Below are 62073 nucleotides of genomic sequence, written 5' to 3' on the forward strand. Positions count from 1 at the left end.
TTGCGAGGAACTGAGCCTAAAAAACGTCGTATCAACGGAGCCTGGACTTCCTGTAGCACATGGAACACTGATGACGGTACAATGCGAAACAGGCTTCATCAACAAAAGAGGCAAAGCGAGGTGTATGGATGGAGAGATAGTTGGCCTTGTCTATGATGCACCACTTTGTGATATCATAAGTAAGTTAACACCTTAAAAACCACTTAATAAGATTATTATTTAAACTCTTAAATTAATATTATAATAATATGTCATGCACGAGGAAGAGGTACTGCGAATTTCTCGAATATGTTAGCGCGAGTTACTTTGGTAACTAAACCGCAAAGCAAAATAAAAATTTCGAGATTGCGATGAGGCGCTGCAAACATTCCACACTATAAGTATAATTCTGTCTGGTCAACAAAACTTTATTAACATAATTTTACCAAAACCCATAATCATGGGTAGAGTGGACCGCTGCCAGTGTCTCTCTTTCCCAAACAAAAGGAAATGATATTAATTTGATTGACCGTTCTCAAATGCAAAATGATACCGAGAATGAAATCGGTCGCTCGCTTTTCCCATTCATTCACGGCTTACAATCAATCACATGTTGTAAAAATTCCTTTGGGTTGCGTTCGGGTCGATATACCTAGTATTTCGGGATAAGGGTGGTACTGGTAGTTAGTGAATTAGCTGAAGTTTATTGATTCTTTATTGCTGAGTACAGCTGCCTTCGGGTAGTTCTTCTTAATCTATTACAATTGTAAATTAATGGGAAAAGCGAGCGACCGATTTCATTCTCGGTATCATTTTGCATTTGAGAACGGTCAATCAAATTAATATCATTTCCTTTTGTTTGGGAAAGAGAGACACTGGCAGCGGTCCACTCTACCCATGATTATGGGTTTTGGTAAAATATCATCTCTTTTTGATTATAATGTCAGGGTATTTAATAAAGTCGAAATATAAACTGATATTTTCATTAATAAGGAGGAAGTTTCAACGATTTCGAAATTTTTCCTTTAAAAACATTTCCTTGTGTTTAGGGAAGCATATCGGTCGATCACTGACTGAATATGCCACTTAATACTCATTCAAGTTGGCATTAAATTCATATATAATGACATTAAACTGTCGTGGCAAAGCAGAGTTTGTTGGAAATCACGAATGAGCAAAATTCTCACCTTTCGCACGTGCAAACTTTGAGCGGACGTTGCGTGCGCATCCAATACTGAATCGCCGTAAATTTTTGCATAGCGGTATTTTATATATAGTTTGATAAGAGTGCAAAGTTTCAAAAGATTTCAAATAGAACTTGGATCACAGCGGGACTCCAAAGTTGATAAAAATCGTGAAAACACCAATTTTCAGTGATTTTAGCAATTTTTAATCAATTTGGGCGTGTCCCCACGTGTGCAACTTTTCGATTTTCAACTTTAAAACTAGCCTAATGCACAATTTATACCTAACCCAAGGGATAGCCCAACACCAGAGAATACTAAATCGCAAAATTGACGTTTTTATAAAATAATTTTTCAAAAAAGCACTTACTTCAAAGGCAAATATCTTTATGAAGGAGTAAGATAAGAAAACTTTCCGGTAGATTTTCAGAATGCTTGAACAATTATCTAAGGTGATAAAAAAAATACTTTTAAATGGTGTAAAATCAATTTTAAAAGTTATTACTTTGTCAAAAATCAAGTTTTAAAAACGGTTAACTTGATGACGTCATCAAGGGGTGTTTATGACGTCAAATAATTTTTTTATACAATATAAACTAAAGTGTAAACAATTATTTTCAAGATCTGTGGTCGGAAATGGCTGTATCTTTTATACTTTTGAATCTATGGACACTTAAATTTAGGATACAATTGACTACAATTACATTTGACTGTCAAAGCGTCTATCCCTGAATGGTGGTAGTTACTACTGCTGAAGTTTATTGAATCTTTATTGCCGAGTACAGCTGCCTTTGGGTAGTTTTTCTTAGTCTATTACAATTGTAAATGAATGGGAAAAGCGAGTGACCGATTTCATTCTCGGTATCATTTTGCATTTGAGAACGGTCAATCAAATTAATATCATTTCCTTTTGTTTGGGAAAGAGAGACACTGGCAGCGGTCCACTCTACCCATGATTATGGGTTTTGGTCAAATATCATCTATTTTTGATTATAATGTCAGGGTAGGTACTTTATAAAGTCGAAATATAAACTGATATCTTCATTAATAAGGAGGAAGTTTCAACGATTTCGAAATTTTTCCTTTAATAACATTTCCTTGTGTTTAGGTAAGCATATCGGTCGATCACTGACTGAATATGCCACTTAATACTCATTCAAGTTGGCATTAAATTCATATATAATGACATTAAACTGTCGTGGCAAAGCAGAATTTGTTGGAAATCACGAATGAGCAAAATTCTCACCTTTCGCGCGTGCAAACTTTGAGCGGACGTTGCGTGCGCATCCAATATTGAATCGCCGTAAATTTTTGCATGTAATTGTTTTATATATAGTTTGATAAGCATGCAAAGTTTCAAAGTATTTCAAGAAAAATTGTAATCACAACGGCACTCTAAAGTTGACAGAAAATGACGAAAACAGCAATTTTCAGTGATTTTAGCGATTTTCTATCAATTTGGGCGTGTCCCCACGTGTGCAACTTTTCGATTTTCAACTTTAAAACTAGCCTAATGCACAATTTATACCTATAGGAAGCAGAACTGAGCTCCACAACTCAAGGCATGGCCCAACACCAGAGAATACTAAATCGCAAAATTGACGTTTTTATAAAATAATTCTTCAAAAAAGCACAAACTTCAATGACGAATATTTTTATGAAGGAGCAAGCTAGAAAAACTTTCCGGTAGATTTTCAGAATGCTTGAACAATTATCTAAGGTGAAAATTTCCTCAGATTTTGAATACAATTACTTTTTAATGGTGTAAAGTCATTTTTAAAAGTTATTACTTTGTCAAAAATCAAGTTTTAAAAACGGTTAACTTGATGACGTCATCAAAGGGTGTTCATGACGTCAAATAATTTGTTTATACAATGTAAACTAAAGTGTAAACAATTATTTTCAAGATCTGTGGTCGGAAATGGCTGTATCTTTTATACTTTTGAATCTATGGACAATTAAATACAGGCTACAATTGACTGGCAAAGCGTCTATCCTTGAATATATGTATATGTATATGTATGTATAGGTAGTGCGCCATCGACAGTGAGCCGCGCGTGCCGACTGTAGGATGGTTTTTTAGCGCTAAATTCGGCCAGCACAATTTTCTTCAAACAAATAGATATTAAGTATCCTTCCCGACCTCCGATTGCAACAAAAATTGGTAAGCTAACTCATAGACTTACAAGGAAAGTGTCCGAAAAGTTTATAGCATATCCAACCATCAGACATTATGTTACAGCTAAAAGCAGCGTATTTTGCCCCATTTTGATCACTATATCAACTCCGATATCCACCAAATTTTTCGGACAGTTGTGAAAGCCCTATTGGAAGGTCGTCGCCAATTTTCAGAATGATCTCATTCAAGGAACTGAAGATATATCTAAATAATACGACAAAAATCAACGAATTTGGTCAAATTTGGTCAAATTACGCGACTTTTACAGCTAATTTTGCTCCAAAAGCCGCGCACCATCAAATATGGCACCTAGGCGAAACTCACTGATCTTTCCAAAAAGGTATGACAAATTTGGTATTGTGAAAATTCTCACAGTCTCTAGAAAACAATGGTACAAAAATTTTAAAAATCCGAGCAAGTTTATTTTTATGGTGCACCACCTAGTATGTATGTATGTATCACGACAATCTGTCGTAAAACAGGGGTTCTAGAAAACCCACTTCCCGATGTTCCTGAAACCTGAAACTTTTTTTGCAGTCGGTTTGGTCAACGTCTAGACGCCCTGAAAAATTTCAGATCTCTAACTCAATTTTAACATGGTTTTTAAAGCACCTGAATATGGCGATTTTGGGTTTTTTACCGAATTTCGTATAACAGTGCTGGCGAGTATTTTATGCAAATTTCTTAAAAATCTCAACATAACTATTTTTTATTCCTGTCATCTTTGACATCAAATTAGAATGTTTTGAACTAAAATAAATCTGCTGAACGACTTCCGATGAGTCTTAATGTCTGAAAAACTCCTGCCGGAGGCGGCGGCCTTCGGCCGCCGCTTCCGGCCGGAGTGCACGCTTCGCGTGCACGAAAGAGGCTTGTAACGTGTACCAAAGAGGGTATAATAGTAAAGGGGGTATAATAGTAAAGGGGGTATAATAGTAAATGGGGTACATAGTATACCCACAATAAATGCAACGGTCGTGCTTGCCAGCACTGTGATAATGGCGCGAAATCTGGCAACAACTCAATAATTTTGGAATCGGTTTAGGTTAATACTTTAGCTATTTTCCTTACCATAGATATCATACGAACCTACAAATAAAAGTTTGATTATTTAGCAGAGTATGGCGGTGATCAGTGAGTACAATGTTCAATAAATGTTGTGTTATTTAAATACAAAAATCTCGACAAGTAAAATATTGATTCAGGAATCATGTTTCTAGATAAATAAACAAATTCGTTGTGAAAATGTACATTGTGCTTAAGCATAAAAAGATAAAAGGGTTGGTACGGCAGTTATTAAGCTATCTAAAATTTTAGAAAAACAGAAGAGAGAAGAAACTTGAAGGAATCATGACCACGGAAAGAAAAATGTCAAGACGGTAAGCATTAATTGGTTATTCTCAGTATCGATAGGGTTACTTTCATTCAATTACGTGGGCATTAGAAAGTCTCAATAGGTAAACTCTCAATAATGATAAATATTTAATACATGTCTCATGAGGTATTATTCTATTTGAGCGATTGTGTGAAACTCAGCTTAATTGAATAACACATTACTTTAATTTTAATTTCGAATAACACATTACTCTCTGCAGGGACAGTTGGTAAACTGCAAACAAGAATGAACGAAAGTGACACGGAGCAAACCACATACTTTGAACTTGAACAGGTACCACTTCAGGAACTAAACAATCGATTGTATTTGTGTTTGCATTTGAGACCAGTTCCCATTCTCAAATATGAATTTGATAGAACTCAGTTTTCAGTATAACTACGGTCATTTTCTCAAAGATTATTCATCATAATTATTTCTAGTTCTCTAAAAGTCTAGTCAGAGTTACACTTATTTGGATCGTTATTGTAATAGTAGTACTTCGTGATATCGATCCAAATTAATTCTAATCAGTTAGATCTTAGCTAAATAGTGCGGACTCAAGTAGGAAGCTTTCAGCTCAAACAAATACCACGGTACGTGCCTAAATAACAAAAACTATACAGCACCGTTAATAAAGAATAAAGGGGCCGTATCAAAAGTTAATTTTTAATATTTAGTCATAACTTTCTTAAGATCTTGAAATTAAATAGCGGTTGTGAAACGTCGCTCTTCTTAAAGGAGTTTTGAAGTAGACTTGTGAAATAAGAATTTCAAATGTAATTGTTTGATTCTATTGATATTTGATTGACTATTAAATTGGTAGGTTATAAACCTACAAACTTATTATTGTAGTAGCTTTTTGTAGATATGCTTTATGAGAGACTGAAGGTGTTGTCAATAAAATTATTTGTATAATGATAATAATATATTCCCTGATCGTTTCACAAAATAACAATGACTGAAACGTACATATTATCATGAATCTTTATACAGAACCTGCGGCAACTTGTACGAACACCGATGGGACAGTAAGACAACATTAAGACACATTAAGACAACAATAAGACAACATTAAGACACCAATAAGACACATTAACACAAAAATAAGACAACATTAAGACACCAATAAGACAACATTAAGACAACATTAACGCAACAAACACCAATAAGACAACAAACGATAAGACAACATTAAGACAACATTAAGACACCAATAAGACAACATTAAGACAACATTAACGCAACAAACACCAATAAGACAACAAACGATAAGACAACATTAAGACAACATTAAGGCATCATTAAGGCAACATTAAGACAACATTAAAGCAACAAATTCGTTTAAGACAACAAATTATGTATAACAGTATAACACTATTTCTTCGAATATATTTTACTTTGTCAAATTATATTTTACTTCATCAACTGAGTTAGAGTAATACGAAATTGTGACTTAAACTCTGAAAATGAAATAATTAGGTCTCATTATTTATCAGGTAATACAAATCTACAGAGCAATAAATTAATCAAAAATTCTTCTGAATAGGGCTGGGATATCTTGGTTGAAGGCTTTCCTCACGGAGGCGTTGTCTCTTGTCAGTCCGTATCGCTTACACCACATAAATTCTGACAAGGCTACAGTCATGGCTGCTGAATCCGTTCGGGTACGACCGGTTCCTCTTCGCATGTGGTTCTTAGCGTGGAACCACATCCCTTCGCAGCTGTTGGTGTGAACACCAGTGACCGGGTCCACAAATCCTCGACTATGGTTGACAACTTGATGAGGAAATCCGTGGTGTTGCAGGGCGTTATAACCTTTCCACTTGTCGGTGAGAATAGTTGTACCCGGTAGAACGTGCTCCTTGATGAGTGTGATTAGGGTGTTGTGATCGCGTCGATTGCCGGTACACTCCACTAAGAAGCATTCGCCAGTAGTCCTACAGAACCCACCCAGCACCCATTTTCCGACTACACGTCGACCTCTGTTATATTTTCGTTTACCGAATTTGGATTCGTCAATCTCCACTATACAGCCGACCCCACCAATCTTTCTACGTGCACCGTTGTCGAACAGGTCTTCAAGCATGCAATTTCGGATCGAGGAGAAGATGGACCGTACACAGCCGGTGCTGATGGTTATGATCCGTGCTACGTCGCAGACACTCAGTCGGTTGCAGAACAGCCAGATGATGTGGAGGAATACGGAGAAGGGTAGCTTGCGTTTGTGGAGGATACTCCCGGTTCTCACTGAGCAGAAGTGGTCGATGTCTGAAGAAGTGTCTGAACACTGCCAGCAGTAGCCGTCTGTGTACTTGCTCGTTGGGCATTTCTTCAAGGTCATAAAGTTGTTGCACTCTTCACAAGTTTGGAAAGGTCGCAGCATTCCGATATCCAAGCAGTACTGTAGACATTCCGTTTCCGATGATAGTGATCCGCGTCTTAGCTCTTCGTAGGAGGGAAGGGAGTTCATGTTGTATCGTTAGATAAAGTGTTGGTTTGATGGCCTCTATTAATACTATTTGTCACGTGAGCAGAACACGAACATCGGCCTCATTAATACCAAACGATCTAATCATGACGTGAACTGTTCGATTAATACCACATTCCATAAGAACACGAACAACGGCCCTCATTAATACCACACGATCTGGTCATGACGTGAACTGTTCGATTAATACCACATTCCATAAGAACACGAACAACGGCCCTCATTAATACCACACGATCTGGTCATGACGTGAACTGTTCGATTAATACCACATTCCATAAGAACACGAACAACGGCCCTCATTAATACCACACGATCTGGTCATGACGTGAACTGTTCGATTAATACCACATTCCATAAGAACACGAACAACGGCCCTCATTAATACCACACGATCTGGTCATGACGTGAACTGTACAATTACAAGCTGCGATCTGAGAATCGCTAACAAGATGTTACATTATTATCTGAGGTGATTTGACATGTGATGCATCGTAAAAAGTTGAGTGAGCCAGATGTCATTTAAAGTCACGTGAGCCATGGTGATGACGCGATCCAGGAGAAGTGATCTCGCTAACAAGATGTGACATAACAGTAGTTATATAGTATATAAACGAATGGAACTCACAGTCGATATCAGTTATCTGAATCGTTTACTAATCACATCCATCTGACTTTTGTACAACTGCTATGGTTACTAGACGAGGAACCCGTTACAGCCGACCTACTCCTGCACCGAAGTGTGCCCATTGTGCTTCTACTGGACACGTCGCGACCTCCTGTCCTAGGACAAGTTACATCGCTCCTTCTCTTCCTTCACTCAAATGCTCCAGTTGCGTCCTTGTTGCCAGAAGTGGCTACTCTGATGAACCTCTTACCCATCAGATTATCCTTACTATCGACCCTTGCCTTGCTCATGCATCCTCAACATCTCGCCCTTCTAGACCTACTACCTCTCTTTCACGTCGACCTCGACTCAACCTCCCTGGCATTCCTCCCCCAGCTCCTAGACTGTCTTCTGCTCCATCCACTTCCTCAACTGCATCCAATCCTGCTTCCCCGCCACCTCCTGCAGCTCCAGCAGCTCCAGCAACCCCTCCTCCAGCAGCTCCAGCAGCCCCTCCTCCAGCAGCTCCAGCAACCCCTCCTCCAGCAGCTCCAGCAACCCCTCCTCCAGCAGCTCCAGCAGCTCCGGCGACCCCTCCTCCCGCAGCTCCGGCGACCCCTCCTCCCGCAGCTCCGGCGACCCCTCCAGCAGCTCCAGCGACCCCTCCTCCCGCAGCTCCGGCGACCCCTCCTCCCGCAGCTCCGGCGACCCCTCCAGCAGCTCCAGTGACCCCTCCTCCCGCAGCTCCGGCGACCCCTCCTCCCGCAGCTCCGGCGACCCCTCCAGCAGCTCCAGCGACCCCTCCTCCCGCAGCTCCGGCGACCCCTCCTCCCGCAGCTCCGGCGACCCCTCCTCCCGCAGCTCCGGCGACCCCTCCAGCAGCTCCAGCGACCCCTCCTCCCGCAGCTCCGGCGACCCCTCCTCCCGCAGCTCCGGCGACCCCTCCAGCAGCTCCAGTGACCCCTCCTCCTGCAGCTCCGGCGACCCCTCCTCCCGCAGCCCCAAATACACCACCTCCTCCAGCAGCTCGTCGGACACGAGTGAGGAACATCAGCATTGACGGAGCTTTGGTTGAATACAGGACAATACTCAACTTGACCATCAACGGGAAATCTCTTTCAACAGTCCTAGAAGAAAGAGGCATTTGTCGATCGCACTTCTACAGAAAAAGGTGCATTGCAGAAGCAGCACTCGTGGACAGACAATCCCTTGAGAGCTCGTTCCTGCAGCTACGTAAAGTAACGCTCCAAACCGTATACCCAGCGGCAAAAGATATCTGCAACAGAAAACATAGAGACCTAACACGCCTTTATGCTCAAGGAAACGCCCTAAAGCCTAAAACTCGTTATTAAGATATTTGTTTTATTCTATATTGTAAACCAGTTATTTCAGTATCAATTTATCATCATTATATTGTAAACCAGTTATTTCATTTAAATCAATTAAGCATCAATTTAAATTTCCGACTTTTAACTAGCAGTCCAAAGTATCTTAACAGATAATTTCAAAAATCTGTGTACTGCGGCAATGAAATCACGGCCGTATATTACATATTCTAAACATTTTGTTGCATTAATGTAGTCTTAAACGAGTTTGTTGTCTTAATGTTGTCTTAAATGAGTTTGTTGTTTTAATGTTGTCTTAATGTTGTCTTAATTGAGTTTGTTGTCTTAATGTTGTCTTAATGTTGTCTTAATGTTGTCTTAATATTTTATCCTATTTTGTTGTCTTATCGGTGTTTGTTGTCTTAATCTTGTCTTATTGTTGTCTTATTGTTGTCTTATTGTTGCCTTAATGTTGTCTTAATGTTGCCTTAATGTTGTCTTAATGTTTGCTTTAATGTTGCCTTAATGTTGCCTTAATGTTGTCTTAATGTTGTCTTATCGTTTGTTGTCTTATTGGTGTTTGTTGCGTTAACGTTGTCTTATTGTTGTCTTAATGTTGTCTTAATGTTGTCTTATTGTTGTCTTAATGTTGTCTTAATGTTGTCTTACTGTCCCATCGGTGTTCGTACAAGTTGCCACTGTATGTTAACATGGTAGGGGTTTGACTGTTTACATTGATTCTTAGTGAGGGTGTGTACACTGTGTCGACTGTAAATCACTGAGTGTCTAATATAAACCTAATCTTCAGAGCGGCAGAAAGAGTAGAACTGGCTAAAGCTCTTAAAGAGGCTAAAAGCAGCGGGGTATTCCACCAAGGTGCCATATTCTGCCAACCTAAAGCAGATAAAGGTCGCCACTGGTCAATCCACCCAGAATGGCCACTTGTTGATTGATTTTCTAATTTTTTGCAATTTTCGTTTGTTTAAATACGGCCGATAAAAAATGTAAATTCATTCCTTAAACAAATTTATTTAAAAACTTTATTAGGCGATTAAATTTACTTTGTCAGACAAAGTCGAATAGCTTTTATAGGCTTAATAATGGCCACTTTGATGTTTTGTATTGGTCTGATTCAGTGATAAATTATTTATGCAATATTATGAGATTTATGAAATTAATTTAAGGCTATTTCTATGATGATCAAGGTGGGTGCTACTTGTGATGAACTCTAGAAGGATGGGTTGGTAATACTCGGTCTGGCCGTCTGGAAGCCCATAGAATTCCAGTTCAGAAACCGAGTAAGGAGGTGCGGCTACTGATGAGAAGCCTCCTTAAAGTTTATTTGGGTTAGAAACGACATCTGGGTCCCTACCCTCGCACAAGATTATTCTCAATTTTCTTGTTGTGTCCACAACTATACCGTTGATCAGAGTCACATCTGATGACTTCAGTGAAAGGGCTGATGACTTCAGTGAAAGAGCTGGTGACCTAGTGAAAGTGCTGGTGACGATGAGAAAGACCATAAACCAGGGATTCCTTCGGGAGCATGTAAGATTATATCCAAAGTTTGTTCGCCAATGGGGTGTGTCTGGGTGTCAAAGATCTTCAAGGTGGGTGCTACTTGTGATGAACTCTAGAAGGATGGGTTGGTAATACTCGGTCTGGCCGTCTGGAAGCCCATAGAATTCCAGTTCAGAAACCGAGTAAGGAGGTGCGGCTACTGATGAGAAGCCTCCTTAAAGTTTATTTGGGTTAGAAACGACATCTGGGTCCCTACCCTCGCACAAGATTATTCTCAATTTTCTTGTTGTGTCCACAACTATACCGTTGATCAGAGTCACATCTGATGACTTCAGTGAAAGGGCTGATGACTTCAGTGAAAGAGCTGGTGACCTAGTGAAAGTGCTGGTGACGATGAGAAAGACCATAAACCAGGGATTCCTTCGGGAGCATGTAAGATTATATCCAAAGTTTGTTCGCCAATGGGGTGTGTCTGGGTGTCAAAGATCTTCAAGGTGGGTGCTACTTGTGATGAACTCTAGAAGGATGGGTTGGTAATACTCGGTCTGGCCGTCTGGAAGCCCATAGAATTCCAGTTCAGAAACCGAGTAAGGAGGTGCGGCTACTGATGAGAAGCCTCCTTAAAGTTTATTTGGGTTAGAAACGACATCTGGGTCCCTACCCTCGCACAAGATTATTCTCAATTTTCTTGTTGTGTCCACAACTATACCGTTGATCAGAGTCACATCTGATGACTTCAGTGAAAGGGCTGATGACTTCAGTGAAAGAGCTGGTGACCTAGTGAAAGTGCTGGTGACGATGAGAAAGACCATAAACCAGGGATTCCTTCGGGAGCATGTAAGATTATATCCAAAGTTTGTTCGCCAATGGGGTGTGTCTGGGTGTCAAAGATCTTCAAGGTGGGTGCTACTTGTGATGAACTCTAGAAGGATGGGTTGGTAATACTCGGTCTGGCCGTCTGGAAGCCCATAGAATTCCAGTTCAGAAACCGAGTAAGGAGGTGCGGCTACTGATGAGAAGCCTCCTTAAAGTTTATTTGGGTTAGAAACGACATCTGGGTCCCTACCCTCGCACAAGATTATTCTCAATTTTCTTGTTGTGTCCACAACTATACCGTTGATCAGAGTCACATCTGATGACTTCAGTGAAAGGGCTGATGACTTCAGTGAAAGAGCTGGTGACCTAGTGAAAGTGCTGGTGACGATGAGAAAGACCATAAACCAGGGATTCCTTCGGGAGCATGTAAGATTATATCCAAAGTTTGTTCGCCAATGGGGTGTGTCTGGGTGTCAAAGATCTTCAAGGTGGGTGCTACTTGTGATGAACTCTAGAAGGATGGGTTGGTAATACTCGGTCTGGCCGTCTGGAAGCCCATAGAATTCCAGTTCAGAAACCGAGTAAGGAGGTGCGGCTACTGATGAGAAGCCTCCTTAAAGTTTATTTGGGTTAGAAACGACATCTGGGTCCCTACCCTCGCACAAGATTATTCTCAATTTTCTTGTTGTGTCCACAACTATGATGATCGAAATATCGAATTGTCGAATAACGGTAATTTTGTTTATTGGAATCAAAAGAAAACAGAAGGTTTAGAATCTGGCTAACTATAATTGATCATACATCATTGTAACAAATGTTAAAGTCAGCATACAAAAATAATGAAAACTGTCGTGCACATATCATGTAATCAGTCGAGGAGGCGCCCCAAAATAAGACGCTGCGTGATTAAGTTTTAAGTTTATGGAAAGAGGATTATGTCTTGATTATCTGATATGTGACCGATTCCTAGGGGTATTGGGCAGCCGGAAGTGATCTGATATGAGGGACAACGGCAAATATTCTTCTCTCCGGCCCTAATACCTCAAAAATCAAATATGATAATCACTAAAAAATAATTTATACAAACAGTTTTAAACAACCATAGAATATGATAATTAAAAATTAAAAAATCAAAAAATGTTTAATCAAAAATAATAAGCGATAAAACTTAATAGAACTGTTTGTAAACAGATCTAAATGGGAACATCGGTAAAAGCATCTGAATCTAAGCAACCTGCTTGATTACCTTCTGATTTGTTATTAAAACTAGAATTTGCTTGTTCCACCAGTACATCAAACATACCAGTCTCCTTAACTAGGTCATAGAAAATGCTGTCAGAGTTTTTAAGCAGGACCGCAGGATGATCAAACTCAACTAGTAACCCAGCGTCCATGACCATCACTCGGTCGCTGTCGATGATAGTGTTAATTCTGTGGGCGATGGTAAGCACAGTGCAGTCCGAGAACTTGTCCCGGAGTGTTGATTGGATCAGTTGATCTGTTTTCTGCAAATTAATGTGCATATCAGAAGTTATTGGGGAAATTCAGTTTAAATATAAATATAAAAGCCAATTTATGTTTACAAGATAGTCAAATAAAATTTATCAAATATTTTTACAACCAATTGGAGAATTGTGCAATCACTTTCACTTTCACTTCCATTTTCACCCTATTCTAACGACACAATTAGTATAACACAGCTGGACCTCTTACCTCATCAACATTTGCAGTAGCTTCATCAATAACCAGGATCTTGTTATCCCTCAGGAGTGCCCTAGCAAGACACAACAGTTGTCTCTGACCAGCAGACAAGTTCCCACCTCCCTCCTGGACCATCATCTCCAACCCCCCGGTCTGTGCTGCAACATACACCTTCAGCTCCACCTTCTCCAGTACATCCCACAACTGTTCCGAGGTGAACTCAGAGAACGGGTCCAGGTTTATCCGCAGAGTCTCCGAGAAGAGCAGACTCTCCTGTGGGATTATACTGATGGACTTTCTCAGCTGATGTAGTCCCATCTCGCTGGTCAACATTCCATCCAACAGTATCTCACCCTCAGGTTCCACCATTCTAAACAACGCTTGCAGAATGGAACTTTTGCCAGCACCAGTACGACCCACAATACCAATCTTCTCTGCTGGTTTAGTTAAAAAGGACATTCCATGCAGCACATAATCATCACCTTCAGGATCATACTTGAGTTTAACATCCCTAAACTCTATAACTCCGCTGTTAACACGTATATTAGTGATAACCTCCACACTGTACGGAGACTTCTCCGGGGGGTCTAGCGGTGCTTCTGAGGGCAGATCAGTGAAAGACAACACCCTCTCAATAGCAGTTGCCATGTTCTCTGTCTCAGTGAACTGCCTGACACACCACTGTACTCCTCCAATCATACTGTTCACATAAACAAGTGCTAACCCTGCTATTGAAGCCCCCATGTGATCCCGCAGTGATACCGTCAGGAAGGTGGCTACTACAGATACTATTACTGTGATGAAGTCTATCCGTTGGGCGAACCAGCGGGAAGCAGCCACAAACAGCATCCAGCATCTGGTGTGCTCATCCCGAGCTAGGTAATGTTTTGCTTCGTATATATCTATCTGGAAATGGGTGGTTGTTATTGAATCTGCATATTATGTTGTATGTAGATTGTTAGGTTCTTTTGCGATAGTCAAAACGCGATAACTAGCGCTGGATGGCGACAACTAGCGCTGGGATACGCTAGTTATCGACAATTTATATTTTGCGCTGGATAGCGTTAACCAGCGCTGGATAGCGACAATTAGCGCTGGATGGCGACAACTAGCGCTGGATAGTCGCCATCCAGCGCTAGTTGTCGCGTTTTGACTATCGCAAAAGAACCGATTGTTATATTGAAAATTTGAAACTTTAAATAAGTATTCATGAAACTCACCAGTTGGTAAATAACAAATCCTAATGCTTTTAAATGGCCTTACGAACTTGAGCATCCGATAGAGAGGAAATCATGAGAAACTTAAATTTCATCTTAGTCCAGTAAAGATATGGAATCTCACAGAGTAAAGTCAGCATACCTGATTATTTGCGCGGATAGTGGTAAGTCCTGATAAAGTAGCTGAGATATGCGACAGAATAGGACTTCTTTCTGAAAATTATCAGCTTCAGAACTTCATCTATACTCATTAAAGGTAAATTTACCGGAACTTTGGTAAAATCTTAAAACTTAGTGTCTCTAATCGAAGTTTCTCCGTGGTTGTATTCCTAGTATTCTAATTCAAGGCAAAGAGACATTATAGAATAACAATTAGTTCAAATTTTATTTAAAATAAGCTTACTTATGTAATTAAAATAAGCTTACTTATAGCCTATATTTTGATTAAAAGAAGCTTACTTATAGCCTCTATTTTACTTAAAATAAGCTTACTTATATCCTCTATTTTAATTAAAATAAGCTTACTTATATAATTAAAATGAGCTTACTTATAGCCTCTATCCTTCTTATCTCTACGGAGGTCCCCAAGTAGTACCGTATAGTGAATCCCATTAAGATCAAGATAGGGATTAAAGCTAGGATGAACCAGTAGTTAGCGTAGAGTATCAGTCCTATGGTTGCTGAAATATTTTGCGTTAAACCTCGATAAAGTGAGTTCCATCCTCTTTTTAACGATGCTAAGCTAACTATTTTGAGTTGAAAAGATGGGAGGTTATCATCGTAAACTATTCCAGTCAACTTAATATTCCTTATCACATAATGTTACGACAGAATAAACTTTAAAATATGTATATGTAAACCAGTGTAAAGGATGAAGAGTCCCAGGAATTCAAGCAAAACATCCGGAAAACGCTCGTCCATGAAGTAGGTGTCTTTAGAAAACCTGTTGATGATGATACCTGAACAGCAAATTCTGTTATTTTTATATTATTTCATGGTAAAAAATGAGTCAGATAACAAAGAATACCACTGAGAAGTTAAGAAGTTGGTTGATGAGCATACCTATCGGATGAGTATCGAAGTATCGCATTGGAGATCTCAGAACACTGAACAAAGCCTTGTTGTGCAGCAGTCTTCCGGCTCTGAAACCAATACCAACCATTATTTAAACTGAATAATCATCAACAGTCACAGTTAGCTTAAGGTTATGCTAAGTAAAATAGCAGGTTGTAGCATTCTTTCTAATTTAATAAATATTATATATTATATAAATATATATATAAAAATATCCATAGAGACATTGTTTCGTCCTATTAGGACTCATCAGTATGGCTCAAATCATCAGGGTTGGTTTTGCTGATGGCGGGAATATTCATATAAAAAAATATATATACATTAAAAAAATTTAAAAAAAGAAAAAAAAAGAAAATAAAAGAATCCTGGTAGAAGTGTTACCTGTTGACAACGAAGATGAAGAAGAAAGCCTTGAAGAGGTAAAGAAAGGCTGCGGTGAACCCTAATCCAAGATATATCTCGTAATGTGTTTGATCGTATCGGTCAAGTTCATCAGATGTAGAGTTAACTCCATCTTCATATTTGTAGTCCAGCCTGGTGATGGGTGTGGGGTCAAGCTAAACAGACTAGTTGTCATACTAGTCAGATGACCGTGAAGATGCCCACTTCTAAAACTTTCAATAGGTTCAATAGGTAGGTATGGTTATCCTTAATGTACTAGGTGCCGTTTCTTGTCATTCAGAACTAACGTGTTGTCATGGCAACCTATTTAGCTTTTAAATGTTAGTAACCTGAATACAAAAATGTGACCAGCATTTGAATAGTTATTAGCTTGAGTACTCATGCAATAACGAATATCGATTTTCCCAGGAGATCAACCCTATTCAGTAAAATCATTGTAATATACGAATTTAACTTAGACATTCTAATACACGAATTTAACTTAAACTTAGACATCAAGACATTATCAACAAACTGAATTATTTCCCAATATCCCCCAGATAAAATCAATTAAATGATGCCCGTAGAAATTAAGCTACAAATCTGAGCAAATAAACTTGCATCTTTCGTGGTACTCTGGAATGGAAAACATCATCAAGTGCTTCAACAACATTGATCCTAGAACATATGCAAGGAACTCTTCGCTTCTACTCAACGCAACTGCGTTTGCAGACGCTTGCAGTCCAGACGAGCTGGTAAATAACTTTCAAAAGCTTTTTACAGACTCCTGGAGATCAAAGATTAACGAGAGCAGGAAACTCACTTTCTACAAGGACGTCAAAACAGTCTTTGCATGGGAGCCTTATTATATTACCTCGATTATGCAAGAACTCTCAATGACAGAAGATCAACAGCTCAAATAAGGTGCAGTTCTCACAGACTCAGCATAGAAATTGGGAGATACGACAAAACACCTCTAGAGAGCAGAACTTGCACCTTTTGTGAACTGAAAGGATCAACCGGGATCATAGAGGATGAAACACACTTTCTCACTTCCTGCCCACAAGGGAAGGCTATCAGAGACAAGTTTACCAGAGCTAGTGAAAGCTTGGGAAACAGCAATGACAACGGACTGAACAACATTGTCAACACTCTCTCTCGTACCGAAGATCTTTACGGTAACCTTAACGAGCAGGATGTGAACTTGATTAGACTTTCATGCTCAACCATCAGAGAAATGTACAGTCTGAACCTCAAGCACAAAGACAGCCTTCGTGATGAAGATGGAAAGTAGTCCTTCAGCCAGCTCTCTTCTGCTTTTCTCGTTCTTTCTTTCCTTCTCCTTCTGCTTTGGATCTGTGACGGATGCTATGAGCGACTCTTGGGACTTTCCGTCCCTACATGGGCTTCCGGCCGTGCGTCCATGTAGGAACTGTGGGGCCTTCAGAGTGATAGGGTTACAATGGTTGTTAGTACAGCAATGGATCGCTCCATTGGCCCGACCTCCGAGACGGGGTATCCGAGAGGACCCTGGTCGTGACCAGCTCTGCACCAAAAGGTGTATTCTGGCGCCTGAAATCTTGGACCGTAGTCTGCGTACGGGGTAGACTGCCACGGACGATTTTGTTACACGGGCCGCTCACTGCATTCTGATTTTAGCCAGACCTCAGCAGGTGGTTTGTCTCCACTCTTGTTTCTTTTTTCTTGTCCCCCTGCATCCTTTCCTTCTCCTTTGCTTCCCCCCTTTCAGTCTTCATTTTCAGTATCAGCCTCACAGTCTCATCAGTTTTAGTCTTCAGAGCCACTTGCTCCTACGACCGCACCTTACTGGCTCACTGCATTTGGCCCAAACGGCATTTTAATTTTCCTTTTTTTTAACTTGCTTACTGTGCATTTCTTTTTTTGCCCTAGCGACTAGCGCGCGTTCGTGTTCCCGAGCATGCCATCTCAGAACACCTCGGGTACACTTGTTCGTCCAAGTACCTAGTGGTCGACACTTTGACAGTCATCACACTGTTCTGGATTATGGCACAGTTGACATGAAAACTTTTTCTTATCAGTCATTATCATGTCACCCATCACAACATTTTGAACTTCGATAGTACCTCACATGAATTTATCGACAGTTAACTCTCTTTCACTAAGACATTCTTAACTTTGTCACACAGTATCACATTTTCATTAGACACCTACATTTTGAGAATCATTTAATTTTCGATTGGAACTTAACCGAATTAAGACCTAGTGTGTGTGTTTGAGCGATTTGTACAACATTTCTGTAATGTTTCAAATTATATTCAAATGTTCTAAAAAAAAAATGTTCTAAAGCCATTATGTGAAATGGGAGGAGGTCTAGATGTGACACCCTGACATCCTGACACCCTGACACCCTGACACCCTGACACCCTGACACCCTGACACCCTGACATACTGACACCCGCAAATCTCAATCATTGCATCTTGTTGGTGGCGCTGGCTAAGTGTATGATAATAGAGAAGAGACCATTACTATGTATGATAGTACAGACCTTCAACACCCTCACACAAGCGACACAGCCCAAGCAACATCATATAAAGTGAAATGTTGGAAATTATTCTAGAAGTACGGTATTGGCAGATCCGAGGAAGAAGGTTTCAATGAAAAAAGAGAGGAAAAAGAAACCAAATTGCTTTATTTAAAATCAAACTGCTTTAAAAAGGACACAAAATTATGATAGAATTTAATCAGCTATGTTACATGAAGCTATATTACATAAAGATAATTCAATCATTGAATGTTTTAGCGTAATGAGCACATGTGTAAAATACCTATCACTGTCATCTTTTGGAGTACTCCTGCAAATTTTAAAGCAAATTGTGTTACAGTTAAGTTAAGATAATTTGGAAGATTAAATAGACAATATGTTACATTACAAGATGGAAAATTATATTCTCCCATTTCTGAAGTGACGGAAGTTTGATTTCGGTCGGAGGAAGCTCACTGCAGAAAGCTTAACAAAACAAAAATCCATATTTTCCAAATTCTGTCCCATTTTCAAATATGAAAATTTCTGAACACAAATTTGACAGATTGGATGGACTTTTTGCCCAGAGACTAATTAGTCAGTTAATTGGTGATGGTATGAAACCAAATTGAGGTACTGGAAGTTAGTTTCTCTGAGAAAACATTACAAAGTGGAAGAATTGTGTTGTCCCCTTTTTGTCTCATTTTCAAGATGAGATTTCGTGAACCGAAATTTCAGTCTTTATTGAATTTAAAAAAAGCATTACTGGATGTTAAAGGAATGAGAGGATTCTTGATTCCGACTCAATCGAGTAAAATTTTTGATAATGATGAATTCCGTATTATCTGGACATTAAAATTTCATTTATTTTCTATTTAATTTAGTCCCGTCTGGTTAAATTACTCATCCTCAACTAAATCATAAATAGATGCCCATATGGTACTTAATATCGGGTGGGCGACAATTGACCCCCCGACAATTGACCCCCCGACAATTGACCCCCCGACAATTGACCCCCCGACAATTAACCCCCCGACAATTGACCCCCGACAATTAACCCCCCGACAATTGACCCCCCGACAATTGACCCCCGACAATTGACCCCCCGAAAATATAATTTAATACAATTAACCCTGACCCTGACCCTGACCCTGACCCTGACCCTGACCCTGACCCTGACCCTGACCCTGACCCTGACCCTGACCCTGACCCTGACCCTGACCCTGACCCTGACCCTGACCCTGACCCTGACCCTGACCCTGACCCTGACCCTGACCCTGACCCTGACCCTGACCCTGACCCTGACCCTGACCCTGACCCTAATTTACCCCAGTTTAATTACAATTATCGGGGGGTCAATTGTCGGGGGGTCAATTGTCGGGGGGTCAATTGTCGTACTAAACCCTAGATTTCGCGACAATTGACCCCAGTGTAATTACATAGGGGGTCAATTGTCGGGGGGTCAATTGTCGGGGGGTCAATTGTCGCGGTACCTTAATATCATCCCGGATAATTTGTATAATAATTAGTACAACTAACCAGTCGATGACGTATTGCTGCTGGTACAAGACTAGAACTTGGGGAGCTACTATAGATATCAGTAATACTGGTAGTGCCATGTAGCCTAGTCCCATGGCTAGGTACCTGAAACAAAAGATGAAGTGGTTTGGACTTTGGTTCATGGCTAGGTACCTAAAACAAAAGATGAAGTGGTTTAGTTCATGGCTAGGTACCTGAAACAAAAGATGAAGTGGTTTAGTTCATGGCTAGGTACCTGAAACAAAAGATGAAGTGGTTTGGACTTTGGTTCATGGCTAGGTACCTGAAACAAATGATGAAGTGGTTTAGTTCATGGCTAGGTACCTGAAACAAAAGATGAAGTGGTTTAGTTCACGGCTAGGTACCTGAAACAAAAGACGAAGTGGTTTAGTTCATGGCTAGGTACCTGAAACAAAAGATGAAGTGGTTTAGTTCATGGCTAGGTACCTGAAACAAAAGATGAAGTGGTTTGGACTTTGGTTCATGGCTAGGTACCTGAAACAAAAGATGAAGTGGTTTAGTTCATGGCTAGGTACCTGAAACAAAAGATGAAGTGGTTTAGTTCATGGCTAGGTACCTGAAACAAAAGATGAAGTGGTTTGGACTTTGGTTCATGGCTAGGTACCTGAAACAAATGATGAAGTGGTTTAGTTCATGGCTAGGTACCTGAAACAAAAGATGAAGTGGTTTAGTTCACGGCTAGGTACCTGAAACAAAAGACGAAGTGGTTTAGTTCACGGCTAGGTACCTGAAACAAATGATGAAGTGGTTTAGTTCATGGCTAGGTACCTGAAACAAAAGATGAAGTGGTTTAGTTCACGGCTAGGTACCTGAAACAAAAGACGATGTGGTTTAGTTCATGGCTAGGTACCTGAAACAAAAGATGAAGTGGCTTAGTTCATCTCAAAGAACAAAACAATAATAGAATTCTTTGAAAACCAAAATAGGGTCGATGATTTGGTACTTGTTTTTGGGCTTGTTCCAATTAATTTATACCGCGTTAAGATAAAACAAGTTATCAGTAATTACTGTCGAGTGTCCACCATTGAAACACAATAATTATACATTGAAAGCCTAACCTAAAGTAGATACGTTTATCCAATGAGCCACTTTTCTTTTCCTCTTTCACCTCCTCCGGCTTTTCTGCTGCTACAGATTCCTGCCCGGTTTATAGTTAGCTATCTAAAAACATCAGCGATTTCATTTTGAAATTCCAACTTGTAAATTAAGTATCCTGATTAGGATTACTACCAGAATAAGATGTAGCTTTTGTTCATAGCTGAAGAAATCTGCCCGAAATTGCAAGGTATAATGCTAATAATGGTCATTGGGAGATTTAGCGGCCAACTTTTCATTGCCAGAGTATACAAATTAAGTAATAATAGGATAGATTAAAATATGGACAATCAAAGTGAAAAGAACCTCATCAGATACGGAATCCTCCTCGTCGAGTCCGGAATCAGTAGACAGCTTTGATATCTTGGACAGGGTCCTGTTACGTTTACCTTTCTTCTCTCTTACACCATATAAAGACAGATTCAGACCTGAGAAATATATGATCAGCATTCAGCAGTTTTTCAATGTTTAATATTATGAAGGAGTATATTACATTCAGCATTCTTTCAGTGGACTATATTAAGACGCAATAAAACTACCGGACCACGATGTATGGGGACTTGCCACCCCATGGCAACATTAAAATATATCGACTCTGTTACATCGTTTCTTGTTAATATAAAACTCCGTTACAAATTGAACTGGGATCTGGCAATAATACACAGTGAGTACAATACCTTTTGCAGTGAGTTCTGAGTAGGTTCCCACATCGGTAATCTTTCCGGAACAGGTAGATTTGTCCCCGTCGCCATCAACCTCCGTATCCATGACGACTATTCGATCAACTTCGCTCAGAAAGTTGGTCGCGTGTGTCACTAGAATTCGAGTTTTGTCGGATAGTTGCTCCTTGATTAAGGTGTTGAAGATGTGTTTCGCACAACGACTATCCACCGCACTTAGCGGGTCATCCAACAAAATAATCTCATCTTCCCCTGAAGTTAGTGATTCTTAAAGTTACACATTTCTGGCACAAAAAGTTTACAACAAAATTCAGTATTATAGCACGATGAGAAGTCATAGGTGAACAGCTAGAACAAAATTCGTTAGGAAGATGAATAGTCAGACTCGTACATACATATTACATTACACTGGAGCTTACACAGTGTAATTTCCTTCAGTCTGCGCCGCCTACGTTTGTATATGCGCGCGGCGCAGACTGGAAGAAATTACACTGTGTAAGCTCATCCAGTGTAATGTAATATGTATGTACTACGGCTTTAGACTCGTACCATAAACAGCTCTAGCAAGGTTAACTCGAGCTCTTTGGCCCCCGCTCAACTGAACACCTCTCTCCCCCACTAACGTGTAAATACCTTTGGAGAACAATTCCAAATCCTGCAAATATTTTTCTGTTAGGTAAGGGGGTATGTAATACAGTGAAATTGTTTTAATTGACTCGTGCAATGTATATCACGATTCCTATGCCAAACAACTTCACTAAATGCAGATGATGTCCTAGAAATAGTGCCTCGGAATAATCGCAGTTTGAAATGGTGTTAGATATCACTTTTGCAGATGCGATATCTCATCCCACAAAGCGTTAACGGTTAACCTACAGTCACCCTACAGAACAACATACTCTCTCCAGGTAGCAAGATTCTATAACTCTGTTCAGTCTCTCCTTGTCATGGGCTCGGTTAAACACGATGTTATCCTCAATACTACCTGAGGTAATACAGTGTGAGTTGTGATATACCATCAAAGGGAACGGTGTAATATATTGAATAGTCAGAAATCGTTTTAATATACAAGTTTACAAGTCTTTATACCGTTGAAGATCCACGGTACTTGAGATGAGAAACCAATACTGCCATGTAGAACAAGTCCTCCGTCATTGTCTAATTCCTGTAATCAGCGTAGCTTTAAATTCCTCTTCTTAGCTTTCTGATTATAAATTGAGGGAAAAACGTACCCTCATAAATAAAGTAAAACATGTAAAACAACTGTTCGTTATCTTTTTACAAGTCAAAACGAGCCATTCAATCTCACATTTTATCTTTTGGAAAATCGGAGGTTTCAAAATACAATCTGAGACGGTCAGTCCAGATATGTTGAATTAAAACATTAAGAATAGCGGTTAATATTTTCAAAAAAGCTAGTTAGGTAAGTAGATCCTCTGAATTACTAACTTGCAAGAGTGACATAAGGAGCGTTGTTTTGCCGCAAGCAACCGGTCCCACCACTGCTATCAGTTCTCCTCTTTTTACACTTAGATTCAACCCTGATATAGTATAGTTACAGACACATAATTTATACTTGATAGTTTATATTATTGCAATCTGTTGTTCAAAAACTTCTGTATTCAATACAGTGTTTTGATATATTCCATGTTATAGCGTGGGTTAAGAGTCAATGTTATAATTTTGTTTGCTGAAATCATTATCCTCCCTGGACCACGTTGGACGCACAATACAAACCATCGTTATCTACAACTAATTACTAATGCATCTTCTAAATTACAAACGACATGCTGGTTAAGTTACCTGTTAAAGAAAAGGTATCCGGTCCCCATTTGGACGAGAGATTGGTTATAGTGATAGCGTCCTCATAACATTCGGTCAGGTGATCTGGATGAAATAAAATGTTTGTAGTCATGACTCATTCACTCATGGGTATGATTCTAGACTTTTCTTATTGTACGTGGTGATGAATAAGGGCGAATTTGTATGATCTACCACGTCATAAAAACATATTTTAAAGTGCATGCGCGTGTTCCGCGCGTCATATAATTTCGATTACACTAAATATTTTATTGGATTATTATTGTACAAACACAAGCTTTGCGCGTGCCGTAAAGTTAAACTACTCCTTTTTAACCTAGTAGATGTCTTCTTTTCAAAACTGTGAATAATGTCCCCCAATCGGATAAAAAAGGGTCAACCACACAGTCTACCAGCCCACAGCACAATCTTCAAAATAGTTGGATAAGTAGAAAAATCAGAAACTAACATTGAGTTACACTCACCATTCTTACCACTGATACCATTCTTATGTAAACCCTTTTCATCTTTATGTAAGAAGTTCTTATTCACTATTATCTCGTTTTTCAAGTTCATTATGGCCGCTTTCTTTTGCAGATGCTTTACTTCGTCAGCATTCAGGAATTCCTGATTTTCAAAAAGGGTGTAAAAATAAATCAAAATTCAAGTTTTTAATACATTGATTATTTGATTTACTGAAATAAAATGGTAAAATTCAATACCAGTATTATCTGTATGACAGTGGCGTAACGAAGGGCCCTGCTGACCCCGCTGTGCAGGGGGGCGCCGTCTTAGGGGGGCGCCAAATCGTCGTTTGAATGTGGGACAATTTCGAAAACTTAACTAAAGTACTAGCAAAACTGCGCGTTTTGCTCTAGATACACACTTTTTTAGAGATTTTACCGGCGTATCCTCTAAAATCACCTAATTTGTTCAATTTTAGGGAGGGGCACCAAAAGGGGAGGGGGCGCCAACAGGGGGGCGCCTTTTCGGCAGGGGGGCGCCAACAGGCAACGTTACGCCACTGCTGTATGAGCGAACCCATCGTAATGTAATTCATCTCTAGTGAGGTAAGACTTCTTAGTTCTTATCTAGTTACTTAGTGAGCTAACTGATAAATACACTAGTCTAGGATTTTATTCGTCATACAACTCATATTATTGGTGGAACAGACAGTCGAGATTTCTGAACAATTCCGAAAATTACCAGATTTGTAAATCGTGTCTATTGAAACTAAAACAAAACAATCATCATTAATAAAATAACCTGGATTCTGCGGAGACTGTGAATGACTTGAGGGACGAAAGTGAAGGAATGTCCCAGAAATATGTTGATGTAAACACGGACGGTGGTAAGTAGAGATAACACAAAGAGTATCTGTGAAGTTGTGATAAGTTCTCCAATGCTTCTTTTTACCTGAGGAGATAAGATGAGACCTGAGGAGATAAGATGAGACCTGAGGAGATAAGATAAGACTTGAAGAGATAAGATAAGACCTGAGGAGATAAGATGAGACCTGAGGAGATAAGATAAGACCTGAGGAGATAAGATAAGACCTGAGGAGATAAGATAAGACCTGAGGAGATAAGATAAGACCTGAGGAGATAAGATAAGACCTGAGGAGATAAGATGAGACCTGAGGAGATAAGATGAGACCTGAGGAAATAAGATAAGACCTGAGGAGATAAGATAAGACCTGAGGAGATAAAATAAGACCTGAGGAGATAAGATAAGACCTGAGGAGAACCAGAGTGTTCTGATTATCATTGTAATTACTGTGATATCCTCCAGTCATCACAGATTTGAAAAAGGTCAAATACGGTTTGATTGATGAACTTGTTAAAATCATAGCACCTGGATGATTGTCAATTTCTAATCGAAGGACCGGGAGCTGAGAGGCCTATATAACTATATAAGAAATAGTTATAATATTACTACAGCACAAGGAAATATTGTGAAACCCACCGTGATTATGATCATAAGAGAGAAGATAGGAGAAATGAAGAGCAGGGCGTTATTTAGAGCTCTCATCAGTACAAATAGGCCAATAAACCGAGCTTCCTTCAGTCTGATCTGAAACATAACATTTTTCATTTCAGAATTCAAATAAAGTTCACCTAAATGTATCACAATTACATTTACACAAGACAAAATATATTACACAAGACCAAAATATATATATACAATGTTGGTTAATTGTTATTAGTGGGTACCTAAAATGAATGATGCACAATATATTCCATTTTGTATCAAATAGATTTCTTGATAGTATCTGAAGACTGAGATACCTCACGTACCTATACTCATAGTATATAAGAAGTAAGAGGGTACACCTGTCATATCAACTTGTGTTAACCAATAGAAGCAAGTACCCGGCACAAGTACTGTGCTAACTGCTATTACTCCATATGCGTGAGTTGCTGTATGCACCAGTAATTATGTACAATGTACAATGTACTATGTACATACAGTTTACATTCACATTTTTTGACAGGACCAAATGCAACTGATAGAGATTACTCTTTTCTATCAAAAACAACGAAAATGTTGATTTCGAAAAGGCCCCTTAATTACAGCAAGATTAAGTTCCTGAGGTAGCACCATACCAGAATAACAATTTGTGAGAAATCAAAAATTGATAGGGACTTGCAACTTGGTATGCATAAATTCGGCACAATTTTTTAAGATGTAAACTTTCATTTATTATCAGGAAGCTGGTTCTCCTGTGTATAAGAGGAACCAGATCTTCTGTCAATTCAGTTGACAAAAGTTGTGAAAGCGACTTTGAGTTCGCATGCTTTGTATCAAAGCTTAGCTAATTATGAGTCCTATGGACTCAATTAATTGATGATTCAAATCTGGTCGATATACATTGTTGTAAATTATATTGTTATATATTATTCTATTTGTTTTCCAAAAAAAAAAAAAAATAAATTCGGCACAACATATTGACACAATGTGATGAATAGTTTTCAGCAACTGCTCCTTCATAATATTTTGTATCATTTCTCAAAAAAGTCACACTTTCTGTGGTACACCCTACATACATGCAGTCTACATAACAAACTTGCAAGGCTTGCGGCCAATACGACTCAGTTATCATACTGAATTAGCGGGATTCCCATTCCAGCCGGAAAATTATTCGACTTGTGCGCAAGCAATACTATTTTTTCAGCATGTTGACCAATCTTACTGTATGTTTAAATTATCTCACAGCTTGCTGATAAGGTGTGCATACTCACTATCTGTTTTATCCATTAAGCAGTTTTATATATTGTATATTCTACTGAGTCTATTAAAACTGTTGAACACAACTCTAATTATATACTATATTATATATACTATATATTTACTAGTGTACATTTTTAAATCATGCGGCATCTTTCTACATTAGACGTTCCTCTTCAGTACGTGGTACAGTTTGTACGTGGTCTAGTTTGTACGTGGTCTAGTTTGTACGTAGTCTAGTTTGTACGTGGTCTAGTTTGTACGTGGTCTAGTTTGTACGTGGTCTAGTTTGTACGTGGTCTAGTTTGTACGTGGTCTAGTTTGTACGTGGTCTAGTTTGTACGTGGTCTAGTTTGTACGTGGTCTAGTTTGTACGTGGTCTAGTTTGTACGTGGTCTAGTTTGTACGTGGTCTAGTTTGTACGTAGTCTAGTTTGTACGTGGTCTAGTTTGTACGTGGTCTAGTTTGTACGTGGTCTAGTTTGTACGTGGTCTAGTTTGTACGTGGTCTAGTTTGTACGTGGTCTAGTTTGTACGTGGTCTAGTTTGTACGTGGTCTAGTTTGTACGTGGTACAGTTTGTACGTGGTACAGTTTGTACGTGGTCTAGTTTGTACGTGGTCTAGTTTGTACGTGGTCTAGTTTGTACGTGGTGCAGTTTGTACGTGGTCTAGTTTGTACGTGGTCTAGTTTGTACGTGGTCTAGTTTGTACGTGGTCTAGTTTGTACGTGGTCTAGTTTGTACGTGGTCTAGTTTGTACGTGGTCTAGTTTGTACGTGGTCTAGTTTGTACGTGGTCTAGTTTGTACGTGGTCTAGTTTGTACGTTGTCTAGTTTGTACGTTGTCTAGTTTGTACGTGGTCTAGTTTGTACGTGGTCTAGTTTGTACGTGGTCTAGTTTGTACGTGGTCTAGTTTGTACGTGGTCTAGTTTGTACGTGGTCTAGTTTGTACGTGGTCTAGTTTGTACGTGGTCTAGTTTGTACGTGGTCTAGTTTGTACGTGGTCTAGTTTGTACGTGGTCTAGTTTGTACGTGGTCTAGTTTGTACGTGGTCTAGTTTGTACGTGGTCTAGTTTGTACGTGGTCTAGTTTGTACGTGGTCTAGTTTGTACGTTGTCTAGTTTGTACGTGGTCTAGTTTGTACGTGGTCTAGTTTGTACGTGGTCTAGTTTGTACGTGGTCTAGTTTGTACGTGGTCTAGTTTGTACGTGGTCTAGTTTGTACGTGGTCTAGTTTGTACGTGGTCTAGTTTGTACGTGGTCTAGTTTGTACGTGGTCTAGTTTGTACGTGGTCTAGTTTGTACGTGGTCTAGTTTGTACGTGGTCTAGTTTGTACGTGGTCTAGTTTGTACGTGGTCTAGTTTGTACGTGGTCTAGTTTGTACGTGGTCTAGTTTGTACGTGGTCTAGTTTGTACGTGGTCTAGTTTGTACGTGGTCTAGTTTGTACGTGGTCTAGTTTGTACGTGGTCTAGTTTGTACGCATGGTCCAGTTTGTGTTTTTAACTAGGCGGCACGTGAAAAATGGATGATTTACTGGGAATCTCTAACTGATCGGTAGATTCTCTTGTTACTTTAAGCAGAAATTTTATTAGAAAAACCAAAAAAATGGTCTGACAGACCACTAAAACTTCCCGCCCAAAAAGGGGCCGTTTTGGCTGGTATTCTGCATCCAGTCGATCACTTAACTTCAAATGTACAAATATCTGATCGTGCACAGGTATTTGGGGGAAACCGGTGGTCTACTGTTTTTGGAGAGAACTGGTACACTTCTGTTCTTAAGAGAAGGAAACCAGTGATCTACTGTTTTGAAGAGAACTGGTAGTACAAAGATCTTCAAGGTGGGTGCTACTTGTGATGAACTCTAGAAGGATGGGATGGTAATACTCGGTCTGGCCACCTGGAAGCCCATAGAATTCCAGTTCAGAAACCGATTAAGGAGGTGCGGCTACTGATGAGAAGCCTCCTTAAAGTTTATTTGGGTTAGAAACGACATCTGGGTCCCTACCCTCGCACAAGATTATTCTCAATTTTCTTGTTGTGTTCCACAACTGTTCTCAGGGGATAAAAAATTATGCTCTAATATTTTCAAAAGAAAGGAAGTGGTACTTTACCAAAATTACTGGTAAAGTGGTAAACAGTGATAAAAGTCGACAATTAGTTTTTGTGAAATTTGGAAAACATTTTGGCTTTGGCCTTCAGCAGAAAAATCATCAGTTTTATCGGTTCTATCGGTTTTATCTAGATAAAACCTAAATCTTTATCTGTTTATCTAGATAAAAGATTTTATACCGATAATGGTAACTTTGTATGGAAAACATTCTCCTCAAACCAGATTAGAATCCCCAATATTTGGAACGACTTTCCAAGTTGTAGTTGGTGTTGTATTACAAATAAGGTCAAACATGATCCCTTATGGTTCAATTAAGATCTGATCAGTCTAGACGAGTATCATATTCTCCGCGTTTCTATTTTATAATTTCACCGATATTTGGTGATACTTGACAACCCTAAATTTGTGAAATCAGCGCTGAAAATCTGTGTTTCTAATTGGGACAGACTGACAGGGGCTAAGATTGAAAATGTTCGGCATGTTCGGCATGTTTACCAATTTTGACTTTGAGGTCCTCAAACTGAGGATTCAAATTTTATCAAAGGGCTGCAATAAATAATGTACCACAGTCCATATTATAATTTATCATATATATGAACTAAGCAAAAACAATTTATGAAGTGAGGACACATTTATTTTTTGTACGAAAATAGCAGTGAAATTAGACTGTACTGAATTAGGCTAAAATTAAATGAACAAGTAAAATGGATCACACTGCATTGAAAATCTTTCAAAGAAGCAGATTCCTGCAAGTTTAGAGTTAGCATTTAGGAATGAGGACTGTTAGTAAACACCCTTTTTAGTGTTTTTACTGAATAGGTAGGTTCTCATTTGACTCATTTATACCTTTAGCTTGTTAAAACATGATGACAGTTGTATGTAGTACAGATAATGGCACGGTATCTCACATTTTAAAACCTTATCCGGTTAAATTAAGGACCCTGCTTCAGATAAGATTAAGGACCATGTAGCATGTATGTAGCTTCAGATAAACCCTCCAGACACCCTACTTACGTAATTTGATTAGGGTACAAAAACCAGATCTGGCCTCTAAATGTACGGTGAATAATTTAAATAACTTCCTTCAAGCTGCTGAGCAATAACGTTTACATAAAATCTTAGCAATTGTTATTATTTCTGCTATTTAGATCGTAGTCGGAGTTTAATTCGATCTGAAAAAGTATTTTACAAGAGTCTGAATATTCAGTACACTCATCAAATACCAAAACCTTATCAACTATGAACAATTTTGGCGGGAAAATACTTCAACATCTAGATTAAGTAGTGTGAAGAGGATTCAGAGAGATGAGAAGTGTCAAGTGAGTTGCAGGACTGTTATCTGTTATCAGTACGTGATCAGGCATATCAGCTAACTAATCTAATTGTTTTAAGATGGGTTGGTTAATGATGAACGTTCATGTCAATGAGTTTATCACACTCTGGTCACGTGATTAGCACGTGGTCACGTGATTAGCACATGATTACTGATTTTAACATTGTAGCATTATGTTTTTTCCAAAGTAACAGACACAAATTTATGATAAAGTATGTTTAAACTTTTTTAACGATATTCCCATTTCAGTTTTAAACCGGAACAAGAGTGTCATGGTGTTTGGTGGGATATAACCGGGTTATAGCAAATCGTTATAATTTTTTCTAGAAACTGACTTTCTGTCTGGTTCCGGGTTCGACTTTTTTTAACCGATTCCAAAAAATACCTATCGAGTAGAAATTTAATTTAAATTACCGGTACGACATTTTCTAAATTTTCATTCCGTCAAAGTTTTCTCCAGATATACTGGTTCCATTACCTCGATGGCGACTTGCGTCATTCTAACCGACCTCACTGATTGGTCACTGGTCAAAAATTCAGTCAAAAATTCAGTCAAAAATTCAGCAAAAACCGCTAAATTTCGGTCACGGAAACGGCAGAAAAGATTCACTTCAAAAGTCTTACAAAATCTTTTTTTCTATTCTGATGATTTTCCGTTTATCCAAGCTTTCTTTGGGAATAGAACTTTCAGTACCTCAATTCTGTCTTGGGCTATCCTCAGTGACCTTTTTTTTTTTTGCAGAAACCAAAGGTGGAAGTAGAGCGACTCGGCAAGAAGAAAACTTCTACCTGTACTCGCCCAGTGAAAGTCTGCCTGACCAGCTCCTTGATCGTACATCAAATCTTAGCAAACGCTCGGAAATTGCGACAATCAGCCAAGTTTAAGACTGTGTTTTTGAGCCCTGACAGATCACTGGAGCAGCGGGAAGCCCGAAAGGAGCTGATTGCCAGCATGAGAGCTAAAGCTTTAGCGGAGCCGGACAAAAAGTTTTACATTAAGGAGGGACAGATATTCAGCTGTAGTCGCAATTGAGTGTATTTATCAGTACATGTGTGATAATGCTTGTTTTTCAGTGTGAGTGAAGTTTTAGTTAGTGCTAAGCGGGTGCCGACTAGGCTTATAACTTTCTATACAGGACTGGATAGTCTTCAGACTGTTTTAAAGCCTATTTTTAGTGCAAGAGTTGGTTGCTAGGCATTGCATTTATCTAAGCAGCGCCTGTATTTCAATAATTAATGAAATCTTATTAGCGGATTTAGGTATATAATTATTGTATATATTATTGTATGTATAAATTCTTGAGTAAACATTAACCAGTAAACAAAGCTGGTTCCCAATCACCTTGCTAGATGATCATTCAAGAAAAATTCAGTCAAAAACAGTGAAATATGGGTCGCGGAAAGCTGAAATCTGAATATGTCCTACCGGTAGGACATTTTCAAAATGATCATTCCGTCAAAGTTTTCTCCGGATATACTGGTTCCATTACCTTGATGGAGACTTGTGTCACTCTCACTGACCTTACTGTCCTCACTCTCACGGAAATCTGAAATACCGGACATAAAATAACATATTACTATTAGTTAAAATTACCGTTTCGATGAGATTTTTGAACATGTGCTCCCAACAGTACATCTTTATTATCTTCATGAACATTATCATCTCGTGTATTGTCTTAACTCTGCTATCTGTCAGAGGAGCTATCCGACCCCTGGAAGATGTTTTGATCAGTGGTGACGTCACGTGATGTTGTGGTGACGTCGCGTGATGTTGTGGTGACGTCGCGTGATGTTGTGGTGACGTCACGTGATGTTGTGGTGACGTCACGTGATGTTGTGGTGACGTCACGTGATGTTGTGGTGACGTCACGTGATGTTGTGATGACGTCACGTGGTGTTGTGGTGACGTCATGTGATGTTGTGGTGACGTCAAGTGATGTTGTGGTGACGTCACGTGATGTTGTGATGACGTCACTTGGTGGCGTGATGACGTCACTTGGTGGCGTGATGACGTCACGTGATGTTCCAATTACGTTACGAGGATTGATTAGACATTGATACAGTCCGTAAGAACTGGAAGTCCTGCGTACTCGAAGATGCTGCTAAGTTTACAGGTGTTGAAAACATCGACAACGACACAACAGAAGCTTTGGCTACCAACCGAGTACAGTGGAGACATATGTTACGCCGCCAACGCGATGTGTGTGATGCAGGCCACTCCAACGACTAGGAGGAGACCTTACCATGTAACAAGTATGTATGTATGTATGTAACAGTCCGACTATCTCACAACAATTTGCCACTATATCGAAATCAAAATATTTCGTTTTCAGTTGATCTAGTTACAGGGTATAATTTGTCGTATCTTGTACACTGAAGTATATTATAATCCATTAATGAATATAATAAACAAATCAAAACATAAATCAAAAAATGATTTAAAACATAAATCAAAACATAAATCAAAACATAAATCAAAAAAAAATTTAAAAATAATTTAAAACATAAATCAAAACATAAATCAAAACACAAATCAAAACACAAATCAAAAAATAATTTTAAAAAATAATTTTAAAAAATAAATCAGCGTGTAGTCGGAATTTGCAACTTAATTGTTTAAAGAAGTCAAATCTGAAGAATAAAATCATTGCATGTTTATGTCATTACATGTGTATTAATGATTTTCAAACGAAGTTACAACGAATTCTTCATGTAGTGCATCCTGGGTTTGGACAGGATATGCCCGTTTAAAATATTTCCATCACGTTACATTACATAATTCTCAATAAATGTAATAGATTTGTAGTGTTGTAATTAGTTTATATCATTACATGTTCATATCATCACATTTTTATATCATTACATGTTTATATCATCACATGTTTATATCAGTATTGCACAAACAAAACCTTCTCTTAATATATAACCTACAAATAAGGTTACAACGGACAGAAGTTGAAAGACCTCGATTTTTAATTTATTTGAAAATTCAATTAATTATTATTAACGTCAAGCCGTACAGCCACACTGACATTATTTTGATATAACTCAAACTATTTGTAACTTGAGATCTTCCTGCCTGGTTGACCAAGTATATATCTTTTATTTATTTGTTTTATTTATTTGTTAAATTTGTTTACTCACCTCAGATAAAGAATAAACTTTCCGTTCAGGAACTGCAGAGGAACGAACATAAGAGTGGAAATAAAACCAGCCAGAGCAGTATACAACCCTAACTCGTGGTACATCAGGGTAAATGTTATCACCAGGATGGCCCACAGGTTAAATAGAACGTACGCTGGAACAATGTACTGAGGAGAGTAGTAGTAGATAATATATAGTAACAGTTCTCGCCACTTGATGTACTGAGGAGTAACTGGGATTATTTACAAATAAGAGGCGTTGTAGTGGGCCCTGGGTGGGCCGGGGGGAGGGGGCCTGGGGCTCTGGGGGGGAGGGGGCTTCAGGTCTTGTCCGTTTTAGAAGTATAATTAATGTAATCAGAATTTTACACCAAAGCAAGAAATTGGATACAGTAAGTAAAGGATCACGAAATTTGAAAATGTCTCAAGTAAAAAAGGAGTGGGCTGTTGGTGCTTTGGGAAAATTTGCTTGGTAGAACAACAAAATATTGTAGGAAACTGGTGAGCAGAGGTGTTACAGTGGTGTAGGAAACTGGTGAGCAGGGGTGTTACAGTGGTGTAGGAAACTGGTGAGCAGGGGTGTTACAGGGGTGTAGGAAACTGGTGAGCAGGGCTGTTACAGGGGTGTAGGAAACTGGTGAGCAGGGGTGTTACAGGGTGTAGGAAACTAGTGAGCAGGGGTGTTACAGGGGTGTAGGAAACTGGTGAGCAGGGGTGTTACAGTGGTGTATGAAACTGGTGAGCAGGGGATGTTACAGGGTGTAGGAAACTGGTGAGCAGGGGTGTTACAGGGTGTAAGAAACTAGTGAGCAGGGGTGTTACAGGGTGTAAGAAACTAGTGAGCAGGGGTGTTACAGGAGTGTAGGAAACTGGTGAGCAGAGGTGTTACAGGGGTGTAGAAAACTGGTGAGCAGGGGGTGTTACAGGGCTGTAGGAAACTGGTGAGCAGGGGTGTTACAGGGCTGTAGGAAACTGGTGTGCAGAGGGTGTTACAGGGGTGTAGGAAACTGGTAAGCAGGGGGTGTTACAGGGGTGTAGGAAACTGGTGAACAGGGGTGTTACAAGGGTGTAGGAAACTGGTAAGCAGGGGGTGTTACAGGGGTGTAGGAAACTGGTGAGCAGGGGGTGTTACAGGGGTGTAGGAAACTGGTAAGCAGGGGGTGTTACAGGCCAGGGGTGTAGGAAACTGGTGAGCAGGGGTGTTACAGGGGTGTAGGAAACTGGTGAGCAGGGGTGTTACAGTGGTGTATGAAACTGGTGAGCAGGGGATGTTACAGGGTGTAGGAAACTGGTGAGCAGGGGTGTTACAGGGTGTAAGAAACTAGTGAGCAGGGGTGTTACAGGGTGTAAGAAACTAGTGAGCAGGGGTGTTACAGGAGTGTAGGAAACTGGTGAGCAGAGGTGTTACAGGGGTGTAGAAAACTGGTGAGCAGGGGGTGTTACAGGGCTGTAGGAAACTGGTGAGCAGGGGTGTTACAGGGCTGTAGGAAACTGGTGTGCAGAGGGTGTTACAGGGGTGTAGGAAACTGGTAAGCAGGGGGTGTTACAGGGGTGTAGGAAACTGGTGAACAGGGGTGTTACAGGGGTGTAGGAAACTGGTAAGCAGGGGGTGTTACAGGGGTGTAGGAAACTGGTGAGCAGGGGGTGTTACAGGGGTGTAGGAAACTGGTGAACAGGGGTGTTACAGGGGTGTAGGAAACTGGTAAGCAGGGGGTGTTACAGGGGTGTAGGAAACTGGTAAGCAGGGGGTGTTACAGGCCAGGGGTGTAGGAAACTGGTGAGCAGGGGTGTTACAGGGGTGTAGGAAACTGGTGAACAGGGGTGTTACAGGGGTGTAGGAAACTGGTAAGCAGGGGGTGTTACAGGGGTGTAGGAAACTGGTGAGCAGGGGTGTTACAGGGGTGTAGGAAACTGGTGAGCAGGGATGTTACAGGGGTGTAGGAAACTGGTGAGCAGGGATGTCACAGGGGTGTAGGAAACTGGTGAGCAGGGGTGTTACAGGGGTGTAGGAAACTGGTGTGCAGAGGGTGTTACAGGGGTGTAGGAAACTGGTAAGCAGGGGGTGTTACAGGGGTGTAGGAAACTGGTGAACAGGGGTGTTACAGGGGTGTAGGAAACTGGTAAGCAGGGGGTGTTACAGGGGTGTAGGAAACTGGTGAGCAGGGGGTGTTACAGGGGTGTAGGAAACTGGTGAACAGGGGTGTTACAGGGGTGTAGGAAACTGGTGAACAGGGGTGTTACAGGGGTGTAGGAAACTGGTAAGCAGGGGGTGTTACAGGGGTGTAGGAAACTGGTGAGCAGGGATGTTACAGGGGTGTAGGAAACTGGTGAACAGGGGTGTAGGAAACTGGTAAGCAGGGGGTGTTACAGGGGTGTAGGAAACTGGTAAGCAGGGGTGTTACAGGGGTGTAGGAAACTGGTGAGCAGGGATGTTACAGGGGTGTAGGAAACTGGTGAGCAGGGATGTCACAGGGGTGTAGGAAACTGGTGAGCAGGGGTGTTACAGGGGTGTAGGAAACTGGTGAGCAGGGGGTGTTACAGGGGTGTAGGAAACTTGTGAGCAGTGGTGTTACAGGGGTGTAGAAAACTGGTGAGCAGGGGTGTTACAGGGTTGTAGGAAACTGGCGAGCAGGGGTGTTACAGGGTTGTAGGAAACTGGTGAGCAGGGGTGTTACAGGGGTGTAAGAAACTGGTGAGCAGGGGTGTTACAGGGTTGTAGGAAACTGGTGAGCAGGGGTGTTACAGGGGTGTAGGAAACTGATGAGCAGGGGTGTTACAGGGGTGTAGGAAACTGGTGAGCAGGGGTGTTACAGGATGTAGGAAACTGATGAGCAGGGGTGTTACAGGGTTGTAGGAAACTGGTAAGCAGGGGGTGTTACAGGGGTGTAGGAAACTGGCGAGCAGGGGTGTTACAGGGTTGTAGGAAACTGGTGAGCAGGGGTGTTACATGGTTGTATGAAACTGGTGAGCAGGGGTGTTACAGGGGTGTAGGAAACTGGTGAGCAGGGGGTGTTACAGGGGTGTAGGAAACTTGTGAGCAGTGGTGTTACAGGGGTGTAGAAAATTGGTGAGCAGGGGTGTTATAGGGTTGTAGGAAACTGGCGAGCAGGGGTGTTACAGGGTTGTAGGAAACTGGTGAGCAGGGCTGTTACAGGGGTGTAGGAAACTGGTGAACAGGGGTGTTACAGGGGTGTAGGAAACTGGTAAGCAGGGGGTGTTACAGGGGTGTAGGAAACTGGTGAGCAGGGATGTTACAGGGGTGTAGGAAACTGGTGAACAGGGGTGTTACAGGGGTGTAGGAAACTGGTGAGCAGGGGGTGTTACAGGGGTGTAGGAAACTGGTGAGCAGGGGTGTTACAGGGGTGTAGGAAACTGGTGAGCAGGGATGTTACAGGGGTGTAGGAAACTGTTGAGCAGGGATGTTACAGGGGTGTAGGAAACTGGTGAGCAGGGGTGTTACAGGGGTGTAGGAAACTGGTGAGCAGGGGTGTTACAGGGTTGTAGGAAACTGGCGAGCAGGGGTGTTACAGGGTTGTAGGAAACTGGTGAGCAGGGGTGTTACATGGTTGTATGAAACTGGTGAGCAGGGGTGTTACAGGGTTGTAGGAAACTGGCGAGCAGGGGTGTTACAGGGTTGTAGGAAACTGGTGAGCAGGGGTGTTACATGGTTGTATGAAACTGGTGAGCAGGGGTGTTACAGGTGTGTAGGAAACTGGTGAGCAGGGGGTGTTACAGGGGTGTAGGAAACTTGTGAGCAGTGGTGTTACAGGGGTGTAGAAAACTGGTGAGCAGGGGTGTTACAGGGTTGTAGGAAACTGGCGAGCAGGGGTGTTACAGGGTTGTAGGAAACTGGTGAGCAGGGGTGTTACAGGGGTGTAAGAAACTGGTGAGCAGGGGTGTTACAGGGTTGTAGAAAACTGGCGAGCAGGGGTGTTACAGGGGTGTAAGAAACTGGTGAGCAGTGGTGTTACAGGGGTGTAGAAAACTGGTGAGCAGGGGTGTTACAGGGTTGTAGGAAACTGGCGAGCAGGGGTGTTACAGGGTTGTAGGAAACTGGTGAGCAGGGGTGTTACAGGGTGTAAGAAACTGGTGAGCAGGGGGTGTTACAGGGTGTAGGAAACTGGTGAGCAGGGGGTGTTACAGGGGTGTAGGAAACTGGTGAGCAGGGGGTTTTAACCTCATCAAGGCGCTGAGCATCGTTAGTAATGAGGTTCACTATATAACCCACTGATCTTTCTCCAATCTCTTTCTGTGTTATCCGGCATGCCTGGAATGTGTAAAGATAGGGAGAAAAAGGAGAAGGATCATTCTCGAGTCCAGTTAGTTGTTATTATATTGTGTTGGACTATTTTTTAACTCCAATTATTGAGACCTCAGAGATCTGAAACGGTAGCTTACTTTTCTGTAGATCAGCCCAGTAACAGCAACTCTAATGGATGTTCCAAATCTCATGATGTGAAGAAACATTGCGTTTCTGTACACGAGAGCGATGATCTGCATTAACGATAGTCCGACTGAAGAGAGATAAGAAGAGAGATAACAAGAAAGATAACAAGAGATAAGTCAGCTATTTTTGCCATTAAAATACAAAACATTCGAAAAAATCGATGACGAAATATGCACAAATTTCCATTTGATAACACTTGCAAAGCTTCTCATCTCTTCTATCTCTTGTTATCTCTCTTATCTCTTCTTATCTCTCTTCAGTCGGACTATCGTTAATGCAGATCATCGCTCTCGTTTAAAAAAATGCAATATTTCATCACATCATGAGCTTCGGATCATTCAAAATTCCACTTAGTTGATATTATTTATTGTTATTTTTAACTCCAATGAGTGGAACTGTAGCCGTATGACTGTTAATAAAGGACAAATAGCTTACTTTTCTGTAGATCAGCCCAGTAACAGCAACTCTAATGGATGTTCCAAATCGCATGATGTGATGACACATTGCGTTTTTGTAAGCGAGACCAATGATCTGCATTAACGATAGTCCGACTGAAGAGAGAAAAGAAGAGATAAGAGAGATAAAAAGAGATAGAAGAGAGTTATCAAAGTGTTATCAGAGTGAAGTTTGGCAACAAATATGATGCGGCCTGCTAATGTTCCTCATTTTCTCCATGGCGAGTGACGATCAAGTTGGAGAAACACTGGACCAAAGCTTCCTCACAGATGTGCCTAAAGTTTGATCACATATTATTTACTCCTAAAATGGATACTCTACACAAGAACCTACCTGACCACCAAAGAGCTGTTTCAAGTGTAAACGTGGTGGAAGGATCGAAGTAAGAAGATATTCTGCCTATGAATAGTGGTGTGAGACATCTCATAGAACCCTGAGATGGAAGAATAGTCAACAGTACACCAGGGTAACCAGGTCACCAGGTAACCAGGTAACCAGGTAACCAGGGTAACCAGGTAACCATGAATAGTGGTGTGAGACATCTCATAGAACCCTGAGATGGAAGAATAGTCAACAGTACACCAAAAAGGAAATATTTCTGAATTAACAGCTGAATTGCACACCTTATCTCAAAAGGCAAGCAAAAAGCAGTGAGCAGATCAAGTTGAAATCATGTTATAAGTACAGATCGTTGCTATACAAATCATGTTATAAGTACGGATCGTTGCTATAGTAATCATGTTATAAGTACAGATCGTTGCTATAGTAACCTCCAGTACAGACGCAAAGAAAAGCCAGACGAGCGTGTAAAGATGCCTCTTTAACAAGGTCAGCAGTAGGGTCGGTTGCTTTGTTATTGCTGCTTCTTTAAACCATTGCCTGAGAAGTCTGTATAACTGAGGCAGACAAGATAACTCGATCTCTAAAAAGTAACCTTTTCACGTTATCATAACTCTGAACAGTAAACTTAGAGAGAATAATGAGATCAGGATTTCTAATTTTGAGCGTTAAAGTTTCATAAAATTATGGAATCTTCAATCTACTAACTAAACTAACTAAACTAGCTAACTAAACTGTTCGAGGAGTGCAGTTAGTCTTTCACTTTGCAGTCTAGGATCTATCGGAAACACGTCATCTTCTGTTATTGCCCGCTTGTTTCCAACTTTAAATATCTGCTGTACCCATCTAAAGATGGATATTATCAGATATAATGCTCTTAATTTCAATCTTTTCAACGTTGAAAGAATGATGAGATAGTGAGAAATTTGACATAGATCTACTGATTCGATTCAATCACGAATCTCAATCCTTCAATCAAGGAATTCGAAATATACTATGTCAATGCGGTATACTTACGAAAACGTTATCCTTTCAAATAAATTAGCTTTAACTTCAGGGTTTCCATTATCTATAACCATCTGGCTAAAAATACGAACGGATTAACTTTCAAAAACGATTTTCCTGACATTGTTTGACAACAATTTCAAAAAATTATATTATGTATTAAAAATCCTATCCTGTCTTCGTCGTGGCACCCGGATGACAATTTTCAATCAAATATTCGAAAAACAACACACTATATTGATAGTGAAAACCTACATTTAATCAAAACAGATAGAAATCATGGTAACTGGCCGCACTTCACGATAAAATGTCTTCCTACTTTTTCCACTTTAATTAAACCATTCCTGATTTGGTGAAACAAGGAATAAGTTGTAATGTTTAATAACTTAATAAGCAGATAATTAAGTAGATTGCAGTAGTAGCCATCGAGTAGACCACATACCACTGGCTGCTTTTAAAAAGTGTATCTTTTGGCTACCTCCGTGTTGTGTCTATACCGAAGAAACCATTCCCAAAACGTCTACCATTTTCACGGTTTATGTTAGCAGTGCAGATATAGCATCATTACCACTATCATTAAGAGGTTAGTTGACTTGTGACAGCGATTAACCAACCAGCTTTCAGCGTCAATATATAGCAATACAGTCCCAGTATCGTAACTAAAGTAACTGTTGTAGTCAGCTGAATATCGCAACTAAAGTAACAGTTGTAGTCAGCTGAGTATCGCAACTAAAGTAACAGTTGTAGTCAGCTGAGTATTGCAACTAAAGTAACAGTTGTAGTCAGCTGAGTATCGCAACTAAAGTAACAGTTGTAGTCAGCTGAGTATCGTAACTAAAGTAACAGTTGTAGTCAGCTGAGTATCGTAACTAAAGTAACAGTTGTAGTCAGCTGAGTATCGTAACTAAAGTAACAGTTGTAGTCAGCTGAGTATCGTAACTAAAGTAACAATTGTAGTCAGCTGAGTATCGCAACTAAAGTAACAGTTGTAGTCAGCTGAGTATCGCAACTAAAGTAACAGTTGTAGTCAGCTGAGTATCGCAACTAAAGTAACAGTTGTAGTCAGCTGAGTATCGTAACTAAAGTAACAGTTGTAGTCAGCTGAGTATCGTAACTAAAGTAACAATTGTAGTCAGCTGAGTATCGCAACTAAAGTAACAGTTGTAGTCAGCTGAGTATCGCAACTAAAGTAACAATTGTAGTCAGCTGAGTATCGCAACTAAAGTAACAGTTGTAGTCAGCTGAGTATCGCAACTAAAGTAACAGTTGTAGTCAGCTGAGTATCGTAACTAAAGTAACAGTTGTAGTCAGCTGAGTATCGTAACTAAAGTAACAATTGTAGTCAGCTGAGTATCGCAACTAAAGTAACAGTTGTAGTCAGCTGAGTATCGCAACTAAAGTAACAGTTGTAGTCAGCTGAGTATCGCAACTAAAGTAACAGTTGTAGTCAGCTGAGTATCGCAACTAAAGTAACAGTTGTAGTCAGCTGAGTATCGTAACTAAAGTAACAGTTGTAGTCAGCTGAGTATCGCAACTAAAGTAACAGTTGTAGTCAGCTGAGTATCGCAACTAAGGTAACAGTTGTAGTCAGCTGAGTATCGCAACTAAAGTAACAGTTGTAGTCAGCTGAGTATCGTAACTAAAGTAACTGTTGTAGTCAGCTGAGTATCGTAACTAAAGTAACAGTTGTAGTCAGCTGAGTATCGCAACTAAAGTAACAGTTGTAGTCAGCTGAGTATCGCAACTAAAGTAACAGTTGTAGTCAGCTGAGTATCGCAACTAAAGTAACAGTTGTAGTCAGCTGAGTATCGCAACTAAAGTAACAGTTGTAGTCAGCTGAGTATCGTAACTAAAGTAACAGTTGTAGTCAGCTGAGTATCGCAACTAAAGTAACAGTTGTAGTCAGCTGAGTATCGTAACTAAAGTAACAGTTGTAGTCAGCTGAGTATTGCAACTAAAGTAACAGTTGTAGTCAGCTGAGTATTGCAACTAAAGTAACAGTTGTAGTCAACTGAGTATCGCAACTAAAGTAACAGTTGTAGTCAGCTGAGTATCGTAACTAAAGTAACAGTTGTAGTCAGCTGAGTATCGTAACTAAAGTAACAGTTGTAGGCAGCTGAGTATTGCAACTAAAGTAACAGTTGTAGTCAGCTGAGTATCGCAACTAAAGTAACAGTTGTAGTCAGCTGAGTATCGTAACTAAAGTAACAGTTGTAGTCAGCTGAATATCGTAACTAAAGTAACAGTTGTAGTCAGCTGAGTATCGTAACTAAAGTAACAGTTGTAGTCAGCTGAGTATCGTAACTAAAGTAACAGTTGTAGTCAGCTGAGTATCGCAACTAAAGTAACAGTTGTAGTCAGCTGAGTATCGTAACTAAAGTAACAGTTGTAGTCAGCTGAGTATCGTAACTAAAGTAACAGTTGTAGTCAGCTGAGTATCGTAACTAAAGTAACAGTTGTAGTCAGCTGAGTATCGTAACTAAAGTAACAGTTGTAGTCAGCTGAGTATCGTAACTAAAGTAACAGTTGTAGTCAGCTGAGTATCGCAACTAAAGTAACAGTTGTAGTCAGCTGAGTATCGTAACTAAAGTAACAGTTGTAGTCAGCTGAGTATCGTAACTAAAGTAACAGTTGTAGTGAGCTGAGTATCGTAACTAAAGTAACAGTTGTAGTCAGCTGAGTATCGCAACTAAAGTAACAGTTGTAGTCAGCTGAGTATCGCAACTAAAGTAACAGTTGTAGTCAGCTGAGTATCGTAACTAAAGTAACAGTTGTAGTCAGCTGAGTATCGTAACTAAAGTAACAGTTGTAGTCAGCTGAGTATCGTAACTGAAGTAACAATTGTAGTCAGCTGAGTATCGTAACTAAAGTAACAGTTGTAGTCAGCTGAGTATCGTAACAAAAGTAACAGTTGTAGTCAGCTGAGTATCGCAATTAAAGTAACGATTGTAGTCAGCTGAGTATCGCAACTAAAGTAACAGTTGTAGTCAGCTGAGTATCGCAACTAAAGTAACAGTTGTAGTCAGCTGAGTATCGTAACTAAAGTAACAGTTGTAGTCAGCTGAGTATCGCAACTAAAGTAACAGTTGTAGTCAGCTGAGTATCGTAACTAAAGTAACAGTTGTAGTCAGCTGAGTATCGTAACTAAAGTAACAGTTGTAGTCAGCTGAGTATCGCAACTAAAGTAACAGTTTAGTCAGCTGAGTATCGTAACTAAAGCAACAGTTGTAGTCAGCTGAGTATCGTAACTAAAGTAACAGTTGTAGTCAGCTGAGTATCGTAACTAAAGTAACAGTTGTAGTCAGCTGAGTATCGTAAATGAAGTAACAATTGTAGTCAACTGAGTATCGCAACTAAAGTAACAGTTGTAGTCAGCTGAGTATCGTAACTAAAGTAACAGTTGTAGTCAGCTGAGTATCGCAACTAAAGTAACAATTGTAGTCAGCTGAGTATCGCAACTAAAGTAACAGTTGTAGTCAGCTGAGTATCGCAACTAAAGTAACAGTTGTAGTCAGCTGAGTATCGTAACTAAAGTAACAGTTGTAGTCAGCTGAGTATCGCAACTAAAGTAACAATTGTAGTCAGCTGAGTATCGTAACTAAAGTAACAGTTGTAGTCAGCTGAGTATCGTAACAAAAGTAACAGCTGTAGTCAGCTGAGTATCGCAACTAAAGTAACAGTTGTAGTCAGCTGAGTATCGTAACTAAAGTAACAGTTGTAGTCAGCTGAGTATCGCAACTAAAGTAACAGTTGTAGTCAGCTGAGTATCGCAACTAAAGTAACAGTTGTAGTCAGCTGAGTATCGCAACTAAAGTAACAGTTGTAGTCAGCTGAGTATCGCAACTAAAGTAACAGTTGTAGTCAGCTGAGTATCGTAACTAAAGTAACAATTGTAGTCAGCTGAGTATCGCAACTAAAGTAACAATTGTAGTCAGCTGAGTATCGTAACTAAAGTAACAGTTGTAGTCAGCTGAGTATTGTAACTAAAGTAACAGTTGTAGTCAGCTGAGTATCGTAACTAAAGTAACAGTTGTAGTCAGCTGGGTATCGTAACTAAAGTAACAGTTGTAGTCAGCTGACACACATTCGATCCAATTTTGGCCTAATATATATTCATTAAAGTAGCTTTCAAAGCTTCCTCGTATATTTTTCGCTTCTGTTAGCCAGAGTGGTGGGTAACATCAATGAGTTACAGCTGTGCTTCAATAAGCTATATTTTTGACAGATAATATCATTATTGGTCACGAACAATACTAAAACCCCAATGTTTATGTGAAACTTCAGTGCCGAACCGTTAAGTCTGTAGATATTGTGGGAATAGTTTGGTTGTTGTAAAACAGTTAAACAGTACCAGAACTTTTACCCCAATATAAAGAGGCAAACTAAACAAGAAATGGAAAGTTAGTAATCTGGTGGTTAGTAATCTGGTGGTTAGTAATCTGGTGGTTAGTAATCTGGTGGTTAGTAATCTGGTGGTTAGTAATCTGGTGGTTAGTAATCTGGTGGTTAGTAATCTGGTGGTTAGTAATCTGGTGGTTAGTAATCTGGTGGTTAGTAATCTGGTGGTTAGTAATCTGGTGGTTAGTAATCTGGTGGTTAGTAATCTGGTGGTTAGTAATCTGGTGGTTAGTAATCTGGTGGTTAGTAATCTGGTGGTTAGTAATCTGGTGGTTAGTAATCTGGTGGTTCATTCCCCGTAAAACTAAACTTACCACCAAAATGAGGTTATGTATGGTGGTATGAGGTTATGTTACATTACATTATATTATATTATGTTATGATACAATAATTTTTTCTGGTCTCTGATTGAAAGAATGTGTATTGAGATACTTGCGAATCATAATTTTAAACTAATTACTACAAATCTATTACATTTATTGAGAGTTATGTGATGTAACGTGATGGAAATATTTTAAACGGGTCATATCCTGTCCAAACCCAGGATGCATAACATGAAGAATTCTTTGTAACTTTGTATGAAAAGCATTAATACAACATAGTGTGTAATATATAGTGCGCAACTGTTATTTGTTTTGATTAACTTCCCACACTGCTCATCAAGGCGACTGGCAGTTTGTGTTGATAATACTCACGTAAACCTTCCGGGAAAGTATCGGTTACCAGTGTTCACGACTTTTCGGGGATATAATTCCCGGCAATAATTCTATAATTATAAGCTGAAGAACAATGCAGTTCACCACAGAACATTGGGTTAACTTACCTGACCTTCTTCACAACATTTTAACTACATTTTAACTACATTTTAACTACATTTTAACAACATTTTAACAACATTTTAACAACATTTTAACAACATTTTAACTACATTTTAACTACATTTTAACTACATTTTAACTACATTTTAACTACATTTTAACTACATTTTAACTACATTTTAACTACATTTTAACTACATTTTAACTACATTTTAACTACATTTTAACTACATTTTAACTACATTTTAACTACATTTTAAGGGGGCAGGGGGGGTCTTCATGGAAATTTTCTCAAAATCGACTTTTTAGTTGTTTCTGATAGAGGGGAGTGATATCTATCAGATGCTTTTAATCCGATAGAAAAATATTGTTCCTAGCCGAAATTATCGCCGGTAAAAGGTCAGCGCTTGTGTGTAATTGTATTGCGCGAGCGATTTTTGATCGCGTGCCCTGAAAATCGAGTCTAAAAATCTATCTTCTCCTACATTTTTTGAGCAATCACCCTCAAACTTTCAGGATATGTTCTAAGGATCATTTAGAAGGGATTGTCCGGGCAAAATTTTGAGATAGGCCTTTAAACATTTTTATTCGATTTTAAAAATCTTGGACCTCGAAAAAACGTCAAAAAACCAGGTCCAAGATTTTCAAAATCGAATAAAAAATGTTTAAAGGCCTAACTCAAAATTTTGCCCAGACAATCTCTTCTAAATGATCCCTAGAACATATCCTGAAAGTTTGAGGGTGATTGCTCAAAAAATGTAGGAGGAGATTTTTAGACTCGATTTTCAGGGCACGCGATCAAAAATCGCTCGCGCAATACAATTACACACAAGCGCTGACCTTCTACCGGCGATAATTTCTGCTAGGAGCAATATTTTTCTATCGGATTAAAAGCATCTGATAGATATCACTCCCATCTATCAGAAACAACTAAAAAGTCGATTTTGAGAAAATTTCCATGAAGACCCCCCCCCCCCCCCCCTGCCCCCTTAACTACATTTTAACTACATTTTAACTACATTTAACTACATTTTAACTACATTTTAACTACATTTTAACTACATACATTAACACAACTTGCAACGGGATATAAGTTTTGGCAGCACGGGCCTACCATAAACATTTACCTTTGCCTGCAACATTGGTACCTAACAGCTTTTGAAAGGTTTTCAATCATGAGGTTTTCAATCATTGAGCTACAATGCGATGATAGTCGCACTGTATCGATGCTGTGTATTATTGAGCTACAATGCGATGATAGTCCCACTGTATCGATGCTGTGTATTATTGAGCTACAATGCGATGATAGTCGCACTGTATCGATGCTGTGCCTTATTGAGCTACAATGCGATGATAGTCGCACTGTATCGATACCTTCTTAAAACCTGACAGACACCACAGCTAACAGCACTGCTGTCACAACATCATATTAATAAGATATAACTTATAATACATAAGTTTAACATTACCTTAAGTACAGTATGAACTTGCCGATGTAGAACTGTCCCGGTACGAAGATTAAGAGAGATAAGAATCCAGGCAGAGCAGTGTAGAGACCCAGTTCTATGTGGAGCAGGAGAAATGATATCACCAGGATTACCCACAGGTAGAATACGATAAATACTGGTCCAATGTACTGAGATAAACAAGTTTTATTGTTCTAATTGGAGCGGGTTTATTGTTCTTCTAACAGATTAAATAATACATAGTATAACATTTTCAAGAATCTGGAATTGAATAATATTGCTTTATAATAGAGAATAATGGACATTTACCTCATCCAGACGTTGAGCATCGTTAGTGATAAGGGTAACTATAAATCCAACTGATTTCTCTCCAATCTCTTTTTGGGAGATTCTGCAAGCCTTGAAATGAAAATAGTAAAGTAGTACAAAATATTTAAAATAAAATGCAGAGTGCAGTTTATGTGAGCTTATGGCTGTGACATAAACATAATATTGATGGATAAGGATATTATCTTATTGCTTCAGATACCTATACTTAAAATGAATCATTTAAAATAATATCTTTTACAAAAAAGCTATTGCCTATTCCTTCAATAAACTTCTAATACACTATTTCAAAAGGCCTTGCGTATGATTTCCTTTCCCACTGATGAGACAGTTTTGGTACAGTAAGGTAACTTGTGCACAAGTTATGTCACATGACATGAATATAATGAATCATCAAATGTAACAATTTTAACACTTTACGAAGAGTAGAATAAAAGCTCACTTTTCTGTAGATTAATCCTGTAACTGCAACTCTGATGGAGGTACCAAATCTTAAGACTTGGTAAAACAGCACATGCTTGAAGAATACCGATATGAGCTGTAAGGATACAAGTCCACCTGAACGCAAGAAAACGTTTAGTCATATGTTAAGTAATCAAATTACTATATTACATCAAAGATTGACTGTTAAAGAAACTTCCTGGTAGCAAGTAGTATTTTATAAATGGACGAAACAACAGAGAACAAATGGGAGAATAGCAAAGCACTATTGATTAAAACAAAAACAATTACTTGACCACATGAGAGCTGTTTCAAATGTCATGTTTGAAGCAGAGTCAAAGTAAGATGATATGCGGGCAATGAATAGAGGAAGGATACATCTCCCAGCAGTCTAGAAATATGCCAGTTAGTTTGATAGCGAGGACTAAAGCTTATTATACTTATTAGTGATAAGAAATCTTAGATTTATGAAGAAGGTGATGATACGAAATTCGGCAAGAAACTATAAGTATTTTAATCAAAACAACAGTCACAGTACATCTAAGCAATAGGCGAATATTATCCATATGAGGGTATAGAGATGTCTCTTTATCAGGGTCACAAGGAGAGAAGGTCTTTTAGATTGCTCTAACTCCTTAAACCATTGCCTGGAAAAAATATGGATTTAAATTTTTTCGGGTTATTAAAGTTATGATATAATATGAATGTCTCTATTATTTTTCAAAGTATCTTGAATTTTAAAGGTTTGACCACTGCACAGGAATTTTTGGTGAGTATTTTGATGGAGATAAAACTTAGGTTAAATAACCAAATATTGAGAGGCAATAAAACTATTGGACTGCAGTGAATGGGGACTTGCCACCCCATGGCAACATTAATGATGTATTTTGGTATAGTTTCCAAGGACTTTAAGGAAAATTTAATTTACTAGATCCACTAACTGTTCAAGGAGGGCGGTCAGTCGTTCACTTTGTAGTCTAGGATCGATTGGAATAACATCATCATCAGAGAAAGTTCTTTGAAAACCAACAGAAAGTATCTTCTGTACCCATCTGCATGGTAATTTCCATTCACGTGAAAACACATAATTTATCGTGAGTCAAAAAAATAAATATAAGGAATCTATAAAAAAACACATGTATAGAACAAAATTTAGGTACAAAAATGAACTCACATGAATGTTATCCGGCTAAAATAACTGGCTTCGACTTCTGGATTACCGTTATCTACAACCATATCACCTGCAAAATGGTTAAAAAAACTAAATTTTATAAACAAAACAATGCAGATAAGCCAGCACTAATCCCAAATCGTAAGTACCGTGAATTAATCAAAGCAACCTTTATGAAGTATGTACAACTGTGCCAGACACTCAAACATTCTCTCAGAAGCTATCACACTGAATATGTTGGGTTAAATTGAAAACAATGGAATGAGCCAAATGCAATTTTGTAGAGTAATATTTTTAAAAGCACTGGCCCAGACGGACATCATCCAAAGCTGCTTAAGTACCTAGCTGGAGATGCTAGTTTTGTAACAGCTCTTACAAAATTATTTAGTGCCTGTAGTGATACTGGAAATCTTCCAGAGGTATGGAAGTCTGCATCTGTAGTTGCACTTTTTAAAAAGGGCTCTAAGTCTGACCCTCTTAACTATAGACCAGTTTCTCTCACTTGTATTCTTTGTAAAGTTTATGAACAGTTAACAGTTTGTTAAATCCCATGTGTTAGAATTTTTAGAAGATCGTATTTCAAAGGACCAACATGGGTTTGTTAAAGGAAAATCTTGTTTGTCAAATCTTTTGGAGACTTTCGACACTATACTTAATTTAATAGATGAAGGTGCTCCTGTGGACTTATTTTATTTTGATTTTAGTAAAGCTTTCGATTCTGTTCCCCATTATCGCTTGATTAACAAGCTAGAGAGTCTAGGGATAACTGGTAAAGTTTTAGATGTAATTACAGATTTTATCTCAAATAGAACTATGAGAGTGTGTGTAGAAGGTGAGACTTCAGAGTGGAAGATTGTATGGTCAGGAGTTCCCCAGGGATCAGTCCTTGGACCATTACTATTTGTGTTATTTATTAATGATTTACCAGATAACATTAAAAGTAAAGTTAAAATATTTGCTGATGATCTTAAGCTTATAGCTAATGCCTCCGAGCATGAAACTATAGTTAATGATCTGAACGAACTAGAGATGTGGGAGAGTAAATGGCTTTTAAAGTTTAATCCTACTAAGTGTTCGGTAATGCATTTAGATGTTAACGATAACCCAAGATCAAGTTATTCTCTTAATGGAGTTACATTGGCAGAATCTGTACAGGAAAAAGACTTGGGAGTTATAACCCATAACTCTCTGCTTTGGAATGAACAGATTAAGGCTTCAATATCTAAAGCCAACAGAATGATATGTTGGATTGTTAGAAATCTGATTATCAGGGAAAAATCTGTGATGATATCAATTTACAAAGCTTTGATAAGACCCCATTTAGATTATTGTGTTCAATTGTGGAATCCAGTTGCCGCTCATGGAAGTTGGGGGATCATCTTGGAGCTGGAGAGCGTCCAGAGGCGGTTTACCCGTCTGATTGACGAGGTGGGTACTCTTCCATACAGTTGTCGACTGGAAATCCTCAATTTAACAACGCTGGCAGAGCGGCGAATACGTGGGGACCTCATTGAATCTTTTAAAATGATAAGTGGTTTGACCAATTACGGAGCTGGTTTGTTCAGTATGAGCAGATCTGGTCTTAATGTGGTATCAAACAGTAGATGCAGTAAAATTAGCAGTAAAATGAAGAAAGTCCACAGTTCTTTTCTTCCGGAGAGGGTGAGACCATATTGGAACAAGCTCCCCTCGGATGTCAAGAATTGTGGGACTGTGTTAAGTTTTAAATTAAGATTAGAGGCTTTTAAAAAAGAGACTATTTTAAATGGATCTGTAAATGATAGTCATTTTTGGTATGTTTCGGACGAAGTATTAGGAAAGATTGAGGGATTAAATTATGCTACTAATAAAGAGAAGCACAATGAATATCTTGTGTGTAATCCTCATGTTGCTAAAAAACTGTGTTAAGTTTTAAATTAAGATTAGATGCTTTTAAAAAAGAGACTATTTTAAACGGATCTGTAAAAGTTAGTCATTTTTGGTATGTTTCGGACGAAGTATTAGGAAAGATTGAGGGATTAAATTAAGCTACTAATAAAGAGAAGCACAATGAATATCTTGTGTGTAATCCTCATGTTGCTAAAAAACGCTTTATCAACTTATATAGTAGTGGAAAGTATGTAAATTAGATTCATTTTAACTTGGTTGTTTAGGCCAATAGATTAAAGATAATTTTTAAACTTTAGTAGATATATTTTTGATGATGTGTAATGATGTTTGTGTCATTATATTTTGATTTGATTTATGATTTGATTTAGAGTTTATGGATTCAGTTAAACAAAAATTCAGTTAAACAAAAATTCAATTTTATGCCATTTATTACAGAGTAAACAAGTTTACAATAAATCAATTTGATATTTAAAGGAATCCTAATTCAATGTGTAGTATGGTTGTCACTCTTTAAATAGATTAGATATAGGTTGACGGGGCAAAGGAGTGTGCGTGCTGTTCGCTATTGCTCACACCAAACGGCAACCTAGTAAATGTTTTGTATGGACACCGGTCTCCATCATGATACAAAATTAGGATTGTAGAATTTATTGTATAACTTTTAGTGTAGTGGAGGGAGCGGTGTGGTGCATTAATAGAGTGACAGCCTACTGAATTAGAGTTGTTTTTAAGTGAGCATAATGGGTATATTTTGGACGTAAAGGCTTTACTATGGCAACTTTAAAATTGGTTCTTTTAATCATCAATTAAATATCACTTTAAAAATAGACGCAGTTTATATCTCCGCCAAAAGCATCACATTTTAGCATTAATGCGCGTAGTTTTCTCAACTATTTTCACAGTCGCGCCTTCCTGAAGTTACATTAAACAGCCTGTACATTGAAATTAGTACTATACTAGTATTCTGCTTGCTGTTGAATTAGAATTAGAATTAGAATTAGAATCAAATTTACACAGCAATACAATAAGAATAAAAAATAATTTAAGAAGCTTCAATCTGCTGTGGAGGACATTCAAGTCAGTCGAAAACTGTTAGCAGAACACCCTTCTAGGGACATAAGGATATAGTATGTAAAACATAATGAGTAATAAATTAATGAGTGATAAAATAAGATATGATTTAACAGTGAACTGTGGGCATGAAGGTAACAATTAAGATTACATAGATGCCCACTTTGGGATTACGTTAGTAATGTTATTTACAGTTATATACAGAGAAGTATAGAACAATAATAGATTGGCAATGATAACAAATGGGAACGAGTAAAGGAGATGTTTAAAGTTCTATACTTCTGGAAATAGGTCATATATTAACGCAGGGGGCCTTTCCACCCGACAAAAACTCCAGCACCTTAAAATTTGTTTCAGTTGTCACATAGCTAGAGTGTAGAAATAGTCGAAACTATTGTTTATTTCATAGGATGAGACTCCTTGAATTACATCTGACATAAATTTAGATTTCATATATTGTGAGAATTTTACACTACATTCTATAGTCCTTATGTTCTCTGGAATTGTATTCCAACATTTTGCACCTAAATATGTAAAGGTTTTGTGTGTTCTGGATTTTTGAATATAAAGGTTGCACCTCTCAGCATCACGTGATCCTCCGGATACATAAGAAAATTTATCTGTGAATGATGATGGTGCAGCCTCATTAAGAATTTTATACATATACGTTGATAGATGGAGTTGTCTTCTTAAGTGTAAGGGTAACCACTTCATATTTCGATATACATTTACTGATGGTTCCTGCCAATGAACATCCAGAGCAATTTTTGCTACTTTCTTGTATAATACATCAAGAGAATTAAGTTTGGTTTTGGCAGCCCTAGACCATATTATATCCAGGTAGTCAAATTGGGGGAGCATAAGAGCATTTACAAACATTTTTCTATATTTCAGTGGAAGAAGATTTTTCGACCTGTATAATGCCCCTATTCTTTTGGCAATTTTTGATTTCACATAATCAATATGGTCTTGAAAGTTCAATAAATTGTCTATCATGAGACCTAAATATTTTTGAGATTTAGTTTCTTCTATAAATAGGCATTCTTTTTCCAAATCCAGAGGGATTGACAACGTGTCCAGATTAGGTGATCTATCAAATACAATGAATGAAGATTTTGCAGCATTTAGACTCAGCTTGTTGATTCTAAGCCATTCATACACAATTTTCATATCCTTAATTACATTCTCATATATGCCTCGGGATATGTTATCAAAATATAGTGCACTGTCATCTGCAAATAAGTAAACAGTAGATTGTGTGCAATTTCTACTGAGATCATTTATGAATAAACTAAATAGAATTGGTCCTAATATGCTACCCTGTGGCACACCTGTTTTAACAGGGAGTGATGTGCTTACATTACCACGTATTTTGGTGTGCTGCTTTCTGTCCCCAAGGTAGCTTTTGAACCACTTTATGACAAAGCCATCAACTCCATAATACTTAAGTTTTTTCAATAAAATATTATGGCTTACTGTGTCAAAGGCCTTTTTAATATCTAAGAATACGATTGCAGGTTTCTTCTGTGATTCCTTAGACGTAAATATTTTATCAAATAGATTAAGCATTAGAAAAGTGGTGGAATGATCTTTTCTAAATCCATACTGATTGTTGGTAAGTAGTTTATTTGTTTCAACATACTCTGTGAGCTGTTGGTTAACAAAATATTCTATGCATTTTCCAAGTAGGGGGAGTATGGATATTGGCCGGTAGTTATTTGGATCATTAGGGTCACCAGTTTTAAGAATTGGAGTGACTGATGCAATTTTACATGCCAACGGCATTGTTCCACTTTTCATACTAAGGTTTATAATATGAGCTACTGGATCGATGATTTGGGGAATAATATACTTATATACTTTAATAGGCATGATATCGTTAATAGATTTATCTGATGGTATACTGAGTATATATTCTTTTACTTGTTCAACAGTCACCTCTTCGAATACAGAGAGTTTACACTCTGGTGGAGGCGGCATATATTCTAGAAAGTCGTCTGAATCCTTTTCCTTAATTGATTCTTGTAATATTGTACCAACTGTGGCAAAATGCAGGTTAACTCCGTTAACATTTAAGTTGCTTGGGGAAGAGCTACTTATTTTTCCAGGTAAGTTTGAAGCATGTTTGATAGTTTTCCAAATACCTTTCAAATCGTTTTTTGCACTTTTCACAGTAAGGTCCTGAACAATATTTGTACGTCTGTTTTCTTTGGATAATTTTGTCACATAGTTTCTTTGGGGACGATAGTTATCCCACGAAGTAGAGAATTTCTTATGTAGTTCACTTTTTCTGCAGTTACATATTCCATTAATACACTTACACTTGAATTTGTTTAATTGTCCTAAACACTTTTTATACTTTCTGAAAAGCATCTTCTTCTTCCGTATTTCTGCCAACAGTACTTTAGAGGGATTACAAAGAAAGTTACTATTACATTTAATCTGTTTAGGTGGACAGTAATTATCATACGATTCCTGGATGTGATGATTAAGTCCATCTAGCGCATGGTCTACATTAGTACAGCTTAGAATATTACTGTAGTTACTGCAGGATCCCAGAAAATAGCTTAAGGCTTTTAGATTGTTTAAGGAGTGGTCTCTGATAAGGACCTTCTGGAACTTACTAGCTTTATTTACTTTAAAGTCGAGAACACATTTGAGAGCTTGGTGATCTCCTATTCTATCATCAAGTACTTTACACTCTATGAAATTAGAGTAACAGTTAGTCATTACAACATCTATTGTGCTCTGCGTTATTCTACCATCTAAGTTTGCAACTCTAGTAATTCCTGTAACAGTCTGTATCATTCCAAAGAGCTTCATTGTTATATCTAACTTTTTATAATCTAGATCAGATAAAGAGTTTTGGTTAACATTAACATCGCCAATCCATATTACTTTCTTACCTTGAAGTTTCATCATACATTCAGTCATATAATCAAGGAAAGTATCTAGATGACAAAAGTTTTGTGATCTGTAGAAGCAGCAAATGTAAAGATTGGCGTCCTTGAGTTGTATCCATATAGCTTCGATTTTAGAAATATCAGAGTAGGTTATATCTAAATTGAGTAATTTGTGGTTAACATTTTGGTTGATCAATATACCACACCCTCCTCTTCCTCTATCGTTAGGTCTATCACACCTTATAAAATAAAGTTTAAGGGGAAGTTAAGTGTACTAGTGTCTATATCAGATTTAAGGTTTGTCTCATTAATTCCAATTATGTCAAGCTTTTCGCGAAATATTAGCTCCTGTAGTTCGAGAGTTTTTGCCAGATTAGTCAGGCCACCCTGTATATTACATAGACCAAGAGAGAGATTATCGTTTATTGAGGTACGAATAAGGTTAAACCAAAGCTAATGGGGAACAAATCCACATGCAGTCTCCTCAAGTAGACTAAGTTTCAAATCATGTCATACATATGATTTAAATTGGATTTCGGATCAGCAATCATACTGCAGTTTAAAACATAAAATTTAACAGCATAAAATAGTAACTCACTTCTGTTTGTGATAAATATAGCTTGGGAGATATAAAAACGTTAAGTTATTAGAAATTTGTGCTGATCTAACATTTTAAACCAGATAAAACAGTAATCCTGTTATTATTCATGTTGATACCCTTGGATTATAGAATTTTAATAAGGTTTAACACAAGTGAGTTACATATTTGAGATGCTTACCAAGCCTGGCAATTCCTAACTTATTAAGGTGCACATTGTCATGGCCCCTGCCAAAATACTTGTCCTTTCTATTATAATTTAAAGTAAAGAGATTATTTTCATGTTCTGTGTTAATGTATATTAGCCCATGCTTATAACACATATTCTCTAAGAATCGATTAAGTCCCTGCACTATGATGTTCTTACTAGTGACAGCTCTAGGCAGAATATTTAAGATATATATTTTTGCATTATTAAATTCTGCCCACAATTTTTGAACAAATTCTTCCATGTCATTGGTGGCACTGTTGAAGTTCATTGTGTTGAGGTCAATTGGATCAACACAGTTAGTACCAGTTAGTAAAACAACCTTTTTAACCTTTTCTTTGTTGAGAACTTTGAACTGACTGTCGCTAAAGAGTCTTTGGGACATTTGGATTGAGTTGGCCCCTGGGTAGAAAAATACTTTGGCCTTCTGAGATGAAGAGCTCAACAGTTTTTCATTCAGATGCCTAAACATGCTGCTGCTGATATAAACTGTGCTCACATCGTTGGGTGTCTCCTTTTCGAACAATTGTTGTCTGTTAACATGCCGCCCTGATTGATGCAGATGGGGTGGTGGAGATGTATAGGGTGGGGTTAGAGGTCGGTGCTGATAAGCACCATTCGTTTTCCTTGATGGATGAACTATAAACTCATCTTCTTGATAAGGTACATAGCCGCTGGAGTTGGAGATGTTTTCATATGGGTCATGGTAATTGTCATTGCACATGTTGGTTGGTGTACTTGTTAATCTTTGGACAACAGCTACAGGTTTGATCAGTCTGAATGTGATACTGATCCTTTTGTTTGTACAAGATGGTTGAGTACAGATTTCATGTCTGTAATGAAGCTGGGATTTTTTAGACATGATACAAACATCCCCATGCTTTAGATCTAGGGCAGACACCACTTTTCCTGTTTGAATTTCTGTGAACTGCATCGTCCTAGAGGCACCCAGAGAAACTGTTACAATATAAGAGTTTTCATCGATGCATTCTTCATTATCACTATGGATAGGCATGCATTCTGTCCCAGTACTGTAGTAGTTTACGAGAGCACTGTTGTAAACATAATCCGGGAGTAACACATCAAGATATGAACAGATAGCAGCCAGATAGGACTGATGTGGTATCTCCTTCGCCTCGTGACTTCCCCCATTATACACATATGGGAAGTCCCCAAAGTAAGCTGTTTTCCTATTTTGAAACTGGTGGCTAAAATCCAATTCTCTCAGGAAGATGTCTAAGGAGAATTTTTGAAACGGTGCCTGATCAATGAGTTCAACAGGTGGTATGATAATGTCAGGGCTTTCGTCATTTACACTTAAGGCCACACTAGATATGGGTGTTACATCTATTTCAGCATAATACTTGCCACTCCATGGATTGACAGATCCTGTACTCCCACTGATTTGATTTTCTGTGTTGTTGGAAATGATAGAATCTGGTGCTTCAATGATGCCATCACTATTGATTAGCATGAAAGATTCAGGCACCTCGCATTCACTGTCATATTCAATCTGATCGTTTTCAAATTCTGTCTGAACTGCAACATCTGAACACCTATCCAGGACAGCCCGATAATCTATTGACTGATTGGTACTTTGATGTAACAACGTACCAATAATCTCTGCTATAGTCTGAGAAGTTTGAACAATGTCTTCTAGGATGATCACTTTCCGCTCGAGAAACTTGACATGAGATTTGAGTGCAGTACAGTTTTTGCATTTTTGATCACATTCCGACAATAGTTTTCCAAAAAATGTTTCCATTGAATCGTCCATGATATTGAGTTGATGATTTGAATTAAGTTGTTGATTTGAATTGAAGCAAATTGAAGAGTTCACATGTGAGATTTGTTCCATTCCATTAACGTTACATTCGTATTACATTCGTATTACTTTGGTCATACCTCAAATTATTTGTTATATAGTAGTGTTGAAAGTATTAAAACTGATAGTTTTCCAAATACCTTTCAAATCGTTGTATTAATAGTAATAGAAAACAATTAAAAATTGTCAAGGAATTGATTTGAAATGAAATAACACAAAATATATTTAAATAATACAACTTATAGTGACGAACAAAAAATCTGAATTAAACATCATCAACTAGAGAGTCTTGAAATTCTGCTCAAATGCTTTTTAGCTTCTTTCGCTGCTTTTTTGGAGGTCGACCCTTATTTTTTGTTGTTATATTTGTCGGGTCGGAAAACTCCAATGAGATAGGCAAAATAACTCCGTCTGCTGTCCTTTTTAGAGCTCTCGTTAACATCCTGAGATATAATACTTTCATATAAATTACTGAATAGAAGTAGCTCAAGTCTAATTCAATACAATCTTATTGTATGTAATAATCAGTTTAAGGAGTATGATAAACACAATATCTTTAATAGTACAATAAACATATCATATTATGATAAATGTATTATGTTACATGATTCAAAAATAAACGAATCAAAAATTGCTATGACTTACCATTCAGCGAATTCAGTCATTCGTGATTTGCACTCTTCTAATTCTTCAAGAGGGAGTTCATAAACGCCTGATGATATGCTCTTGATGACCTGGAGCGTCTGCTTCCTACATCTCGCCAACTTGAGTGCTTTGTTTTTCTGTGAATACATAATATATATATGTTTTTAAAAAACATAAATTGTTTCACAATAGACATTACAACTCTGATCTTCGGCAATAAAATGAAGAAGCACACACAAGTGCCAGTCATGACATCCGTTTTGGCTAATTTATGTCATAATGATGATTATTGCAGTACAATGAGGTCATGACAAGTGCCAAGTCATGACATCCGTTTTGGCTAATTTATGTCATAATGATGATTATTGCAGTACAATGAGGTCATGACAAGTGCCAAGTCATGACATCCGTTTTGGCTAATTTATGTCATAATGATAATTATTGCAGTACAATGAGCCACTTCCATTTAATGGCTTAAAATGAGGCTTATTGTGTTTGATCAAAACATCAATAGGTGAAGCCTCGAACAAGAACTCGTCGAACCCAATCTGAACTCAATATTTACCTCAAGTCTTAGTGGCATTATCGATTCCTCGATGTTCATGTTTGTTGACGGTCCAGGCTGGGAATCTTCTACAATATCTACAATATCTACATCATTGGCTACAATATCTACATCATTGGCTGATACATTATGTAGCCCTGATCTGTCCTCCTGACCTATTGTGACCTCTTTCCCTCTTCCGCCTCCACCATCTGTTGCGTGATTTCCACCACAGATGGACAGTACAGTCCCGTCATCTGTACACTGGCATTGAACTCAGCAGCTTGATGGTAAACAGCAGGCAACTTGGACAGCTTATTATCTACAACTGGAGTAATGTGAGATATTGAAAGTAAACTTACCCTGCTAGAATGGAACTGTGAAACTGGAGTAATGTGAGATATTGAAAGTAAACTTACCCTGCTATAATGGAGCTGTGAAACTGGAGTAATGTGAGATATTGAACGTAAACTTACCCTGCTAGAATGGAACTGTGAAACTGGAGTAATGTGAGATATTGAAAGTAAACTTACCCTGCTAGAATGGAACTGTGAAACTGGAGTAATGTGAGATATTGAAAGTAAACTTACCCTGCTATAATGGAGCTGTGAAACTGGAGTAATGTGAGATATTGAAAGTAAACTTTTAACTTACCCTGCTAGAATGGAACTGTGAAACTGGAGTAATGTGAGATATTGAAAGTAAACTTACCCTGCTAGAATGGAACTGTGAAACTGGAGTAATATGGGATATTGAAAGTAAACTTACCAGTGACGTAACGAAAGGCCCTGCTGACCCCGCTGTGCAGGGGGGCGCCGTCTTAGGGGGGCGCCAAATCGTCGTTTGAATGTGGGACAATTTCGAAAACTTAACTAAAGTACTAGCAAAACTGCGCGTTTTGCTCTAGATACACACTTTTTTAGAGATTTTACCGGAGTATTCTTTAAAATAGAACAACAGGGGGGCGCTTTTTTCGGCAGGGGGGCGCCAACAGGCAACGTTACGCCACTGAAACTTACCCTGCTAGAATGGAACTGTGAAACTGGAGTAATGTTAGATATTGAAAGTAAACTTACCCTGCTAGAATGGAACTGTGAAACTGGAGTAATGTTAGATATTGAAAGTAAACTTACCCTGCTATAATGGAACTGTGAAACTGGAGTAATGTTAGATATTGAAAGTAAACTTACCCTGCTAGAATGGAACTGTGAAACTGGAGTAATATGGGATATTGAAATTAAACTTACCCTGCTAGAATGAAACTGTGAAACTGGAGTAATGTTAGATATTGAATGTAAACTTACCCTGCTAGAATGGAACTGTGAAACTGGAGTAATGTTAGATATTGAAAGTAAACTTACCCTGCTATAATGGAACTGTGAAACTGGAGTAATATGGGATATTGAAAGTAAACTTACCCTGCTAGAATGGAACTGTGAAACTGGAGTAATATGGGATATTGAAAGTAAACTTACCCTGCTAGAATGGAACTGTGAAACTGGAGTAATGTTAGATATTGAAAGTAAACTTACCCTGCTAGAATGGAACTGTGAAACTGGAGTAATATGGGATATTGAAAGTAAACTTACCCTGCTAGAATGGAACTGTGAAACTGGAGTAATGTGAGATATTGAAAGTAAACTTACCCTGCTAGAATGGAACTGTGAAATTGGAGTAATGTGAAACATTAAAAGTAGAGAATAAATATTTTCCACAATCAGACAGAGTAATTGGTCAAATGTTAAACAATAAACTGATTTAAAAGAAGCAAATATTAGTCGACTAAAATTATGATCTGATAAAGTGCACTGTGAACTCAAATGTTTGAAACAAACTCACAACGCGGATCGAACAGTTTAAAATGGGACACAATATAAAGACAGAATAATTGATCAATTAATGTTAAACGAACTAATTTTATGTTAAACGAACTTATTCGAGTCAAACAAATGTCAAATACTTACTCTTACCTGTAACATAATTAGACGATCGCAATTAGAAAGTAAACTTACAGGGGTCAAGTTCAACTGGCTGAAGTAAAATACAATTTTAAGTAAAATACAATTTTTATTTTCCACAGAAGAATCAATACATATTGAATTATAAATATCCGATAATTCCATTAATAATCATTAAAAGTTGCTTTGTCATTTGTAAAATTAAAAACGAAAAGCCTTACGCTGAACTGTGAACGCGCGCGGCGTTTTTTCTGCAGCTGCCTAGCTTCAAGCTTGTAGCCGCTAACATCAAAGCCACCGCGCGCGCCCAGTGCTGGGGTGCATTTTCATTAACAATTAAACTTGGTCAAAGATAGTTATATACAATTCCTAAATTAAATCAATAATCATGTTAATATGAGTATTCAACACTACTCGACAACAAATATTTGCCGGCCCATCAACCATTCAGTCGCCGAAACAAAAACCATAATCAAATGTTTGCTTTTTCGTTTCGGGGACTGTTTGAACTCAGTACTATATCCGACTAATCATACTTTATAATGGTTAAAATACAAAGTAAAAAGATTTTCCTCGATGGGCCGGCATTCGCAACCGCGAAACGTTTTGAGTACGACGAACGATGACACCACCACTATCCGTTAATTAATAAGTCCATGGGTGACGGGATAAAATTAAAGTAAGATCAAAGATGTGTAATTTTATATTGCCTATCACCTATCACCAAAGTTACTTTGCATGTACTGCATACTGCTTTTAGTTACACGATAGCGATCTCAGTTCCCAATAATATAACGTGTGACCCAACAGAAGGGATTGTGGAAGGACACGCAAATTTTTCATTAACACGTGCCCTGATTACCCCCTCCGTTGAGCTACTATACGGGGACCGTTGACCGCCAGTCTGTATAGTAGAGGCTCTTACGGGCATTGTCTGCTCGATACGTTAGGGACCCCAGGTACACCTTACTAGACGTATTTTTGACCGTAGAATCGATTGAAAGTGGTTTCAAGATGATTGGACCGATTGTTCTGGGGTAAAATCGCAAAAAACTGATTTTTGGGCCAAAAATAGGCCAAAAACCATGTTTTTTGATATTTTGAGCAAGTTAATTTTGTTGGCATGTCGGCAAAACTTGCATAAAGATAGCTAAAAGACAGCCGCACAAGATTGTATAAAAATAAAACAAATCCCTCTATTTGTTCTGAGGTAAAAATCCAAAAAAGTGGTAAAAATTTTGACTTTTTTGCTTGAAGTTTGAATAATTTTTTGCAGTTGTATTAAATCAACCCAAAAATAGTCACATCGTGTTTGCCTAAATTTTTCCTTTCCGAGAAGTACCCACATCATATACTTTATCGAAGTTTGAATATTTTCACTCCGCAAGCGTTTTTGCCAAATTTTCTACGCGCACTACGCGCAAAAGCATTTAGTTGTTATCAATTGGCACCCGCGCGTTCATCATAAATTTCAAACAGCTATAACTCAGCGAGATTATGTCCGTTCTAGCTCATATTTTCACACTAAATAGAAAATAATGTGATCTTATTGCTGACAAAATATGAATATAATTACTCTATTTGCCTTAGAGTAATAGACTGTCAAAGTTTAAAACGTGCATTGGTATAGCACGTGACTAATAAGGCCAAATTTATACTTCTTAACATATTATCGATCCTTAGACATCATACTATTGTGTCCAATTAGCGGTTAGGTCTCTAAACTCGTAGCAGAAAACACGTCTTTTTGCCCGTAAGAGCCTCTACTAGTAGTCAGATCGTTAATAAATTTTACTTTAAAATTGGTTGCCGGGTGATGGTGTCAGTGAGAAACGTTAAGTTAGGTGAACATTGGTACAAAAATATAATAATATAGCAGTTTATCTCAAAGTTAAAATCACTATTTGTTAAAGTATACAAACAGTTCTATTCAAAAGAACAAAGTCCGAGAGCAGATATAAAAGAAGATTTGGAGACTATACACGCATATGTGGGGTTTAAATTTGGTATTAGTAATTTTAGGGTTCGACCGAAAATGTTGGTCGGTTGGCTAATAGTATAGGGAGCAGTCACTGTCATTAGAATTATCAGATTAGGAGTAACAAGGATTTTACTAATTCACTCGCCAGCGCGCTATCACGTGTTTTTAATGCCGTGATTTCATTGGTCACCTCTATAGCGCGCATTATTTGTGACAGCATAGTTGTTTTTATACAATTTGTTCACCGCGCGTGCAATAAACTCAATTTAAGCTTTGATTTGT

The 62073-nt window shown here is 38.6% G+C and overlaps 3 protein-coding genes and 1 long non-coding RNA gene across 5 annotated transcripts; all 4 read right to left on the minus strand.

Annotated features, from left to right (window-relative positions):
* Positions 1-6239: 6239 nt before the first annotated feature.
* Positions 6240-7187, minus strand: LOC134814342 (uncharacterized). Its single transcript, XM_063822440.1, has one exon. It carries the CDS (start codon positions 7185-7187, stop codon positions 6240-6242), a length of 948 nt encoding a protein of 315 aa, XP_063678510.1.
* A 932-nt stretch (positions 7188-8119) lies between these two features.
* On the minus strand, positions 8120-8956 carry LOC134814343 (uncharacterized). Its single transcript, XM_063822441.1, has one exon. It carries the CDS (start codon positions 8954-8956, stop codon positions 8120-8122), a length of 837 nt encoding a protein of 278 aa, XP_063678511.1.
* A 3290-nt stretch (positions 8957-12246) lies between these two features.
* LOC134814185 (ATP-binding cassette sub-family C member 4-like) lies at positions 12247-48239 on the minus strand. 2 transcript variants are annotated; one of them, XM_063822242.1, is made up of 28 exons: positions 48172-48239; positions 47939-48049; positions 47536-47644; positions 47289-47388; positions 46999-47114; positions 46539-46628; positions 46233-46399; positions 31752-31869; positions 25452-25559; positions 24753-24902; positions 23972-24113; positions 23490-23573; positions 23136-23227; positions 22776-22851; positions 22586-22671; positions 22236-22341; positions 21684-21938; positions 21313-21434; positions 20970-21049; positions 19891-19995; positions 18656-18682; positions 15848-16000; positions 15455-15534; positions 15253-15351; positions 14941-15072; positions 14535-14605; positions 13188-14081; positions 12247-12979 (listed from the first exon to the last, which is right to left on the minus strand). In XM_063822242.1, exons 1-28 carry the CDS (start codon positions 48231-48233, stop codon positions 12668-12670), a joined length of 4047 nt encoding a protein of 1348 aa, XP_063678312.1. In that variant the 5' UTR covers positions 48234-48239; the 3' UTR covers positions 12247-12667. The 2 variants fall into 2 exon arrangements, with proteins under 2 accessions (XP_063678312.1, XP_063678313.1); XM_063822243.1 differs by lacking the exon at positions 18656-18682.
* An 8687-nt stretch (positions 48240-56926) lies between these two features.
* On the minus strand, positions 56927-58572 carry LOC134813689 (uncharacterized). Its single transcript, XR_010160057.1, has 3 exons — positions 57874-58572; positions 57309-57445; positions 56927-57106 (listed from the first exon to the last, which is right to left on the minus strand). It is a non-coding gene; the product is annotated as an uncharacterized LOC134813689 (long non-coding RNA).
* Positions 58573-62073: the final 3501 nt, after the last annotated feature.

This window comes from Bolinopsis microptera, chromosome 4, assembly GCF_026151205.1.
Source record: "Bolinopsis microptera isolate Bmic1 chromosome 4, MBARI_Bmic_1.0, whole genome shotgun sequence".
In the NCBI taxonomy this organism is placed as follows: domain Eukaryota; kingdom Metazoa; phylum Ctenophora; class Tentaculata; order Lobata; family Bolinopsidae; genus Bolinopsis; species Bolinopsis microptera.

Excerpts from the sequence above, each read along its gene's own strand:
- LOC134814342 (XM_063822440.1), bottom strand. The coding sequence starts at position 7,187 with ATGAACTCCCTTCCCTCCTACGAAGAGCTAAGACGCGGATCACTATCA.
- LOC134814343 (XM_063822441.1), bottom strand. The coding sequence starts at position 8,956 with ATGCCTCTTTCTTCTAGGACTGTTGAAAGAGATTTCCCGTTGATGGTC.
- LOC134814185 (XM_063822242.1), bottom strand. The coding sequence starts at position 48,233 with ATGGTTGTAGATAACGGTAATCCAGAAGTCGAAGCCAGTTATTTTAGC. Across the intron at positions 16,001-18,655 it reads CCAAAAGATGACAGTGATAG|GCTGGACTACAAATATGAAG; the intron begins GTATTTTACACA and ends ACCCATCACCAG. Across the intron at positions 15,352-15,454 it reads CTTCGATACTCATCCGATAG|GTATCATCATCAACAGGTTT; the intron begins GTATGCTCATCA and ends TTTGCTGTTCAG.